Source organism: Miscanthus floridulus, chromosome 11 (genome assembly GCF_019320115.1).
Source record: "Miscanthus floridulus cultivar M001 chromosome 11, ASM1932011v1, whole genome shotgun sequence".
Taxonomy (NCBI): Eukaryota; Viridiplantae; Streptophyta; class Magnoliopsida; order Poales; family Poaceae; genus Miscanthus; species Miscanthus floridulus.
Genome location: NC_089590.1, coordinates 76,133,408 through 76,196,868, shown reverse-complemented (window position 1 = coordinate 76,196,868; position 63,461 = coordinate 76,133,408). Strand labels below are relative to the sequence as shown.

The 63,461-nt window shown below is 46.2% G+C and overlaps 4 protein-coding genes across 5 annotated transcripts; 2 read left to right on the top strand and 2 right to left on the bottom strand.

The window, feature by feature from the left end:
* Window positions 1-3,106: 3,106 nt before the first annotated feature.
* LOC136492239 (Holliday junction resolvase MOC1, chloroplastic-like) lies at window positions 3,107-3,562 on the bottom strand. The gene has a single exon (XM_066488325.1). The coding sequence runs from the start codon at window positions 3,560-3,562 to the stop codon at window positions 3,107-3,109; it is 456 nt and encodes a 151-aa protein (XP_066344422.1).
* Window positions 3,563-16,167: 12,605 nt separating this feature from the next.
* Window positions 16,168-17,971, top strand: LOC136493460 (homeobox-leucine zipper protein HOX17-like). The gene is made up of 4 exons (XM_066489547.1): window positions 16,168-16,492; window positions 16,763-16,959; window positions 17,176-17,255; window positions 17,410-17,971. The coding sequence occupies exons 1-4, from the start codon at window positions 16,387-16,389 to the stop codon at window positions 17,723-17,725; spliced, it is 699 nt and encodes a 232-aa protein (XP_066345644.1). The 5' UTR covers window positions 16,168-16,386; the 3' UTR covers window positions 17,726-17,971.
* An 8,514-nt stretch (window positions 17,972-26,485) lies between these two features.
* LOC136493459 (adenylyltransferase and sulfurtransferase MOCS3-like) lies at window positions 26,486-30,612 on the bottom strand. Of its 2 annotated transcripts, XM_066489544.1 has the most exons (11): window positions 30,293-30,612; window positions 30,064-30,156; window positions 29,855-29,910; window positions 29,540-29,604; window positions 29,335-29,409; window positions 29,169-29,247; window positions 28,894-28,932; window positions 28,712-28,811; window positions 28,236-28,354; window positions 27,990-28,112; window positions 26,487-27,566 (listed from the first exon to the last, which is right to left on the bottom strand). In XM_066489544.1, the coding sequence occupies exons 1-11, from the start codon at window positions 30,531-30,533 to the stop codon at window positions 27,180-27,182; spliced, it is 1,377 nt and encodes a 458-aa protein (XP_066345641.1). In that variant the 5' UTR covers window positions 30,534-30,612; the 3' UTR covers window positions 26,487-27,179. The 2 variants fall into 2 exon arrangements, with proteins under 2 accessions (XP_066345642.1, XP_066345641.1); XM_066489545.1 differs by lacking the exon at window positions 30,064-30,156 and having other exon boundaries at window positions 26,486-27,566.
* Window positions 30,613-42,672: 12,060 nt separating this feature from the next.
* Window positions 42,673-44,320, top strand: LOC136494966 (uncharacterized). The gene has a single exon (XM_066491135.1). The coding sequence runs from the start codon at window positions 42,800-42,802 to the stop codon at window positions 44,162-44,164; it is 1,365 nt and encodes a 454-aa protein (XP_066347232.1). The 5' UTR covers window positions 42,673-42,799; the 3' UTR covers window positions 44,165-44,320.
* The last annotated feature ends 19,141 nt before the right edge of the window (window positions 44,321-63,461 follow it).

The window sequence follows — 63,461 nt, the reverse complement described above, 5'->3', positions numbered from 1 at the left end:
ATTTAAACACCAGCTAAATATAAATATAAATATATATGTCTAGACTTCCGATAGAAGGACATTGGGGCGGCCATTCTCTTTCAAGCTACTACTAGTAGTGAGGACTCCACAGCTCCTCGACGCCACTGGTCCCCAACCAGTTTGTAGTCCCTGCTCGTAATACTCGAAGGAGCCCAGTCCACAGTCGGCATTGAGCAAAGGTGTAGTAGCTCCATTCCTCCTCCAACCTTCATTGACCATTGATGTATGTGCTCCTAGAGATGTGAATGGGAATGCCAATGGCTTGTGTGTTGACTGTTGAGTGATCCATTTACTTGATGCGTGTACTGTTCTAGTCTCTAGATCAGGCCGAGATGAAGAGGAACGCTAAGAAGGCCACGGAGAAAGAAGGTGCATAGAGAAAATTCATTTAATAAATTATAAAATAGAACAAAAAAAATTTGGGCCGCCTAGGACTCGAACACAGGTCTTTGAGGCTAAGTTGAGGGGTCTTAACCATTGTGCCAGTAGGAGGAGTTTGAAAGAAATCTAAAAGTTATCCTACTTAACACCTAACTGCTACACCACATTACTGTTGGTTTGGAGAATGGCCCGACAGTGATGTACCCCATCACTGTCGGTTTACAATCAAAACCGGCAGTGATGAGCTATTTCCGAAGTAAATTAATAATTTATTAAATAGAACAAAAAAAATTTGCCGCCTAGGACTCGAAGGCAGGTCTCGGGGGCTAAGTTGAGGGGTCTTAACCGTTGCGCCAGTAGGAGTTCGAAACAAAATAAAAAGTTATCCTACTTAACACCTAACTTAACACCTAACTGCTACACCACATCACTACCGGTTTAGGGAATGAACCGGCAGTGATGTACCCCATTACTATCGGTTTACAAGCAAAACCGGCAGTGATGTACCCCATTCACTGTCGGTTTTTAAACTAAACCCGACAGTGATGTGTAGATGCTCCTCACATGCCAACAGTGCTCCCACTGACTACAACAGTTGGAACACTGCTCCCACATACCCCAACAACTTTAGTTCAGAAATAAAAATATACCACGACTGCTAGCCCTTATAAAATAGCCCTCGGCCAGGAGCTAGCCTCTCCATGCATGTTGGTTTCAGGCAAGCCTTATCAGCCATGATACAATGTTTTCCTCTCACAACAAACCACATATATCGTTATGCGTCGTAGTCCACCAAAATGGTGCACACAAGAGGTACTAGAAGAATGCTACTGAAGATAGAGCAACGCCGAAGATTGGAGATGCCACGAGGTTCATAGAGCCATCCGCTGTGGTCCGCATCTAGAAAAAGGCCATGTACAGATAAGGCAGATTCATCGATGCCACCTTGTCATCTCCAACCGGTATAGCTCGTAGACCACCTCGGTGCTGCTGTTTGCCTCTAGTTGGTGCTAGAAGAATGCTACTGAGGTGGTTACATTATAATGTGTTGATACACATTGATTATAACATTACCTATATGCAAATAGGTCTTTGTTATCGTATATGGAATTTTAGTGTAAGGTCTTTGTTATCGTATATATAATTTATTTCTAATATTTTTATTATTTTTTGATGTATTTCATTACTATCTAAATAAATAGGGGAAATTGGCTGGCGGACACCCACAGTGGTGGTCGTTTGCTAGCGGACACCCAAAGTGGAGCTGTATGCTAGAAGACACTCTAGTTTGTTGTAACTATGCCAGAGGACACCGCGGGCCGGTTTCCACCGGTTAAGGAGAGAGAAAAATTCAGTTTGGACATCCGGTGCCCTTGAGCCACATTTGGGTCTAGAGGATGACGCGTAGGCCAGGGCTGGTGGGTTCGGCCTACTGCACTATTCCATGAACCAGCTATTGCACTATGCTATGGACTACGCGCTCCCACTCTTGGTTCATGCGAACTGCGTCCACAGATGGAAGAGGTGGAGGCACTTCCGTGTGGGTCCCGTGAGATGAAGTGTCACTAGCTCATTGGCCTGGGTGACATGGATGGGTGCTCGGCTTTGGATGCCGTCGCGTGGGCGCCACCCTAGCCCACCATTCCCTTTTCGTGCAGTCGCAAACGAGTGAGCAAAGTAGGGCAGCGGCGGTGGGTAGAGGCTAGCGCGGCTCCGGCAGCTTCTTCGACGGGCGGCGAGGAGTTTAGCTCCTAATGTGTTCGACTCTGGCGTGGGGAGCTCCATGGCCCGACGTGGTGGGGGCCGAGGCTAAGCATGCCGGGATAGAGAGAGCAGGAGAGTAGAGTACGGTGGGCAGGGAGAGCAAGGATGAGGAGGAGGCTTGGTTGGGCAATGGAGCAAGGCAGGCGCAGGGTGGCGGTACTAGTGGCGTTCGGCTCCGACAGCTGGGCCAGAGGAGGCACGGTTCCGACGGCTATGGCTCACAGCGAGGGCCGAGGCAACATCGTGGGTCAGTGCGACGCAGCTTTGGTGGTGGCGGCTTTGGTGCTACGGTGGCCCCAACAGATGCGAAGGGGAGGGGTGAACAGATGGAGCCAGAGCCAGAGCGTGATGTCGAGCGGCGGCCAGCCGAACGGCGACCTCGGCGGTCAGCTTGAGGGCCTCTGCTCGGGATAGACGTCCGAGCGCAAGAGCTTCGCCACCGCCTCTGCCCCTGCCATGGCGTAGCTGCTCGTCGGCCTTGTCAAGCCCCTACCCCAGCTCGGCTGCTCTAGGAGGAAGAAGGAAGAAGATGATGAGTGGGGCCCGCTCTTAGAGGGAGAGAGTGGAGCGGACGGTGCAGGGCACGGTCGCCGCCGTCTTTGCCGACGCGTTGGCGCAAAAGCTGCTGAACCTAGTCCTCGGCCTATCACGGGCGCTGCTGTCTAGTTCAGCGGCGTGGAGGTGTTCGACATCCCATTCCAGTTCAGCGGCGTGGAGGTGAGGCTGGAGGAGCTAGACATCGACACGCTCCGGCAAGTCCTCCGCGTGCGGTCTGGCGAGGCGCTGGCCGTCAGCGTGGTCGGGCAGCTACACCACCTCCTAGCGATCGATGACATCGGTGGCAGGAGCAGGCATGTCCCGGGCAGCAGCTGCCTGACCCCTGTGCAGATCATCACGCGGTCTAGCCCAAGCAGCTTCGGTGAGCTGCTAGAGTGGGAGATCAACACGCGGGCGCCGTGGTGGAGGCCGCGGCGTCGGCGTCGGGAGCGGAGGCCCGTGCCGTGCAGGGCGCCATCGAGGGCATCATGGATGGCCTGGTGGCGCTGGTGGAGGAGAAGGCCAACGCCCGCGCCGTGTGTGTCGGGATCCGGGCCCTGTTCGCGTTGTGCCTGGCCAAGGAGAACCGCCCGTGTGCCGTGGCGGTGGGCGCCGCGTCGGCGCTGGCGCGCCGAGTGGTGGAAGGCGGCGCCGGGTAGCCTGAGTGCGCACTGGCGGCCGTGGAGCGCCTGTGCCGCGCCGAGGGCGGGCACGACGCCGTGGTCGCGGGGGTCAGGGGTGGGGCCACGGCCGTGGCGGCGCTGGTGCGCGCCATTGCTGGGTCGAAGGCAGTGTTGGGCTGGCGTTCTTCACGTGCTTTGGCTGGGGAGATATTTGTCAACAGCCATGGCCGGGCCATAGCGCAGGTGGCGGTGGCGCTTCGTCTAGCGCAGGGGCCAATCAACCAGACCAGGCTTGGGTCGTTTATTAGCTAGTCCAACCAGACCCAAATATGGCTCAGGGGCACCGGATGTCCAAACTGAATTTTTCTCTCTACTCAACCATTAGAAACCGGCCCGCGGTGTCCTCTGGCATAATTACAATAAACTAGAGTGTCTTCTAGCATACAACTCCACTTTGGGTGTCCACCAGCAAATGACCACCACTGTGGGTGTCCGCCAGCCAATTTCCCCAAATAAATATATCGTTGTTGTTAAAACTTTCCCACTATACTATCTAAATAAATACATCCTTTACATATATGCATCTTCACTGTCGGTTCTACTTACAAACCGGCAGTGATATTAACTTTCACTGTCGGTTCTACTTAAAAACTGACAGTGATGTCCATGCCCCCCTTTATAAAACAAACCGCCGACCACATACATCGATCCCACCCACCCATGAACTCTCACAGTCTTATTTCTCACGTTTCACTCTCACTTCTCAAGAAATCGACTCTCTCTACGTGATTTGGTCATGGCTCCTGCATTTTTCAATGGTATTGATATGTTGTCTTCTCCAATATTCTATCTATATTCATTTGATCTATATTTATATTCATATTTCTTTGTATTCTACATTTATATATATTCTTATTCCTTGCATTCGATCTATATTTAATTATGTTGCCACATTTTACTTGGAAGATTTTTTTGTGCATATATTTTATGTTCATATTTTTTAGCATTTTATCGATCAGGTGGTATGAACAACGGACCTCCCCTACCATAAGAACCAGGTTTCCACCCTAGCGATGAGCCATTCGCTCATAATGTGGCCATTCCACGGTTCCCTGTTCTAGCTATTGTATGAAATATTTTCCAACTTCTTTTGTTTTTTGATGCTAACAAATAAATGTAATTAGTTTAATATCATTGTTGCATACATATATGTCACAGACTATATCCCCAATAGATTGGCTGCGAACAACACTTAGCTGGTTCTTTATCTCGAACATCGTCGAGAACATGACATCTAATGCAAGTGGTCAGCTATGGATGTGTGAACTCAGTTTTTTCATCCCTTTGAGGGGTGCAAATCATCGGAACCATATCCACGAGACGGGAAGACAGAGCCCAGACATGATAAGCGCCCAATTCAGTGCCGTGCGCATCTGTTTAGAGGCACTTCGACGTGATTGCTATGATGTGCCTGATTTCTCGCACTTAAAGGCACTTGCTTTGAATGCTAGTGATATCTTCGTCCCGCAAGCAAGCGAATGGTTTGCGAGCTACAACCATGCACATGTGGTAAAATGGTCACTTATACCAGAGTCATGATTATTTATTATTTATTATTGTAATAATATTCTCTAATTTTTTTCTTTTTCTCTATATGCAGATTGCGCTCCAGGACCTTACCTATGCTACATGTGGCTTGTGGGCCATTCTAGACCAAGCTACAGAGCAACTCAGGTACGATTGGGACTTCTGCAATGGTAACCTCGGCCAGCTCACTGTAGAAAGATGCCAGTACTGCATAAGGATTACTAACAGGGGCAGTGGTTGTTCAGTAGGTTATATCTATGGCCAACCATTCTTTCGGTATTGTGAGGCACGAGAGAGTGCACTTATACAGGCATTGGACTTCATCGATACAAGCGGATACATAATCCGTGACATCAATTACCATATATGGCTACAGAGACATGTTAGTGTGCGTGGCCCGATCGAACCCGGCAGTGATTCCGATAGTAATTAATGTTTATTAGGTTGTTTTCAAGGTCGTAGTTTAATTGAGTTCTAATTTTAATTTGTACGGATTTATACGTTTAATTATTGTCATACATGTAATTCGTGTAATATTTATTGGGCAACTAGAAATATACATTCCAGTGTCGTATTCATCTCAAACTTTTTCTTAGGCTTCCACGTGCCACGTGTGAAGGAAACACCTAGTTTGAGATTTTCCGGAGATGGTTTGCTACTTTCTAAGGTTTAATTGAATTTCCGTGCGACGACACTGTTTAATTATAGGTTGAACTGAGTCTGTCCACAAAAAGATCTAGAATAGTGCTAAACTTTTTACACAGGCTCTAATGGGCCCTAGGGATAAGAATTTTGTGGAGGTGGATGACAAAATCTATTGGGGCCAAGATGAAATTCACCCTCTTTTGTCTCATTCGGCACAGAGAAAAATATAATAAATAAAAAAACTAATCAGAAAAACCTCAGATCCTGTGTGAGATCTTAATTTGGGTGTACATGCTTGCCAAAAAATTTTTTAAGCCATTTCGACATAGGCAGAGTATACATGCTTCATAGAGGTGCATGTGCTCTTTCATCGAACCTTGACTATACACATATGTTATCAAGGTTTCTGTGGTTCATAGGCATTCTGGTGTCGTATTGGTCTCAAATTTTTTCTTAGGCTTGCACATGCCACGTGTGAAGTAAACACCAAGTTTGAGATTTTTCAGAGTTGGTTTGCTACCTTTTGAGGTTTAATTGAATTTCCGCGCGATGAGACTGTTTAATTATAGATTGAACTGAGTCTACCCACGAAAAGATTCAGAATGGTGCCAAACTTTTACGCATGCTTTAATGTGCCCTAGGAATAAGAATTTTGTGGAGGTGGATGACAAAATCTATTGGATCCAAGATGAAATTCACCCTCTTTTATCTCATTCGGCATAGAGAAAAATATAATAAATAAAAAACTTATTAGAAAAACCTCAGATCCTTTGTGAGGTCTTAATTTGGGTGTACATGCTTATCAAAAAAATTTCAAGCCATTTTGACATAGGCGGAGTATACATGCTTCACAGAGGTACACGTGCCCTTTCATCGAACCATGACTATATATATAGGTTATCAAGGTTTATTTGGTTTATAGTATTCCGATATCATATTGGTCTCAAACTTTTTCTTAGGCTTGCACGTGCCACGTGTGAAGGAAACACCAAGTTTGGGATTTTCCGGAGATGGTTTGCTACTTTCTGAGGTTTAATTGAATTTTCGCGCGACGAGACCGTTTAATTATAGGTTGAAATGTGTCTACCCATGAAAATATCCGGAATGATGCCAAACTTTTACACAGGCTCTATGTGCCCTAGGGATAAGAATTTTGTGAATGTGGATGACAAAATCTATTGAGTCCAAGATTGGAATTCACCCTCTTTTGTCTCATTCAACACACAGAAAAATATAATAAATAAAAAAACTGATCAGAAAAACCTAAGATCCTTGTGGGGTCCTAATTTGGGTGTACAAGCTTGCCAAAAAAATTTCAAGCCTTTTCGACATAGGAATATATATGCTTCTATTTATTCAGTATATAAAAGAAATCTTTTAATATATATAAGCATCACTATCGGTTTTAAAAAACCAGCATTGATGAGAATAAACCGATAGTGATACTAGTTATCACTATCGATTTATTTTAAAAACCGATAGTGATATTTAAAAAATTAAAAAAAATTATGTCAGCCCTCGGGTTCAAGCTTGGGTCTTGAGCTGCAGAGTTCAGAGACTTAACCACTGCGCTAGTATAGGATGTGTGCTTAGGGTTATTTACTTTTTTGTTTTGACCTTGAGGCCGCTTAATAAATTATAAAATAGAATAAAAAATTTGGACCGTCTAGGACTCGAACACGGGTCTCGGGGGCTAAGTTGAGAGGTGTTAACCGCTGCGCTAGTAGGAGGAGTTCAAAACAAAATGAAAAGTTGTCCTACTTAACACCTAACTGCTATACCACATCACTGTCGGTTTGGGGAATGACCCGGCAGTGATGTACCCCATCAGTGTCGGTTTACAATCAAAACTGACAGTGATGAGCTATTTTCCTAAGTAAATTAATAATTTATAAAAAAACAAAAAAATTGGGTCGCCTAGGACTCGAACATGGGTCTCGGAGGCTTGGTTGAAGGGCCTTAACCGTTGAGACAGTCGGAGGAGTTCGAAACAAAACAAAAAGTTATAATACTTAAGACCTAACTGCTAAACCACATCACCGTCGATTTGGAGAATGACCCGGCAGTGATGTACACTCTTCACTATCGGTTTGGGGAGTTACCCGGCAGTGATGTACCCCCATCACTATCGGTTCCGACTTACAACCGGCAGCGATGAGATACTGGTATAAAAGAGGTGCGGGTTGAAATTATGCAAATTCATTTCAACCCCGCGCCAACCCCTCCCCCCGCACCGTCGGAGCACCACCCCACGCCGTCCACCGCCCCATGCTGGAGCACCGACCCACGCCATCCACTGCCCCAAGCCGGAGCACCACGCCGTCCATGCCGTCGTTCATCGTCCACGACACCGGCCGTGCCCCTCCTCCTTCCCAGTGAGTGCGTTCAGGAGCACTCCCACCACTGAGGCCTTTAGGAGCACGCGGACAGCTGCTTTCCCTCCCCCATGGTGAGTGCGTGGCTCACTGCCCGCTGTATGTTTGATGAAATGCCCCATGGTGTTAGCGCCTCATAATAGCACTTCTCCCTCCTGGTTCCTACCTTCCACCACCTATGGCTAGTAACATTGTTGATTTTTTTGTACCACCCACATCACACGTATAATCATGGTCATCTAAACTCCATCTTCCGTGAGTATTAGTGGTCTCCTTAAACCACGTAGGCTCGAATGCCAGGTAAAGGAAAAAAGCTAGGGCCTCGGTGGCTCTATGGATTGCTAGATAGAGCATGGGATGAGTAAATTGACCAAGTCACAAGATGGCATAACATGGAGTGGTTGGGACAAGAAGAAAGTGACAAATATACACTATGTTAGGAAAAATTAGTTCTAATACATCCACTTATATGTGTATTATAGTTTTTTAAGACAGTTGATAGTGTATGCCCACATTGATGATGCTATTAGGGTATGTTTCTTTGTTCAGTCAAGAATCCCAGGCATCTGATTTTTAAATGTCTAGAACAAAAAATAAAGAACTGCCTTGTGACTTCGGAGAGCATTTACTGGTTTTTTATGAGCTTTCTAGCATCCTTACTAAGATAGTCTTTTCTAGCAGATTTTAGATGATTACTGATGATGATGTATTGTGTGATCTTGATACAAACATTGTAGCTATGTATTTGATGTTCAAGTACAAATTTGTGTGCTCTTGCCTCTCTGTCAGTCAGGAGAAATGATACATTTCAATGGCACAGACATGCACCAGCATCCCAAAAATGCATCTAGTTGATTTTTTAATTTCCTAGAAGATGTGGTTTTCTATTATTTATTCATGAACCCTTTTATAGCAAAAGCCCCATTGACATATCTACAAATATTATTCATTAGAGCAGTGGTATCCACAGCCTCATGTTTCATGTAGATTTCGACATAATAGTGTGTGGATTACCAATGCATCAATGAGAGGTTTTTTAGATACTAATGGCAATGTAAAACATGACATAGATAAGTGACACCTGAATAAGTGGATTTTATTAAGATATGACTATATAAGTCAATTTTAGCTTCCTCCAAAATTCATAAACCAATCGGTATAATATGACTATTGGGAGCAATGAAGAATTTGGTTATTCATCTTGCACATGAGCAATACTGACAATGTATTGCCGAACAATGTTCTTACTCTTAAGCTTCCCTAGTTCAGTGAGTTACTATTACCACTTACCACATGCCTAATTTACTTAAATGTATAGGTAACCATGGCATGGTATGTAGTGCATGTTGGTCACATAACTAGGATTTATCGAACCTGGGAAGATTGTTATGCTCAAGTCAATCACTACCCTGGTAATTTACACAAAAAGTACAACACAGAAGCTGAAGCTTTGAGGGCCTACTATAGTCATCCGGCCTACCTGGCAAACCATGGGCAATCGGCCTACTATGGTCCAGTGAATGCAAACCATGGCCATCCGCTGGCACTAGAGATTGAAGAGAAGCCACCCGCTAGAGATGTGAAGATTAGGAGAATTGCTCCTTGGTCTTAGAAAGATGTCATGCTTTTTTATTTATGGATATGGTCATTGCTTTTCTTATTTGGAAGTTGATGTAGGCTTAGTTTCATAGAACAGTAGGTGGACTTTGTTGTATATGGTCAATCAAACAATGAATTTGTTCTAGGTGAACATATGTTATTATTTGACTTTGTTGTATGTGGACTTATTATTAGACTTTGTATTAAACATATTATATATATATATATATATATATATATATATATGTGTGTGTGTGTGTGTGTGTGTGTGTGTGTCTATATATATATATGAACATATGCTATTAGTAGTTGTCCGCGTCCAAAACTAACCACGATCGTGTCACAGTCATGACTCATTGTCGCCTGTTACCCCATTATCGAAGAATAGATCGGCAACAAGAAGCGGTTGATATCACTGGGACGGGAGAGCCGCATGATCCGACAAACGGTGATGGTGTCAATCAGGACGGTGAGAACGGGCAGCCATGGAACCCGTTCGGCCTGCTCGATCTGGGTCAAAATGACCAAGATGGATAGGTAACTTTGGTATCATGTGACTATGTAGCCACACACGCTAATCAATTGAGAGGGTCATAGCTTACTTGGTGTCTCTAGCAGGAGCCTCCGCCGGTCGAGGAGCCAGACTGTTCGAGTAGCAGGAAGGCCAGATCCAAATGAGGCGTGTCAAAGATTCTTGTTGGTCGGAATGCACACTGGCACATTACTGAGTTCGATGAATTTGGGGATCCACTCTCACTGCCTATAGCTTTGACCAAATACAAGACTATCCTCGGGTTACTTGTTAGGGACTTCATCCCAATTAGGTACAGAAAGTGGATTGGGAAAGATGATGACCCATGGAGGGTTCCCGAAAGTGAGAAGGATTACATATGGGATGTCAAGATCCTAGAGTATTTCACTTTCCCAAGGGAGTATGACAGGGAGTTAGTCAAGAAAAAAGCAAAAGAAATCATGGGGACATGCTTCAAGAATTTCAAGGGGACATTGTACAAGAATTTTATCCTCTAAAATAAAGAGCCAAATTTCGATGGTGGACAGTTTAGCAAGCAGAAGGACTTCTGGTAGGATTTCAAGAAATACAGGTTATCCGAGGAGTACTTAGAACTGAGCAGGAAGAATAAGGAGAACTTGCAGAAAGCGACGAATCCTCATCATCTTGGCTCTCGTGGCTATGCTAAAAAGATACCAGAATTTGAAGCAGAACTTCAAAAGATGGATAGCCTTGCTGAGGAAGGCGTTCAGGTTGAGACCGCCGATTGGGAGCCTAGATAGGTAATATACTATATGAGGAGTAATGTACGGCACGCCGAGGAAAGGAGCTTTAGCTCCACAAATGAACCCATGAGCGAACTCATCTAGAGGATCTCCTAGGTAACTGAGGAGGTGAGGCAAGGGACTCGCACTTCTAATAGGGAGAAAGACATGCTCACCCAAGCACTCGGAACCAAGGAGCACCCTAGTCACACTACAGGAACCGATGTTGTTCCTTGGAAACTAGCATTCCCCCAAGAATCTAACACTTATCGAAGCCGCTCAAGGGGTAGAGCGGAACAGGAGGTAGAGTATTTGAGGCGACTAAAAGAGATGGAAGATAGAATGGAAGCACGGATTGAGATGACTATTGAAGCGCGAGTCGAGCAAATTTTGCTGTCCAAGGGCTTAGGATTACTATAAAACCCTACTCCTACTGCCTTTAGCCCACAGTTTAGGGGTCACAGCAGCTGCGGATCGACCCCACTCGATAAAGAAGAGACGAATGTGCTTCATCCGGTGGACGACATCACTAAACCCGTCAATGTCAAGTTGTACATCCGTCAGGAATGGACAAAGGACAAGGTGGCGCTTGGCTAGGTCTGGCTTGTGGGAGACGGGATAATTAATGGCCGCCCAATTCCACAGGGGTACGCTCGCGTCACCATTGATAGAATACTTGATAAGAAGTATAACAAGATACCAATTGAGTACCCCGTAGCGAAAGACAGGCCGAAACTTGGTCAAAACAAGGGCTCTCAAGTGGCCTAGCGCAAGCGCTTCATTAAACTTGACCATCAATTGTCCTCTGATGATGAGGACGACTATGAGTCTTTACCCACCCACGATGATCACTCACCATCTCCCAACAGAGATCACTCCCCTCCTCATCCAGAGCCATCACCCCTGAGAAGACAGAGGTCTCCTTCTATTCCTTCTCGTCTGACTCCATCTTCATCAGCCCCGAGAAAAGAGACTCCTCTTCCTCCTCCATCTTCATCAGCGCCGAGAAAATAGAATTCTCGTCGTCATCCTCCTCCTCCTCCTCCACCTCAGCCCAAAACAAGATCAAGGACATCCTCACAGTCGCAGAAAAGGTCCTTGGATTCGGTCGCTAATGCTCCCAAAGTGGACCAACAAAAAAGAAAAAGGCCATTTAGTGGCAGCGTTACCACCTTGATGAAAGAAAAATTTACAGCACACATCTCGAAGGAATATTGTGTTAGTTTCTTCAATCTCTGTGTCTCACTGCCTTCATATTTGTTGAAGTCCGAATTCGAAAGACAAACACAGAATAAATACGCTACAACAAGAGACGAAGAAATACACAATAAAGATTTAAGGAATATATAGAAGTACGTCGAAGACAACCCAGGATTAACCATGGAAGAGGCCGCGAACATCTATTATGATGTACAAGGGACGGGAACACCGGCAATGAAGTATGAAATGGGCAATCTTTTGGTTCCCGATCATGAGTATAAAAATCTAACAACATATATGTGCCAGTTACATGAATATTACATGGCTCAAGCAACAGAGATGGACGACTTTGGTTTTGAGGTTATTATCCGTTCGCCACATGTTTTCCATTATCCTAAAGAAGAGAAGTTCGATGTCGAGTGGGAGTGCTTGTTCCAGTTATACCAGAAACGCTCTCTCGATATTCAAATGTTGACGCTGTGGACTATGTAAGTACCCTACGCACATGATATTACAATTAACTACTCTCTCAAGACACAAATTGTTAACTTTTGAGCACTTCTCATGATTTTATGTAGGTGTATAGCAAAATTTTACATTCTAAAAAGCAAATGAGATTACATAGGCTTCTTGGACCCCTTGCGAGTCAATAAGATGACATGTCTAGGCCTCCATGGATGTGACGTGGAAGACCTAAAATAGAGATTGATTGCTATTTTCGACGAATTTACGATGAAGAACAAACCCCACATACTTCTAGCCTACAACTGCGAGTATGTGTTCTCGACTTTTAATTTTATGCTTCTTTTTTCGTTAAGATTATTCGATAATTAGGATTCTGTGATTGCAGCAACCATTTCGTCTTCATTTGTGTCAATCTTGCTAAAAATCTGATCGAGGTGTGGGACTCGAAAAAAAAACCATTTCATCATCTGGATGCACTGGTGGCAGTGTTGAATTAGTAAACGATCCTAATAGCATATTATTTTCTAATCACACATACCGCTTTCTAATATTTCTCCCTTTAATATTGCTCAGTTTCCAAAGAAGACATATCGGTGGGACGCAGGTCCCATTCAAGGTTGTTGAAATGGAAGGGAAGTACCTATCACAGCCAGTGGGAAACAATGAATGCGGGTTTTATGTAATGTGGGTAATGCTTCGCTACATCGGTGGGAAATCAGAAGAAGCCGATAAGTTGGTGTGTATAATCCTCATTTCATTTATGTCTGTTAATAATTCAACAAAATGATTTACTGTTCCTCTTTGAATATCATCTTTTTTGAACGACAGAGCAAGAAATATAACCACGAAAGGTTGTTAGATATGGGGATCGTCACACTGCAATCGGAGTTGGCAAAATTCATCTTAGCCGAGGTATTGGAAAAAGATGGAGTATTTTCCATTGCACAATCCATAAAGTGCAAGGACCAGTATGGCCCAGAGCGGCTCACCAGATTATTGTAAGAAGTCCGAGAAGCATTGCACAATCTGTGAAGTCCGAGAACATTTCTTTTTTATTTTGAGGAATTGAGATCTAGATAAGAACATTTGAATTGTAACCGTAACATTTGTAATGTTTAATATTGATGGACATGTCATCTACGTAGCGTATATAAAACGAAATCCGATTCCATGAAAAATATAAATTAAAATAAATTATAAAACAATAAAATACGAATGGGCTCTCACTGCCGGTTAGTAACAAACCGACAGTGTTGTCGTAACCATCACTGCCGGTTAGCAATAAACCAGCATTGTTATCGTAACATCACTACCGGTTAGCAACAAACCGACAGTGATGGTTACGACAACACTGCCGGCTTGAGCCATGAACCGACAGTGTAGGCTTACTCAACACTGCTGGCTTGAGCCAAGAACCGACACTCTTGATGCAACCTTCACTGTCGGTTGGGACTACAAACCGGTAGTGTTATTTAACTGGACACTACCTGGTGGACCTAGGAACCGACACTGTTGCCTGTAGATCAGTGTCGGTTTTTAAGAACCGACAGTGATGTCAACCCCCCATCACTGTCGGTATGCTACTGTCGGTTCAAAATCCAGCAGTGAAAGGGGTTTTTGAACCGACAGTGATATCCATATCTGGGGTAGTGTATAAATGTGGATCGAGTAGACGGAAGACAAGCGCGTTGCCATGTCAAAAGGATGGATGGATGGGCGGCAGGCACGCAATGATGGGATGATGATGGGTGAGGAGATGAGATAGGCGCCAGTGGGGGCCGCGGTGGGGCTAGCCGGCTAGGTGTGTGTCAGCGCAAAGCGGGACAAGATGATTTGGGCCTGGTGGGGGAAAGGCCATGCGCCTGCGCCCCCTCCCGGCCTCTCGCGTCACATGAATGGGCACTTGAACAAACTCGCTCTCGCCTCATCTCGTCGACCTCCCGTCGCCGTCCTGTGGTCTGTGGAAGTGTGGAGGCTGCTGGGGTGTGGCCGGCGCCACTGCTGCCATGCCATGCCCTATCGGCCTACTATACCGTACCAATGCGAGCACGCCCTTGCAATCATGCCATCCATCCTCGAACCGGCCGGGCTGGGACAGAGCTTGTTCGGCTGAGCAAGAAGTTGCCTTGTTCGTCTTGTTTTTTCAGCCGGGACAATGTTTTTCTCAAACAACAAATCAATATGAACAATGTTTTTCAGCATAAACAGTGTTTTTCAGCTCAGTCGAACAAGCGCTTAGCGTTTTGGTTGGTACCAACTCGAAAAGCCAATCATTTCTTCATGCACTGCTCCTACGTGCTGCGATCATTGCATGCATGCTACTAGTATAACCAGTACTAGGAGTTCTGGTGGTCTTATTAGCAGGCCCAAAGTTAGCAACTAAGTAGCCAACTGCTAGCTACTAGCTGCTACCTTCAATTCATGTAATGAAATGTGCATATACGCCCCGTTTATTTGGGCTGGTTTGACTTATAAGTCATGACTAAAAGTACTATTGATTGATTTGGTATAAAAGAAAAATATTATTCATTTAAGTCATGGCTTATAAATCAAAGTCCCGGCATAGCTAGCCTAGGGCCTCCAGATTTGTCCACTGCAGTTAAAACATGGGAAAGTAGCACTTCGATTAAAAGTACACCAAAAAAAAATTGACAGCGACTCCAAATTCGCTGCACAATTCCAAAGGGGGACCTAGCTAGCTGTCCAACTAATGCAGAATAAAGGTAATTATTAGGCGGACACACGTTCTTAAATACATTTCTTCCTATAGTAGATACAGTATTACACTACTACTTTCCATGTCTTAAATCTAATGTAGTGTTTGGTTCTTTAGTCGCTTCTAAAATTCATGTCACATCAAATGTTTAGATATTAATAAGGAGCATTAAATATAGATTAATTACAAAACCAATTTCACAGATGGAGGCTAATTTGCGAGACGATTTTTTAAGCCTAATTAATCTATCATTAGCATATGTTTACTGTAGAACCACGTTGTCAAATCATGGACTAATTAGGCTTAAAAGATTCGTCTCATAAATTAATCGTAAGTTGTGCAATTAGTTTCGTAATTAGTCTATATTTAATACTCCATACATGCGTCTAAACATTGGATGTGACAGGAATTTTAGGAGCAACTGTAGAAACCAAACGTGGCCTAAGCATTTCAATTCAAACCAGACGCAAGTGGTCCGATATCTGAAACTTTAGAGAATGTACCTAGTATTTTATAGTACAGTGCAGACGACGACGCGATGATCTATTTCGCACCACGCTGGGCAGCATATATATAGTATGCTCATCAGGAGCCATGAATAGATCAAGATAAAGGCACGCATATGTGCATTATATACTCCGATCCATGGATTATTCCAGTGTTCAGATTACAAAAACACCACCAGCTAGCTCGTCAACAAAGGGGAAATATCATGGTCGCCTTTTCGTGGCAAAAGAAAATCCTAATGCTGGGTGGGGAATAGCTGAAGTTAGCTAGGCCAGCAATTTTGAGCGGAGCGCGGAGGAGGAGGTGGAGGTGGGGAAGTTATGATTGCACCAACTGAGCCCGCCCCACAAGCTAATGATTGCTGTCCCAGAAACTATGTGAAGTGAGATCCAACATTCCTCCCGCCCTGCTCCCCCGCCCATGTCTTTAAAACCCTCGCTCTCCCCCACTTCTTTATCACTTCAGCCAGCAGCTCCATCTATCTACTGCTGGCCTGCTGCTACTCGTACTATTATATATCTATCCCCAGTTCTTCCATAGTTCCAGCTCTACACATACACATACACGCCTATACAGCTCTCACACATAGCTAGATTGATCGGTAGAGAGCGAGGTAGAAGAAGAGGCTAGCTACTCCTTGCAGAGATATCAGCAGATTGAGGAAGAGATTGAGGCGGTACACGGTCGATAGATGATGGAGAGGGTCGAGGACTTAGGGCTCAGCCTCAGCCTCAGCTCGTCCCTCGCGTCTCCTCGCACTCACCATGTCGCCACCATGCTGCTACGCGCTCCACCAGGTAAATACAATGCAAGTTGGTGTATTAGTGTATATATATAACTTGTATCTCTATAGTAAGTAGCTATACCTATACTTCGATCTACCAGCGATATTTAGCTCCTGCAGGCACACTACTGCTAGCTAGCAGCTAACTGTGATCATATCAAGCTAGCTACAGTAGTTATTAGTGTACATGTGAGTTGATGTCTGTCTGACTATATGTAGGATTTGTCGTCAGCATCTAATACCGTGTATGGCTTACACTCTGTCTGGATCATGCATGCATCAGAGAAGAGGTTCCTGGAGATGCCACTGCTGCTCCCCGCGAAGCGAAGCGAGGCCACGGGCGAGGAGAGCCTGCGAGGCGGCAGCGACGAGGAGGACGGCGGCTGCGGCATCGACGGCTCCAGGAAGAAGCTCCGGCTGTCCAAGGACCAGTCGGCCGTGCTCGAGGATAGCTTCCGGGAGCACCCAACTCTCAACCCTGTAAGTAGTAGTAACATGCATGCTATTGAGACAGCAGTTCTGTCCTGTGTTCTATGACTTCTATCCTCCCCGTGATCAGGAGTTCAGGACTCCTCTCATGGGAGAACAGCTAGCTAGCAGTAGTTGTCAATCATTCGCCGGTTCTCGGTGTTAACCTTACTATTACCCTGCATGCGTGTAAGCTGTACTAACTTGCTGCTGATTAATGGCGTGCAGCGGCAGAAGGCAGCCTTGGCGCAGCAGCTGGGCCTGCGGCCCCGCCAGGTGGAGGTGTGGTTCCAGAACAGGCGCGCCAGGTACGAAACGCACATGTGATATGTCGCCGTTGCACAGCTTTAATTTCACACACAGCTAGCCGCTCTATAGCTAGCATGCTGTGTATTCTGATGAACCTCTGATCAGCATGCACACTTTTCCCTCTTTTCTGCCCCTCCTGGCCTCCTCGTGCAGGACGAAGCTGAAGCAGACGGAGGTGGACTGTGAGTACCTGAAGCGCTGCTGCGAGACGCTGACGGAGGAGAACCGGCGGCTGCACAAGGAGGTGCAGGAGCTCCGCGCGCTCAAGCGCGTCTCGCCGCACCTCTACATGCACATGTCCCCGCCCACCACCCTCACCGTGTGCCCCTCCTGCCAGCGCGTCTCCTCCTCCTCGTCCAACAACGGCAACTCCGCCGCCGCCGCCGCCGACCGCAAGGCGGGCTCCGCCGTCGCCGATGGCGCCGTCGTCTGCCACCGCCCGATCGCCGTCCGGCCGCAGCAGTCATGACCACCAAGCCGGCCGATCGGTCGGTCGATCGAGCCACTAGTACGTAGGAGTAGCTGCTACACTAGCTAGCTAGCTAGCTGTTCACCGTCCGTACGTGTAAGCCAACAAAACAGTCGTCTCTCTGCGCATTTATTCGATCGTGCAAACGACGACTGTTTCCTCGTTAATCTTGTCTCTGTACCGGCCGCGTGACGGCTCAGAGCGAGTATTATTATTAACTAGTCACCCACAGTAGTGTTATTGATCGAGAGGAGCGTGTGTATGTTCTTTCCCGCGGCCGGCCGGGAGCGAGCTGGGCGTACGTGTAGGGAAGGAGAAGGAATATTAGCATAGCAGCAGCTGATGCCTGATGGTTCTGCACCGGTGGGAGAAAGCGGGTGGCTGGATATGGTGGGATACGGGTGTAGGGAGGGTGGGGCGCAAGGGGATGGCACGGTGGTTTGCCCTGTCGTTTGTCGACTTGCATCCGCCCCCGGCGCGCGGCGGTGATGATGACGGCCGGCGATGATGCACCAGCTGCAGAGAGGTCGCGGTCCATCGGTTTGGTGAGAGCTTGCTGGACTGGACGGCCGTGTTCCTGAAGCCTGATCCTAGCTAGCGTTGTTAATTAACAGGGATGATAGCCATGTTCCATCTCTCTGATCACTCTTTGTGATAGGTCTCGTGCTGTGCGGCGGCTTAATTGTATTAATTAATTCGATTCGACGTGCACTCACAGCTTAATCTAGCTGCTTAATAATCTGTGGCCTGAGCAACTAAAGCACGCTGGAGTTTGCTACTGGCTTTGAACTGTTCGTTTGAGCTTGTTTTGCTTATAAACCATACCTTTTCAGCCAACGAACATCATTTTTCTCTCACACCAAATTAATCAATAGTACTTTCAACCATGATTTATCAGTCAAATGAGCCCAAATAAACAGGGCGTTCACAGGTGTTTGATTTGACTGAGGAATATCCGTGGCTGGAACGGATGGGTAAACAATTATTGGACATGGATGGCTGTTGGAGAATGCGTGTGAACAGCAACGCGGCACATTCTGGAGATTAGAAGCAATCTTCCCGTCCCTGTCAGCGACGGATTTGATTTGGTCCTGTCGATTGCGAGTCCTGGGAACCTAGGAACCGTATATATGCTATTCGTGTTGGATAATTATTAGGCAATTTCATGATTAATTTTAGAATTTTTCTCCAGAACTTAAACCATGACGAAATCACGTACTAGCACATTTAATTAATAAACATGATAGATGAATTACCAACTTCTCAAACAGTATAGGTATACTCAAATAGTAGATCGGATCACGATGTGCGTACTTCTCATTTGTAGAGGAAGTCACCATGGATAGTAGTGGAGAAGTGATATCGTTGGCGACAACTGGTCGACGATAAAGATGATGGTACATGTCATCACCTAGCTTGGGTGGAAGATGAGCCATGGTAAAGAAATCGAGCAGTTGCACGAGGCACTTCCTGGTTCAAAAAAAAAACTTATTCGCCCTCTCTCGCGGGAATTATAAGGGCGAGAGGTTCTGGAGACCTACACGCCAGTGCACGTAGATGCTCGGGATAGTGAGACTACAATGGTAACGTAGCAACGAAAAGAGGCAAAATCCTAACTCAAATAAATATATTTTCGACGGCAGATGATATATAGGTTGTATATATAGAAAAAAACAACCCCGCACAATCTCGTGCTGTGATCAATATATAACCCAATTAGGTTTCCAACTCGTATAGGTCTAAAGGCCAAGTTAAAAAAATATAAAACTGCAAAAGAAGAGACCACATGCCAAATTCCAGTGGACTATTTTGCAGCAAAGTACCACGTGCTTAAGGCCAATGGGTATGCACATGCTTATGGTGTTTCCTTCTCTTCACCGATGCATGACTTAGTGTCTTAGTGAAATGGATGGGACTTTCATATGTAAGCAAGTCTTCCTCCACTTGCATACATGAATAAGGGTATGTTTGAATCCATGTGACTAACTACTGCTAGTTGACTATTTTTTAGTCCATAAGAATCCAAACCGATAGGTTAATGGGTGAACCAATCTTTAGCTAAGGCGCCAACTAGTTGCTAGTCGACTAGTTGGCAAAATGTAGCTAATCGTCAGGACTAATAGGGGCAACTAATCTTGAAAAGTCAGAAACACCCCTCTCTAGTCTTTGCGTGCAAGTAGACAAGGGGCATAAATATCTTTGCCATTAGCCTTCAGATTCAAACAGCACAATATACTAATTTTTAGCCAGCTAACTATTACCCAACTATAACAACTAGTTCTAGTCCTAGTCCGAACTAACAACAAGTCTTAGTCCCCATCCAAACAGGGTCAAAGTTTTTGAGATCTAATTAGAATGGGTAACTAAAATATTTATATGGGCCAAAAGCATATTTATACCCTTCATCCTAGGGCAATGTTTTAAATCTTCAGCTAAGGCATTTAGCGGATGGCCTCTCAAATAGCGAATCTAAATGAGGCTAACTGCTAAATTATACATGAACACAAACCTTGATAACAGGTGTTTGTGATTACTACGTTAACTTTGCGTCGCTCCCACATGATCAAGATGCGGCATAAAATCGTAGGTTGGAAGGGTGTACACGAAAACCCGGCAGGGAATAACTAATCCAAATCATAATAAGCGCACGCATGTCACACTGACGCCGATCTCTCAGCTCATCTCCTAGGATAGCAGTCTACGTCGCCTCTCCAATTCGCTCCATTTTCAATTCGCCACTTTATTCGGTGTCCAGTACTCACTACTGAAGATGGGATCTTTGCCGAGTGCAAATTGTTTTGCTGAGTGTCAAAAATCGGACACTCGATAAAGATCTTCTTTGCCGAGTGTCGGACACTCGGCAAAAAAAGGCTCTCGGCAAAGGACTTCTTTGTCGAGTGCCAGGCTCTCGGCAAAAGCGCGGCACTCGGCATAGGCTACCCCGCATAACGGTGTTCGGCCACGTCCTTCTTTACCGAGTGCCTGCTGTTAGGCACTCGGCAAAGAAGTTTTTTTTAAATCTTTGTCGAGTGTCCCAGATCTGGCACTTGGCAAAGATTATTTTTTTTAAATACTTTGCCGAGTGCCCCTAACACGGCGCTCGGCAAAGATTTTTTTTTCAAAATGTCTTTACCGAGTGCCCCTGTGAAGGCACTTGGCAAAGAGGAAATTTAAAAAAAAATCCAAAACGCTCTTTGCCGAGTGCCTTATTCTTGGCACTCGGTAAAGAGCCAATTTGTCGAGTGTCATGCCCCGGCACTCGACAAAGTTTTTTTTTTTTGTTTTTGGCCTCCAAATTTTTTGTGCAGCCCTTTTAAAGTACATGGAACTCCTAGTTAGAATTTGGGGATTTTTTGTGGCTTTTTGATATATTTAGTTACTTTATTTCATTTAAAAATAAAGTAACTAAATATATCAAAAAGCCACAAAAATCCTCAAATTATAACTAGGAGTTCCTGGTACTTTAAAAGGACTGCACAAAAAATTTGGAGGCCAAAAACAAAAAAAAACTTTGCCGAGTGCCGGGGCATGGCACTCGGCAACCCTTTGCCGAGTGCCAAGAATAAGGCACTCGACAAAGAGGGTTTTGGCACTCGGCAAAGACATTTCGAAAAAAAAATTCTTTGTCGAGCGCTGTGTCTGGAGCACTCGGCAAAGTATTTTTTTAAAAAAAATTTTTTGCCGAGTGCCAGATCTAGGACACTCGGCAAAGAAATTTTTTTTAAAAAACCTTCTTTGCCGAGTGCTAGGCCAGGTGACACTCGGCAAAGAGGAGGTTAAAAAATTAAAAAACCCTTTGCCGAGTGCCCCTGGCACTCGGCAAAGGGGGGATTTAACCCCTGGGCCGGCCACGCACCCCACACACAGGACACACGCACGCGCCACCGCCCGCTCGCCCGCGTCGCCCGTGCACCCGCACCGCCCAGTCGCCCGCGCTGCCCGACCGCCCGCGTGGCCAGCGCCCTGCCCCCGGTCGCCGGCCCTACCCCCGGCTGCGCCCTGTGGACCGCCTGCCCCGACGCCGCCCGTGCCCGACTCCGGTGACCCCGACTCTGAACCCGACGCCGCTAGCCCTTACCCCCGGCGTCCGTCAGATATGCTTTCTCTCTTGTTGTTATCGTGGTAGTGATAGTTGTACTAGTAGTGCTAGTGGTAGTAGTAGTATTAGAAGTAGTGGTAGTAGTAGTACAACTAGTGGTAGTAGTAGTAGTAGAATTAGTGGTAGTAGTAGTAGAAGTAGTGGTGGTAGTAGTAGAACTAGCGGTAGTAGTTGTAGCAATAGTGGTAGTAGTAGTAGTAGAACTAGTGGTAGTAGTAGTAGCAATAGTGGAAGTAGTAGTAGAAGTAGTGGTACTACTTGGATATATTCTTCTGCGTGGATTGATATCCAAACTACATGGCTTCTCTTGAAACATATGTGCTTGTCGGCCATCGTGCCATTGTTTTTTGTAGGGTTTGGAAACCTCACCGTGCAGGGGAGGTTCTGCCGATTTTTTTTTTAAAATGACAGTATTTTGTTCCATTTTTATAGACAAGAGCCTATCGAAGCCGAGTCGGAGTTTCCGTCGCCATGCCGGTCTGCCTGCACCGCGTCGCCTCGCCACTACACCGACCCGCCACGGCCCCACTAGCTTGACTCCGCCGCCACCCTAGGTATAATCCCTCTTTTCGTATCATGGTCGTAGATCGCGTAACCCAGTTAGGCGTCTTCCGTTCGAAAGAGATACGGTTGGAGGTATGCAGATCTTTACATATCTATAACCGTATCTGTTTCGGATTGTCCACGTTTTTTGGACAGCCCGCGGATGCGTAGATGGGTTAGTTTCCATGGTCTACTCTGGTCCGAGACAGAGTTTCGGCATCACCTCCCTGTTGTTCTCCGGATACGCACTCTTCTTTGGCAAGACATGTATTTGGAGAACAGTGGGGAGGTGCTTCCGAAATTCTGTCTCGGATAGGAGTAGAGCATGGAAATTAACCTCATCTACGCATCCGCGGGTGGGATTAGGACCTATCCTTACCTATTAGATAGTAGGAACACCATGTAGATGTAATTATGTTTTGTTCATTTTTGCAAATATTTCTAATACATGTATTACTATGTTTTTTGTAATTATGTTTTGTTCATTTTTGCACCTATTTCTAATTACGTCTTGTTTTTCTTTTTTATTACAGGTGATTGAACAAAGATGGCGGGCGACCGTCATAGGTCAGTGAACTCGATTTACCAAAGACCACGTCGGCTACAGGAGGAGGCGGAGGGGGCGGCAGAGGGATCAGACAGGAGGAGGAGGAGGACCGCCAGACGTAGGAGGGGGCCGTCTCCTCCCACGCCGCGTGAGGAGGAGTCAGAGGAGGAGGTGGCGCCCGTGGATGAGTCAGACGATGAGCTGGTTCGGCAGATGGACGACGAGGAGGGGCCGCACGAGGACGACGAGTTGGAGGCGGCAGGCACAGGTTCTGCTTCCTCCGACTCCTCTTCGAGTGTCTCCTTGCGAGGTCCCGCAAGCCTCCCATAGGTTCTGCTTTCTCATCAACGCCCAGTGATTCGCCCCGAAGGGCAAAAGTAAGTACCTTTATATGTTATCACCACTACTTCATATGATATGATGAAAAAAACTAATAATTTTTCTTAATCACTTGTGCAGGAACTGGGTGGTTGTGTCAGGTGGTTGCGCACGGCTAGTCAACGGCATCCTAGGTCTTCTGTGCAGGCAACACTTCCCCAGCATTGTCACGTACGCATTGAAGACGGAGCCGGCCTACTCGTTTGACCACTACGCCGTCGCCACCGATGCGGAGTACCCCAACAAGGCGGTGCGGGTGAAGGCAGAGTTTTGGGTAAGTCTCCCTCGCACAACATTGCTCAATACGTCGCATTCATTGGACTTTTCTTGAAATAATGAATGGATACATCGCTTTTGTATGCAGACTTATTACAGATGTGAGAAGGGATTTGAGGCTAGGGCGGAGCAGGTGACTACCAAAGCCTGTAAAAAACTCGTCACTGATATGCATTACGAAGTGCGTATCCAGGCCATCGTAACCTACTACGGGTCAAAGCTTGGAGAGAGGAAAACCAAGAAAGACGCAAGAGAGATGCAGCTGACCCAGGAGCAGTACCTTGAGGTAAATGGAGAACATCAATATTGATTCGTTTTGAGATTAAGTTGGTTTAATTTGATCTTCTTATATGTCCAATACTTGATGACGTGTAGATGGTTTCCTAGTGGTGCCAAGCGTATCCCGAGTGCTGGGCGATGATGGTGGAGAGATGGTTCGCGGATGAGTACCTCAAGATGCACAAGGATGCCCGGGACCGTCGTTGGCAGATGCAAGGTCCAGCACACCATCAAGGCAGCCATAGCCTCACCGGATACAAACAAGCATGGGTACGCGAATTCATTTATCTATTGTGACGCTCAGTTCTACCTGATTTCTAATCATTGTGCTATCTTTCTCGCAGTTGGCGTCGCATAGTGGCCAGGCTTGCTTGGACTTCCAGGCATGGTGTATGGCCCACAAGGGCAAGGCGACGTCCGACGTCTCCTTCAACCTAGAGGACCCGCCCGAGGCATACACGAATCCGAGCGTCCATTCCCGCATCAGTGAGTACACTGAGGTGGCGAGGTCGCTCCATGGGTCAGACCACGATCCGAGCACCCAGGACTTTGATGGAGAGGTCGTCATGAGGGCGGGGTAAGGCAAGAAGCATGGGCGGTTCTGACTTGGCGACGGCGTCATCGACACGGCCTCTACTCCCTCTCTCTCCCAGATCCAAGCACGGAGCACGAGCGAGAGCCCGGCCATTCGCACACGGCCGACTGCTGCATAGCACCGGGTCGACGCACTCGAGGTTATTCCTGCTTTACTCGTCATACATTGATCTTTACACACCTTAATTAGCTTTGCATTACTAAAACATTGGAGTGAAATATTGCAGGCCCGGCTGTAACAAGAAATGAGGCAACGTCAGGAGCCGGAGGCCGGGCACCAGAGGATGGTGGCCCAGCTGGAGGCCGAGCGGCAACCCTAGGCGCAGAGGCTGACGGACATTACGGAGTTCCTACAAAGGCTTGGGCAATGTGTGGGCTTCTCTCTGCCAGCTGGGCTGTTGGTTCCACCTCCGCCTCCGCGTCCTGCAGCTCCAGCTACTCCTGTGAGTATGAAAGTTTTTTACTTTTGCTTGTGCTTTGATTGTATGGCCTCTACCTTCCTAGATTAGCTATACAAATAATCTTGTCTCACATGCAATCTTTTCTCCTTTGTGCAGTCTCCATCTGACGGTGGTTCGAATAATCCACCTCATGCACCTCTGAATGATAGACCTTCACTATAGTCGCAGTGGCTGAGATGAGTGCACGTTGTATTTTTTTATTTGTTGTTCACTTGGTGATGGACTTGTGATGCACTTGTGGACTTTGATGGACTTGTTGATTTATTTAGATGGACTTGAGCACTTATTATTATATATGTGATATATATTGTGATGGATGTGATATGTGCGGATGGTTGTGTGGATGGATGAGATATATATGTGATGGATGAGATATATATGTGATATATATTTGTATGAATTTATTTGTCATGATGGAATGTAAAAAAAATTAAAAATTACCGTTTTGGGTCACTTTGCCGAGTGTTGCACTCGGCAAAGGACCCTGTTGCCGAGTGCCGTAGTCACAGCACTCAGCAAAGCTGGAAAAATGGGCGCTCAGAAAACCATTTTTTCCAGCTTTGCCGAATGTCATGACCATGGCACTCGGTAAATAATTTAAAAAAAATTCAAACTTTGCCGAGTGCCGGCAAGAGGGCACTGCACAATTCAAACTTTGCCGAGCGCCGGCCAGGGGGCACTCGGCAAAGAATTTTTTTTAAAAAAAAATAAAAAAATCTTTGCCGAGTGCCTGCAGGGTTGGCACTCGGCAAAGCCACCGTCAACGGGGCCGGCGCCGTGACGGTCGCTTTTCTTTGCCGAGTGCCCCGGGGGATCTTTGTCGAGTGCCTGATAAAAAACACTCGGCAAAGAGGTCTTTGCTGATCAATTTTTTGTCGTGTGTTCTTTGCCGAGTACCGCACTCGGTAAAAGCTTTGTCGAGTACAATTTGGCTTTTGCCGAGTGCCTCAGACACTCGACAAAGAACCTAAATCTAGTAGTAGTGACTACCACAGCACGGAAATATGGGTAAGAACGACCATTCTAACATAGTATAGGAGTTTGTCCCCAACGTGCATGAATATTCTGCACTGAAACAAAACAATGCGCGCGGGCGCGGCAGGTTTCTTGGTCGGGATATCGTCAGCTTCCACTCCATGGCGCCGTGCGTCGCCAACTTAACCCACACAGCAGGTAGGCAGATAGCCTGAGCTTTCCAGGCTTTGTAGACATGCAAACCTGGACAAACATACGTGGATTCAGGCACCCAGGGACGATGAATCGAATCGCGAATGCCAGGGCTTTGGCCGCCACGCCCACCGTGTAACTTCTGGAGCAAAAGCTGGGGTTAGTTTCTCTCTGCTGAAGCCTGAACTGCATCCAAGTTGCATCATCCATCTTGCATATATATGCTAATCTAAGCTTGGAGGATAGTATAAATATTGTTATTAGCCCGTGCCGTGTGTTACTACTACCATACACACGTACTCATTGGCACCCCGCCGCGGCCCGGCTTTTGCGAGATTGGCTAGCACAATGATTCGCAGGAGACAGGGGTCCTCACATGGTTGGTCGTGCTACAGTCCCTGCACTGCTCTCTGCTGGCTGGAGCCCAAATCAAATTAAATCAACTAGCAATCAGAAGTCAAAACTAGATGAGTACAGAACCTACAGACAGATGAGCTCTTTGGACCGGCCGGGCCCAGTTATAGGTATGGAAATGTATAATTGCATATTGAACACTTCAGGAGCACATAAAAGGGTCGCTGTGTGCCTCTGTAACTCCAGTTTCGTCTTTTCTTTCTGAAAGCATGAGTAACCTCGAGCAGGAAAGGCTGGGGATCTCTTTCCCGGGCTGGGAAAAATAACTGCGCAAACGCAGCAAAGCAAGCAACAGATGAACCGTGGAAAGAAAGCCAGGGTCATTATTGTTTGGATAACCTCAACTCAATCCCTCCCAATGTATATGGAGTGGAGTGGAGTGAATATTGAACTAATTTTTCACCTAAATCCTTCCCAATATGGCAATATATACGGATTGAAGAGGATTGCTATGTTTCTAAACAAGCCCCTTTTTTCGCGAAAGGTCATACCCGTATTTCGTTAAGACGAAATGATTAGTTTTACATGCCGTTGTTAGTCCTGCTACCGCGAGACGATTGCGAGCGGCAGACGCACACGGTAGCGAGACTAACAAGTAACAACCAAACCGAAAGCTACACAGATATTATACAGCTTGTCAGTTTTCATCCCTGATATCCACACACATCTGCCCAGTCAGTCTATGGTAGTAATTAATCACCAGTACACAGGGAAACCGGGATCAACTTCTCGCGCCCAGCACTCAAGGCCGCCGGCTATAGCACTGGCGTAAGGGAACCCGTTCTCCCGGAGGATGCCGACGGCCGCCACGGAGTCATCGCCGCTCTGGCAGACGAAGTACAGGGGGCGGTGATTGCCGTGCGACACGTCCGTCACCTCGATCAGGGCGTCCCTGAGCCGGGAAAGCCTCTCCTGGAGCTCGTGTAGCGGGATGTTCACGGAGTTGGCGATGGAGGCGATCTGGAAGTGGTGCACCGGCCGCACGTCCAGCAGCAGGTGAGCCCTGCCGCTGTCGAGCACCCGCTTGTATTCTCTGCAGGTGATCCGGGCGTTCTTTGGGAGCGGGTTCTGGATTGCCGTCGGCTGCATTGTAGTAGTTTACATGCATGTCAGGTCACAAATTTGTCAACTGTATCTGAGAGTGGCTCCATCCACAATAATGCTGGATATACGTCATTTTAGCTAGTGGCATTAATTAGCCGGATCATGAGAAATATTATATATGGTTTGCATACAACTACATTGATTTTAGTAGAGGGTGCTTTAGATGCACGCGGTTCCAAATTAATGCCGAATAAAAAGGATTTCGGGTATAGTTTTCCTTACGGCGGCCCAGGACACGGCGATGTGTGTGTAACAGATACTGGTGACGATACATAGATTGTGGAATTTCTAAGGTATAAATTTTATGTTTTCTTTTTTCTTCTTTCAAAAATTTTTATGTTTTCTTGGTATTGTTGCTTACCCTTAAATGAAACTGGCCATTACAAACAAAATGTAGTTTACCTTGCTAGACTTTGTAGACTGTGCGAAGCTATCATAATCAAACATAACAAAAGTGTCTTGAGTCAAATTAGAATTATCTCCACAAGCTGTGCAAGTTGACGACCTTTGATGAATCTTATTAACCTGCAGAACAATGTAGAACAGTGCATGAGCTTTAGGACTCAAAAAGCAATTGTCGTAGTTCATGCTAAATTAGGATGGAGACATGATTTATTAACTGTATATGCACAGAATGTAGTGACATACAGTCTTAAAACTGGAGGATAATGCATCAAAGAATAGCATTCTTCCACAAAGGGGTTCACCAACACGAGTTGCAACCTTTATAGTTTCAAGAGCTTGTAGGCAGCCAATCACTCCTGGAACTGAACAATACAAGGGCAATTATTAGATCATGCATAGGGAAATTATCGAATAATAACTGTGATCATATAAATGTACTCAATGCATATCATTGAAAGGGATGCATGCATGTATTCCACACATCAGCGTCTTAAAGCAACTCTCAGCAATATATGTGTGCTATATCTAGAACAAAAATAATCATAACAGATCCACTAACTGGGTACAGTGCAGTTCAATATGCATGGATACTTGCCAAACTATTGAAACACCTAAATTGTAGTCTTTAAATAATTTCCTAATGAATTTCTCACTCAATTTGGTTTGGATTAGTAAGATCTTGGAATTAATTGGGCACTGCAGAGAATTTTATAACTTACCAACCCCAAGAGTACAATTAGCAGAACCACTCTGGCATGCTGTTGGGTTTGGAAAATGACACCGGTAACATGGACTTCCATTATGTTTATAAACTGTCAACTGTTAAAAGTTTAGAGTGTCACAAAGTGAACATTAACTTCTTAAGGTTAAATGTAAACCATTTTGATACAACAAGAATTACCTGTCCTTCTAGACCAGTTGTTGAACCGGATATGAGAGGCTGAAGAGTAGGTGGCAATAAATCAGCACACAACAGGTGAAAAACTACTTTGAGAAAAGATTAGCATCGATAAAGATTCGGTTGTTTAGTATACCTAAAATTAACAAACGGGACATATGAACTTCGCCAAATTGTAAATTGTCAAGTTTTGGTTGGTGGGAAGGTGGATTTTAATTTATTTAAGATAAGGAGCATATGTCTTGTTGCCAACAAAAGTACAATATACTATTAGTTACCTTGTTGAGAAGGACACAACAATCACTTAGCATGTACCGACTAGCAAGGCTGTTTGTTGCATCAACGACTATGTCATATCTGCGATCATTTAGTATCGAAAACAGGCTTACAGTAATAACCACGATGGGGAAAAACTAAATTCTTCTTTCACATTCTCAAGGATACTGCCTCACAACATCCAAAGCATTTTTTGGTTTCAGTTTGAGATGATGTTCCAACACGTTGATAGAGGAGTTAATCCTGAATTAGAGGGAAAAAAAACCGAGTCATTGATCACATATACAAGATAGGTCTGAGATATACTACAACGAATGAAAGATAGCTTGCATGATAAACTCTCAGGAAGTCAGCAGAATACTAGTATACTTACGCCCGGCAAGCAGCTGCTGCAGATTTCACCTTAGGTTGCCCAACATAAGCTTCTGCGTGTATGACCTGAAAAGGAAGGCAAACAGACAAAGAATCTAAGCAGAAGAAGAAAAAAAGTGTGGCACTTATTATTTTTGCTTATATAAGAAAACAATGGTGGGAATTGTCAAACAATTTATTGTCTTGTTGACTTAGTCTGAATTTAGTAGTCCACGCGATACGTGCCCACCATAGGTGGCAATGTACCGGTGGAGGTAACGTACATGACAACTACAGCATATAGACGAAGTATATATAGTGCATTTCACACAGTTACCTGACGATGGAGGTTGCCAAGTTCAACGTCGTCTCCATCAACAATGCCTAGAGAACCTAATAAATAGATAAAGATCAAATTAGCAGTAGCAACAAAAAAAAAATCAGAAAAACTGAGCTACTGCTAGTATCAGAGAACATTTACTAGTAGTAAAACGGAATTATAACTTAAAAAAATTGAAATTTACAATGCGTGGATTTATTAGTTACCAACGCCACAGGCAGCCAGGTACAATGCTACGGCCGAGCCCAAGCCTCCGGCTCCGACCACCAGAACTGATGACCGAGAGAGTCTCCGTTGCCCTGCCCATCCATGCATTTCGTTTACTTTGTTGAGAAAAAAAAGAACACACTCCATTTCACGCACATAGCGAACTTCACGCGTTGATCATGATCGATCAGGGAAAGAGCAAGCAAGAGGCAAATTACAGGTACCAACCTTGCACGCCGACGTCGGGGAGGAGGAGCTGGTGGCTGTACCGTCTAACCATGTCGGGGCTCAGGCCGCCGCCCCCTCGGGCGGCGGCGTGCAAGCTGGGAGGAAGCGTGGTCGGCGCGGCGCCGACGCGGAGCTGGGACTCCAAGAAGCGGATGCGGCTGTCCAGCTCGTCCCGCTGGGCGCGCAGGCCCGCGATCTCGCGCATGATCGCCTCCGTCCTCCCGCCGCCGATGACGCCCATTGCCGTTGCCGCAGCCGCACACGCAGCGCTCCGCCGCCGTCGTTACTATCTTGCTACTCTAGCTGAACTCCGCCTATCCACGTACGTACGTAGCACGAAAGTAGGAACGCAGGAGAGCAGTTGCGGTAGTTTTTATAGAGTCCATCCCCCCACGCAAGCGAGTAGCTACGCCTCCTCGTCAAAGTCCTCGAGTGTCACTGTCGAGTCGAAGCGTCGCGCCCGCGTTTGCGAGCAACGATTTACAAATGACTTCGTCTCTAAGGCTTTGGACGTACTAGTGGCGACTACGTACGTGGAAACACTGATGAATCTTCAGTTCTCACCTGCCAACAACCGAGGAGGAGGAAAATTGACTTGTCGTGTTCACTACAAGTACTAGTAAATAAGGAAACCGGACAAGTACTACTCGCGTATAGTATCTCCTGCCAAGGTGTCTACCGGTGCAGTGACATCAGCCCAATGGCCACTTCAACGGTCAGAACAGCGAACGGAACGAGGACCGGTTCGTAACGTAAAAGTAAAAGGAACTCCGCTGGCATCCGCGTGGCCTATCAATTTCACTATACTCCATCAACAACACGTGCTTTTTTATAAGACATAAGCATTAGTTGTCGTTTAATACTACCTCTTAGGTTCTTACTAAAAACATTACTTACATTAAATTGTATGTTATTTTGTTTCTTTTCTAGTTAATAACACAATAGTCAAAATATATAGAAATTCTTATCCGTTCACGATTGCGTCACAATTGTTTTTATCGTACCATTGCAACACGCGCTCCACCTAATTACTAGGTTTGTCTTGAACATTTTAGCTTGACAGTGTCATTAAAATCTAAACATCACACGGTACCGTATCTTATAGACAACGGGAAGAAACATATTTTGAGTAGATCTGCACCAGATATTATCCACAAAACAAGGAAACTATAGTGCGTAAGTACCACTACTGGAGGCGGGCTCTTTGCCGAGTGCCTGTTGCACTCGGCAAAGGCAGCTTTGCACTCGGCAAAGCCTTTGTCGAGTGCAACACTTGGCAAAGAGCCTCCGTCGAATCCCCTTCCGGTAAAGGCTGCTTTGCCGAGTGTCAAATTGCGGACACTCGGCAAAGATTTGACGCCGTCAGCCGACGGCCGACACTGTCTAATTTTTTTTTAAAAAAAACTCTTTGCCGAGTGCCACAGCTCCGGCACTCGGCAAAGAAATCTGTTTTTTTAAACCTCTTTGCCGAGTGCCACAGCACCGGTACTCGGCAAAGGGTGTTTTTTATTTTTTATTTTTAAATTTTCTTTGCCAAGTGCAATGACCATTGCACTCGGAAAGCGTGTTTTTATTTTTTTTTAATTTTTCTTTGCCGAGTGCAATGGTCATTGCACTCGGCAAAGCCACCTCTAAATTTTTTTTTTTGCTTTTCCATTTAAACAACAATGCATATATATATATAATAGAAACCACAATTCAATAGCAATAAATTACAAACCACATTTATATATTACAAACGACCAAATTTGTCCGAAATCCACAATTTATTACAAAACCACAAGTTCACAAGTTCGATACATAGAAACTACTCCGCAAGCGACTCACGGCGACTGCGCCCCACCGTGCGATCTCGATGACGGTCCAGGTTTGGATGGCCCGACTTGCGATGCCGACGACCCTCCGACCTGGTTCGACGCCGCCCCCGATGTCCGCTGCACAAAAAAGAAGATATTGCACGTGAGTGACAAGATAAAAATGTAAGGAGTTTAAAGAAAAGTTGAAAATTTCGGCAGCACCTCCCCTGCACGGGAACGTTTCCAAAACCTGCAAGAAAAACGTCGACACGAAGGCCGACAACCACATTTCCGGCATGAAGGCCGACACATCAACTAACCCGGCACGAAGGCCCACACATCAACAAATCCGGCACGAAGGCCATCTCTAAGTTTGACACTAAGAATGAGCACAGAAAGTAAAACATACTCACCGGAGTAGACTGTGGTGGTGGCTGTGGTGAAAGCAGGTGTAGTGGGATCTGCCAACCTTATTGCTCCCCAAGTTGTTGCACGAACCTGAGCAAACCTTCTTGCTAGGCCTCAACAGCTTATAGCCTCTGACGCTCGGCCTCCCGCTTGGCCCGCTCAGCCGCTCGCTCAGCTTCCTGGGCCTCCTGCTGGGTCCCTTAGCTGCCTTAAATGCATGGTCCAAGAATTTCTCGGTCTTATCCATCCATTCACGGGTGATTTGAGCCTGACTTGGGCGTCCCATGTACATCCACTCATGGTTATCCATCCTCTAGCATATACACATAACGGAGTAATATAACCATCAGTTGCATCTGCATGGCGTGCCTACTGTCTAATAGGTGAGGATATGTCCTAATCCCATCCGCGGATGCATAGATGAGGTTAGTTTCCATGCTCTACTCCGATCCGAGACAGAATTTCGGCAGCACCTCCCCGCTGTTCTCCCGATACACGTCCTGGAAGGGAGAGTGTGTATCTAGAGAACAACAGTGAGGTGGTGCCGAAACTCCATCTTGGATCCGAGCAGAACATGAAAACTAACACATCTACGTATCCGTGGGCTATCTAAAAAACGTGGACAATCCAAAACAGATACGGTCATAGATATGCAGAGATCCGCATACCTCCAACTGTATCTATTTCGGATGGGAGACGCCTAACTGGGCTACACCGATCTATGTACTACAGCGGTAAGGAAAAGAGCTCAATTATACCTAGGGTGGCGGTGGAGACAGGCTAGCGGCGCAGTGGCGAGTCGGTGCAGTGGCGAGTCGGCGCTGTGCAGGCAGGACCACAATGCCGACGAAGACGATCAGGGTCGCTAAGGTGCTCCGGGTCCACTCCGACAGGTCCTGCTCTGCAAAAGAAGAAAAACATCACTAAAAGTTGAAAATTTCAGCAGAACCTCCCCTGCACGGGGAGGTTTCCAAAACCTGCAAGAAAAACCGTCGGCACGATGGCCGACGTCCACATTTGGGGCATGATGTCCAACACAACCACAAACCCAGCACGAAGGCCGTCAACGACATAAACGGCGCGATGGCCGACAACCCTGCGGCTTTACCTTCTCCTCCGGCGAGGGCGGGGATGACGGCGTGGACGACGTGGACGAACGGCGTGGACGACGTGGATGAACGTGGACGAACGTGGACAAACGTTCGTCCCCTCCACCTCGGCTTCCTCCCCCTCTCCCCTTCTCCTCCTCCTTCTTCCTCCTCCTTCTTCTCCTTCTTCCTCCTTTTTCTTCCTTCTTCTTCTCCTTCTTCCTCCTCCTTTTTCTTCCTTCTTCTTCCTTCTTCATTTTTCTTCCTCCTTCTTCTTCCTCCTTCCTCTTCCTGCTACCTTCTTCCTCCTTCCTCTAGGGCCGTGACGGGCTCACCGGGGCCGCTACCTTAGGCCGGCGCCGGGCAGGCAGGGCATGGCCGGGCGCGCCGCTGTGGGGCACCTAGCAGCTAGGACGGCCTGGAACCGGTGGCCGGAGGCCAACCGGGGTGGGGCGGGGCGGCGCCGGAGCGGGGCGCGGCCGGGGCGGGGCGAGGGCGGGCAGGGGGTGTCGGCGCCGGGCGCGGCCGGGGCACCCCGGATCCGGTGGCCGACGGTCGGCCGGGGTGGGGAGGGGCAGCGCCGCGGCCGGGCCAACGGTGCGCCGGCGCGGGGTTCGCAGGGCAGGTCGGGGACGGGGCGGCGCGGGGCGGTCGGGGCCGGGGTGGAGCGGGGCGCGCGCGGGGGTGTGCGTGCGTGAGTGTGTTGTGTGAAGTGAGTGAGTGTGTGGGCCGGCCCACACATTTAGTTAGGGTTTCCCCCTTTGCCGAGTGTTGGGCCGGGCCGGCACTCGGCAAAGGCTTTTGTTTTTTTTTAAAAAAAATCTTTGCCGAGTGCCACTTCCTGGCACTCGGCAATTTTTTTTGTTTTTTTTGCCCCATTATTTTTTGCAGCCTTAATATATTATTTAAAACTCCATGTTCAAATTTGACATAATTTTGACTTTTTTGGCTATATTTCGTTAGTTTTTTTTGTTTCGTTGAATTTTATGGAATATTTCAAATTTGAACGGCAGGTGCATGGAATAATCGAATTTGGTCGTTCAAAAAATAATATTCATGATATTTGGTGTATGTTGAGGCCGTATCCAGGAACTCACATGAAATTTCGAGCATCTTGTTGACGTAACATGACGAGGTACTTGCGGGAAAAGTGTATTTAAATTATATAAAATCCGAACGAAGTCCAAAAATAACGAAACTTGTCGAGGCGTCGTGCTATCGCATGTAGAGTCTATGGTAAAAAATTGAGAAGGTTTTCGAGCAAGTTGCGACATCGGATGCCTAAAACCCAGACATCTCCACATGTGATTAGGAGATGTCTGGGTTTTAGGCATTCGACGTCGCAACTTGCTCGAAACCTTCTCAATTTTTTACCATAGACTCTACATGCAATAACATGATGCCCCGACAAGTTTTGTCATTTTCAAACTTCATTCGGATTTTATATAATTTAAATACACTTTTCCCGCAGGTACCTCGTCATGTTACGTCAACAAGATGCTCGAAATTTCATGTGAGTTCCTGGATACGGCCTCAACATACACCAAATATCATGAATATCATTTTTTGAACGACCAAATTCGATTATTCCATGCACCTACAGTTCAAATTTGAAATATTCCATAAAGTTCAACGAAACAAAAAAACAAATAAAATATAGCAAAAAAAGTCAAAATTATCCCAAATTTGAACATGGAGTTTTAAATAATGTGGAAAGGCCTCACAAAAAAATGGGTCAAAAAAACAAAAAAAAAATATTTTGCCGAGTGCCAGGAAGTGGCACTCGGCAAAGAAGGGATCTTTACCGAGTGCAGGGCCTTGGCACTCGGCGAAGGCTCTCTTTGCTGAGTGCCAGGGCCGGCACTCGGCAAAGAATTTTTTTAAAAAAATTTGACGGCGTGGGCGGGGTCGGCCGTCAAGTGCCATTTTTTTTTTGCCGAGTGTTGCACTCGGCAAAGAGGGATTTTGCCAAGTGCCGCCCTTTGCCGTGTTCCGGGCACTCTATGGCACTCGGCAAAGCCACTCTTGGCAGATATGAAAAGAGAGGAACACACGGTGTTTCCGGGAGGCCACGACCAATCATCAAGGTAGATGCTGATCAGTGGGCTCAAGCGGACTCCAAGGATTTGAGGAGTTTAGCGTTGGGGGTAGCTGTAACACCATCGGTGTTACACCCTAAATAAATTACCAAATCATGTTATGAGCAGCATGTTTATGTGATAATTGATGTGATGGAAGGTGTAGATAATATTTTTGTAACTTTAGATGATCAATAAAAATGTTAAATGGTCAGCTATTCCATTAGTCATATTTATCAAGTAGGGTTTAAAACTAATTTTTATTGAACAAAAATACTATAGAACATATATGTGGCGCTTAAATAAAGTTTGGAATATGAACTTTGTAGATGACAATGAAATACTTGCAGTAGAAAAATAACATTATTAGCCAATATTTCTAATAGCCTAGAAATGTAAATTTGAATCAAATTCAGCTCATAGACTTAGAAGAATTTTAAGTATATAGACAGCTAGACAATGCCATGTTTGTCAATTTATTTTGCGAAATCGGGTTAAGAATAGGTGTTATGTTTTAGCTCGGTTTGGTAGCCTCATATACCATCTTGAGCATGGTGAAGATGGTTTAGGTCTAGAAGCAACCGTTTAGTTATTATATATGCTTTAAAATACGTACACGACATGTTCTTGGGTTGACCATGCTCGGGCGCGCGCTGTCACCGTGCTGGTCGCTCGCGTGTGCGCGCGCTGCTGCGCGTGGCCGGCCGCGGCTTCCTCTGGCCTGGTCGCCACTGGCCTCTACCGCACGGAGCTGCTGTTGCTGTTTGCGTGGCCATGCGGCGCTGCTGGCTGTCGCGCCGCATTGCCGACCCGCTCCGCGCCACGACGCAATCGCTGCCGGTGCCGTCGCCTCACCGTTACGTCCGCGCTTGTCTTTGCACCTTTGCGCCGCTGCTGGCCCTATTCGGGGCTGCCACTGTCGCGTGCACGTGGCCACGCTCGCCGTCGCCTTACCATTTATGCCGCTGCGCCGCGCGGGCCATGGCCGATCGAGGACGCGCACGCTTGTCCTTTGCGTCTATGTGCATGCCTTCCCAGTCGTACTGAGCACGTCCTGCCAAGGTGAGGCCGTGCTGTGCCAGCTACCAACCCATCTCTCTCTCTATGCTGCCATCGTTGGAGTCGTGTCCCACGCAATTGACCAGCGAGTGGTCATCTCCTTTCAATTCTACGCGCCTGTGTCTCCGCCATCAAGTCCTCTCGCTGCCCGACCCCACCCCGCCTTGAATGGAGCCCAGTCGAGCTCCAATTTGGCGTTTCCCGCCACCATGCCGATTAGGCCGCGTCCGGCCATGGACGAGGGTAGCCCTCCTACCGTCCCTCTCGAGCCAATTCACCTACACCACTAGTTTCACCTTGCCTCCCTCTCCACCTTGCGCACGCTAGTGGAACCGCTACCGCCTCCCTGTCGCCGCTGACACGACCGCGCCACCGCACGGCTCAGCCACACGTGGCCACACCTCCTCCGCTATCCTCCACCCCAACCGTCACCTCGACTAGGTCCACGGTAGTCTACTGACGCTCCCTCGCTAGCCTGTTAGGTTCTTAGGTACTCTGGATCGTCGAGGCAGCTACGCCGCTGCCGCGGATGGCCGCGCGTCGCTGCAGCTCGCTCCAGCGCGTCCCACCGCCCCGCGTTGCTGCTTGGTGTAGGCGGTTGGACCGTAGTTGAAGGTTGGCCCGACCGACGAGCCAGCGCGAGCCTCTAGGAGTCAGCATGGTTGCGCCGTGTCATCGCCCGCTGCGTCGCCGTGCGCTGAGTCATTGTGAGAAGGTCTAAGAGAGGAGAAAATAGTGTTAGTACTTAGTTGTAAATTAGAAGAAGTTTGATGTCTCTTTTGCAAACTCTTCGACGCGCGTGGGACACCCCAGCCGCTGGCCGCCTCGCGTGGGCCACGCCAGCGGGCTGCTACGCGTGCGTGCTATGTCGTGCGGGGCGTGCGTGTGGGCCGCACTGGAGATTTAGTTTTCTTTTTCATAAGGAATTAGCAATGGTTTTCTAATTTATTTTTGAGCTGATCTTTGGTAAATCATATAAAATCATGTAGGTGTCTAAAAATTATAAAACAAATTTTGTTAGGTTCCTAAAATCGTGATCTATCGGTTGGTGTATTTAGTTCATGTTTATACGTGTTGGCATTAGAAGCTATTAAATCATTTGAGGATGCTTAATAATATTAAGTTAATTATTGTAGGAATTTTTGTGATAAATTGGTGATAGCTTTAGTCCTAGAAATTTTATAGTAGCTTCATTGTGTTATTATGTGCTCACTGTAATTTTTGTAGCCTTAGAATATTCTAAGCATTAGGGCAGTTAAATGCTCTTTATTTTAATATACATTAAAACATTAGTAGAAATAAAGATATACCCTTCAATTGCAAAACTGAGTGTTTGTTAGTTGAATCCAACACATTGCTTGATGAAGATGATAGTCAGCTTAGTATCTTAGTCATTAGAGCTAGTTTAGTAGCTTGGTATGCGCATTCTTAGTTTAAGAGTTGCTATTGCCTGAATACTTTTTAAGAGTTGCTATTACCTGAATACTAAGTGTTGCATCATCATCGCATGCATGTAGAGAACGAGTTGGCGGAGATCGCGACCACCGGCGATTACGAGTTCAAGAAAACCGTCAAGGAGTATGAGGAGGATGTTCTCGTGCAGGAGGAGGCCCCGGAGCCGCCACTGACTAACTCAGTTGACACCACGCCTGCCCAAGGTAAGCCCTAGTGCATAACCTCTATTTTATAATTCACCGTATATATATATATGTGTTGTGTATTTACGTTACAAAAATTTTATGAAAACCACATGCATAGATACACCTGTCCTAAGAGTCTTATTAGTGCAGGTTCAAGTAGATGTTATGCTTAGGTCATAGATAGCGTGAGTAACCTGCCGTTGCTCACAATAGGGGATTATTATTACTCTCATAATAAAACGATGAAAGAAAAAATAGAGACAGGGCAGGGATATGGTATGGGTGTTGGTGGGTGTAACAGGTTGTGTCCTACGGCCAACGGGGCTTAGGTTGGTTACATTGTTTTTCCTGTTCGTGTGGATTAAGGATCGTTCGTTGCTATGGATAGTAGTTAAGTCACAGACTTATTATTCTGATCACATACTTACTTATGGCAGCGGAAAGGCTCGTTATGCTCTTGTCGTGGGTTTTGGCTCTTTCCGGACCGACTGATTGGAGGCGGGAAAAGATTGATGTCTAAGCACCATATTGAGACCGGGTCTCAAGTGTAGGGGCTTGGAGTCCAAGTTTAGACGGGGACCTGGACCCCGTGATAGGAGTGGAATGGGTTGGTCTTGTTTATGCCTGGGGTACAAACGAGACGTGTGTTTCGGGATACCCAGCTAAGATATATTGGTTCGTGAATCGCTGTTTCTGTGAGACGATACAACTTGGCTATGGTCTAGCACCGTAGTAAGAACTGAAAGATGAAAGATGGTGAAATGGTTCTGATTGCTTAACCCTTGCTTGAAAGTAGAACAAGTGCTAACATAGAATTGTTAGTTAATGAAGTAATCATGACTGCTAATTAAACTTGATCTTAAGGACGTACTTCTAGTAATGCTTTTCGCAAACAAAAAGAAAACAGAAAATCCATATTGCCTATCATATCCTTGAGAGACGGGAAACTATTCCCAGTGATCGGGTAAGTCTTGCGAGTACATTGTGTACTCAGGGTTTATTTTACCCCTGTTGCAGGTGCAGCTTGAGGAGTAACTCTTGTGTGGAGGATTCTTCTGGTGGGCACAGACGGATCCCTGTATCGTTTCTGCTAGATATTTATTTTCATTTCGTTGTTTAATTATAGCACTCTAACTCTGGTATTGTAATAAATAATTTTTCAAGAACTCTTGTTGTATGAAATGGACTAAGTATTGTAAGCTCATACTCATTATTGGATTCTGGATGTAAAACGTGGATTGTTTGAGTTCTCCCTTGGGGTGTGCTCGATGGAACTGTCCGATGTAGCCCACTTTCGAGGTGTTTAGTGTCTAGTGGAAAACGAGCGTATCCAAAAGCGTATTATTTCAAACGGTTCTGCCACAGTAGCTTCGTACCCACCGAGTTCTTCAATGTACTATTTCATTTCTGAACCCAGCGTCAGGCCGATCCCTTGTAAATGACTTCTATTTCTCCTTAATGCAATGATATGCAACGCTCTTACGTATTCGAGAAAAAAGCAGGTTTATTAACATGTTTGTTTGGACTCACTAGTACTAATTTTATCCGCTAACTTTTAGTACTAATGAATCCAAACAGGCATGAGTACACTTTAGTTAGAAACCAGTGCTTGATAAATGACACACTCTGGAACACTGATGAAAGGAAACGCATGCAGCACTACAGATATCATTTTGACCTCTCCCCGCTTTGGCCCAAAGCCTACCCAGGATATGAATGCTATTTATTTTTATTTGTTGACGTTGGATTGAGATCTCAATCACACACAAGGTTTAGCACTCAACCTTCAACGCACAGCAAGCAACTCTAAGGATTGATTAAACCGATCTAGAGCCTGTCCTTCACCGCAAAAGCCTGGGAACACCTTCCAGGACCCAGGATGACCCGTCGGGGAGGAGCACCTCCCGTCAGCAAAACTATCTAGAACGCCGATGAATCTTGCAGAGAGATGCAACAAACAAGGGGGTTGGAAAAGGATAAAATTGGGGTAGTAGATGTAAAATGACGATCGAGTGTTGGATCCTTCAATCGGTAATGATCCTCTCGTATATATAGAAGGGGTGGTCTTATCCCAGGAAACAAGTCCCAAACGTAATCTCCAATTTTCCTAAGTCCAAAATAGGTCCAAAATCGATTTGAAAGTCGAACCGACTCGAAAACAGCAGAAAAGTCGGCTTAGCCGAAGCACTATGGCTGGGCTGAAAACAGGGTGAGTTGGCTCGCTGGTTCGGAAATTCTGAGCCGAGAAAAATTTCAACCAAAGTGCTCTGGTTCATTTAAGGTTTCTGAGTCGGAAATTCCAAACCCTGGTCGGAATTTTCCGAGCTCCTGTTTCCGATACCCCTTTGAATATTATGAACTTAACATCGTAGCCCAATCTCGTATTGGGACACTTTTGAGTGTCAACAGTATTCCTGTTAGCGCAGGAGTTGAGCTTCCCTACGACTGTGGCATCGTCGAGTATGAAATCACGATCTATCCATTTGGTCGCTAGTCGCACCCTTTCAAGGCAAGCCTCGGCGGCTCGGGCTCCGCTTCTTCGGCATCTTTGAGAGACCCCCTGCCATTTCTGATAATGACACCGGTCGCTGCCCTTCCGGACTAAGAAAAAAAGCTCCATCAACATGACAGTCAACATTGATTCTAGAGTATCTCCGCTGACGAAGAGCAATGTGTGTATGTATGGTGAGTAAGTACAGTGACGGTTCAATCTTATATAGTATGCAGGGAAATAAAAGATAAACAGGACAAATACCTAATGAGAAAGTGCAGACATTGTGGCCCATTTGAAGAAATTCTAGCCCACTGACCATTCAGAGCAGAAAAACCAAGAAGAATTCTGGCCCAGTCCAGATCCTTATATCATCTCGGAGGCGTGCTCGTGGCTAGACGCCTGCTACCGCCGCTTGATTACTCAGTAACTTGAACATTCTTCAACCTCCCAGAGAATTTAATTAAGCAGAACAAGGAAACGCATAGAATCTCCTCCTTCCCGGGGGTGGTAAAGGATCGGATAGCTGCAAAATTAAGCAAAGGATAACCCATGCATCATGCATGCTCAGAAAGCCTCGAGCTACCTTTTTCCGTTTCCTGAAAATCTGCACACCTCTTCAGAAAGCCGGCGTTCACATCTCAGATGAGACGAAGACGAATCACATCGCAGCAACAAATCGGATCGGATCGTATCACATCTAACTACGTACGGCCATGGGGACTTGTGTAGTCTTCAAAAAATAACACGACCGTACAAGGCATCCAACTATTGCATATTCTGTGCCAGCAGCAGCGAAGAAAAAAAATAGCAAAGAGGTCGTATCAGCACCCTAGGTCCCTAGCTTTTGTGATTCTGGAGCTCGCCGGATCATCAGGATCAATGAATGCGTCCTGAAGTGTGGAGTAGCTGCTTCTTTCCTGTTTCGGCACATCAGGATGATCTGCATGCTCCTCCGTTACTAGAAACATCTACTGAACGAGATTGTAGGAATAATCCTCCAAACAGAAACGATCAACGATCGAGAGGCAGGTGAGCCGTGCATGGCCCATTGTCTGACCTTGGCGACGCCGCCCGTGTGCCGTATGTGCTCCGGCAACCATGCATGCACCGGCAGCCGGCTCCACCATCTCTGCGTGGCTAGGCTAGACAGTAGACACTAAAAGAGCGTAATAATTAAATAGCCTAACTGTCTAAGGCCCTGTTTGATACTCTAGCATAGCTAAAGGTTAGAGTTAGTTTCTAGCTCAGGACTAGCCCTGAACTAACTCTAGCCTAAGAGATGTTTGGATACAAGGGTTAAAATGATAATAAATGTGCTTTCCAAATCATTGGTGCGGGTAAAAGTAGAGAGAAAACAGTGGACCCCACCTCAAATAGCCTCAACTAGCCCAAATAATCACCTCTTTAGGGGGATAGTTTTTTAGGGTGAGCTAGTTGCAAATAACCCACTCTAACACTCATGTTTGGCTACTTTAGGCCTAGTTGAGCTCCAACTAACCCAAACTAGCTCTAACCCATGGATCCAAACTGGGCCTAAGAACATAGTACAGTGCATGCAGTTCTAGAGGTTACTATGCCAAACAAGTCCCAAGTGCTCTCAAGAGGTCCTTTTCCTCAAATTAATTTCGGCCATTTGATCCAGCGCACTCCTGCAATTTCCGTTAGTAGCAGTTAATCACCCGGGAGCGCGAGGCCTGCTGTCAGATTTAAAATGACAGTGGCCAGCTCCCCCTCCCCTTGCTCTCCGTTCTGCTTGATCGGCCGCGATCAAATTCTTTCCCTCCCTTTCGTCGCATGCTTCACGACCAAGTCTCGTAGCTTCCTCTCCCCGTCCGAAAGCCAAGGATCTATCGCTCCAAGCCAAGCTTCCAACTCCAACGCCACCGCATCGCAGCAGCCTATCGAGCCCCCGAACGTGCAAGCACGAACCTCGCCGCGTCCGCAATGGCGGAGGCGGCCGACACGGCTCCAGGGCAGCAGCCTGCTAGAGTAGCTACGACGACGACGGCCAGCGACGTCTCCGCGTCCGCGTGGCTGCAGCAGGTGCTCGCGCTGCTGTTCCCGTCCAACCTGGCCGCGAAGGCGGCGCTGTTCGCGCTCGTGGTGGCGCTGCTGCCGCTGCTGCCGTCGGGGCAGGCGGAGGCGCCCAGGATCTGGGAGCTGCCGTACCTCCTCCTGCTCGGCATCATCATCTCCTACGGCGTCTTCGGCCAGAAGAACGCCGACGACGAGTTGGCCGCGGCGGCGGACGCCAAGCTGCCCGTCGTCGTCGACGACGAGGTGGCGGCGGTGGAGGCCTACGTCTCGCAGATGATGCAGGGCTCGCTGGTCTTCGAGGAACAGGACGGCGGCGGCAACGATGATGGCGCCAGCAAGGGTGGCGGCGGCGTCCAGCAGGCGTGGAGCTCTCAGTACCTTCCAGACGACCCGCTCGTGGTCGTCGCGGACACTTCGGGGTCAGGGACCAACAGCGGCAACACCGTCATCACCGACACGGGCGAGAAACCACTCCTCCTGCCGGTGAGAAAACTGAAGCCAGCGGCGGCCGAGGAGTCGGCGCCGGTGGCGACACCAGCACCAGCAGGGGATATGATGAGCGACGGCAGCAGCATTGAGGAGGAGGAGGAGGAAGAAGAAGAGTTACTCCTAGCTCCCAAGGCGGGAACGGGATACGACGTCGTGCGCGAGCACGCCATCCCTTCGCCGTCCTCCGTCCTCGACGCCGACCTGACGCTCTCGCCGTCCTCGCCGCCTCTGCTCCCGCCTCCCCCTCCTCCACCACCGCCGCCGTTTCTCGGCCGCGGGCGACGCAGCAGCCTCCTGAAGGCCAAGGCGAGGAGCTTCAATGAATTCGGAGCACTTAGCAGCGACCGGAGCCCGAACGCAAGTTTGGGCTCGCACTCGCACAGCGGCGCGGGCAGCAAGCAGTTCCGGTCCAGATCCGCGGTGCAAGCGACGAGGAGCGCCTTCGGCCGCCGCTACGATCCTGTAGTGCCCATCGACGACGAAACAGACGACGAGACGTTGGGTGATGAGATGGATGCGGCGTCGGACAGCTCGTTCAGCAGTGATCTCGACGACGATGACACCATCAAGGAGGAAAATAGCTGCGAAGATAACGGGGTGGATGAGGACGACGGCGACGGCTACTCGTGCGACGAGGAGCTCTTTGAGCTGGCGATGAGGCCGGGACCGGAGGGGGAGACGGAGACGGAGGTGGAGGCCGAGGTGGACAGGAAGGCCGACGAGTTCATAGCCAAGTTCAGGGAGCAGATTAGGATGCAGAGGGTCGAGCCGGCCCGGAGATGACCCACCGGCCACCGAATTTCCGTCCGATGAAGTGTTTACAGGCACAGGCAGCAGGCTCACAGTCAGCCTCCCTCGTGTATGATAGCGTGCTGTTCCTTTTACGTTTGTTCTTTCTTTCATTTTGGGTGTTGTAATGTAATTACAGCCTGAACAGTGGTGTAAATTAACAACGTAGTGCCGGGCTTATGTTTTACTCTTACTTCTATCTCATTTGAACTATCTTTGTTCGTTACTGATCTGTTGTCGAGTTTTGACCTTCTCCGTTGTCTGAATTTGGAGACGAAGGGCTCCAGGCGAAGTAGAACGTTCGTGTTGCAGAGCTGCTTGCCCGGAATGGCTGCAACTTGCGTCTGCTGTGATGGGGCCAGGGGACACGCGTCATGTGCGCGGGCGGTGTCGCGCGTCCGGTTCTATGCGACGCCGTTGCAGAGATTTTTTTCCCCGTATATCATGAAACGACCAACGTAAGAAAAAATAACATTGACGGCTTAATTATTCTCTTCTAATCCGGAAACCGATATTCTAATGTCCTCCAATTTTTGGAACCGTCTAAATTTATTCAGTTTTGGAAGCAATTTTAATTGACGTGGACGTCACTCCGCTATCTTACATGACGCTGGTCAGCTATGAGGAACTATAATCAATTAGATTTAAAAAAGTATAATTTTTTTGTAGTAACAATGAAAATCTTTTTATATAAAATATGGAATTAAATATCTTAAATTTGATCTGCTCATTGAAAAATTATAGAAAAACTGTTTGACCTCAGGAAAATATGAAACCAATTTTGATTTTTTTTCATAAAATCATGTTCTATATTATGGTATCTAGCTTGGAATTATTTGAATATTTCTTGTACGGTCTTCGTTAGATGTTTATTTGTCAATAGATGCTCTCATTATTCTTTACTCGGATGGCCCCACCATCTATATACCACCATATCACAAAGAAACATTCATTATTTCAATTTTTTGTTTTCAAGAATGCAAACGAATTCTTTTCAGTGAGATTTGAATTATTAGCACAAAACTTACAGTCATGGCAGTTAACAAAACAATACGGATTGTCAACGTCGACATGCATGTGATGATTTTGTCGGTATCAAGATCTATGCCCACGTGGGATAAGTGTGTATGCATGCGTTCGTCTTGTGTATGTTCATGCGTGTATCGGTGTATGTAAACATTCATGCATAAGTGAAGCACTTTGTCGGTGTTTCGTAAATCAGACGAGCAAATTTATATGATTGTCGCGGTGCTCTAGGAAAATGATGCTAGCATCCAAAAGACACGATAATTTATACTGGTTTAGGCCGGAGCTCTACGTTCAGTCTCAGAGATGATTGAGTGCGTGTTGCTCGCTTGAATGCTTTGAGGTTATTACAATAGGGGGTGCAAGAATGGTGGAAGAGGTAGAAGAGCTAGAGCTAGGAGATAAATTGTCTGAAGGAAAGCTTCTGGAGTCCGGAGGTTGTGAATAATGTGAAGATGTGAGGATTTGATGCCCTGGCTATCCTTATATAGAGTTTGGGGCTAGGGCATATACAAAGAAGATGGTTCTCCCGACCGAGAGATCGTGAGCCTGAGGGAGGGGCCAAGCTAACTTAGCTTGCAAGCTATGCCGTCTTGTGGAGCACGTCTAGGCATGATTGTCATCATGGTCTTGTGCCCACATCGCGGTAAGGTGTGGCGGGGTGCTACTATACCGGTCGTGGCGACACTGTAGGCATGGTGCTGATTCGCCAGTCGTCCTGTGCAACGTGGTCTTCGTCGTGGCCTTCGTCATTGCCTCCTGTTCTCCTGGGGGCGTCGTACAGGAGTTGGTAGCCAGCCCCAGGTCGTCGATCGTCTGGTTAGCTTGTGGAGTTGGTGGCCATGATCCCAAGCTCTAGGCTCGTGGCTCCCGCTGGCTTGGATGGCCTATAAGTTAAGGCCTCCATTGTGGATCCCATCCCGTAGTCGGTAGGATCATAAATACATCTTGTTGGACCGCATTTGGACGGTGGGTCGCCGTACTGGCAGTCACCGTTGTGCGGTGTTGTCTTGCCTGTGCTGCGTGGTGCAGGGATGGCGTCTGATCGGACCGAGGTGACTATAGTCCCCTCGGTCCTTGCGGGGTCAGTGCGGCATGTCCACTCTTGTCAGAGCAGGCGCGCTTGGCAGGGCTCGACCTATCTCCATTCCTCCCAGGGGTCAGGACAGTGGAGAGGTCATGGACCCTTGTGCGGCGTGTGACTAAGGCGGAAGGGAGGGGTCGTGGCTGACCCTGTCCTCAGCGTCTAGCCTGGTCTGTTTGGCTTAGCTAGGCCACGATCATTTGGGCCTTCGCTAGCTGGTGTATCGTGGGTTGCTCGGCCTACTAACTAATCTGAAAGGATCAAGAGGCCCAAGAGGGGGGGTGAATTGGGCTGATTCTAAATTTATTTACAATAATTAAGTCATATGGTTAGCCCAATTAACCCCTTGTGCCTAGAAAGTGTATCTATTGATCTACCGCACAAAAGTTTAGCAACCTATGTTCTAATCCTACTCTAGCATGGCAATTCTATGAATATAAATGACAAGAATTGAATTACTCAAAGTAAATGCTCAAAGTAAATAGAGAAGGAGGAACGCGGCGATGTTTTGCCGAGGTATCGAAGAGTCGCCACTCCCCACTAGTCCTCGTTGGAGCACCCGCGCAAGGGTGTAGCTCCCCCTTGATCCGTGCAAGGATCAAGTGCTCTCTATGGGTTGATTCTTCAACACTCCGTCGTGGTGAATCACCCACAACCGCTCACAACTTGAGTTGGGTCATCCACAAGCTCCGTCGGATGATCACCAAACTTCCAATCACCACCAAGCCATCTAGGTGATGGCGATCACCAAGAGTAACAAGCACGAACTCTCACTTGACCACAACAAGCCTAATGAGAAGGGTGGATGCACACTTTGCTACTATTGATCTCACTAATGAGGGCTCTCTTTGGGATTCTCAAATCTCAATCACCTCACTAGGACATTGCTCTTCTTGACACTCTTAAAGATGTTTCTCAGCTGTTGGAATGAGCAAAAGTACCCCCACACACGAATGGAGGAAGTATTTATAACCATGGCTGAAAAACGAACTATTATGTGCCTCTATGGGGTGACCGGATGCTCCGGTCAGTTCTCCCTGAACTCTAGTGTTTAAAATATGACCGGACGCTGGACAGCATCCGGTCAACACTGACCGGACGTGTCCGGTTGTGATTTTCCCTCTCTGAAACCTTACTGGAGTTGACCGGACGCTAGGACTTAGCGTTCGGTCAACACTGACCGAACGTGTCTGATCGTGATTTTCCCTCTCTGGGACCTTACTGTAGTCGACCAAACGCTAGGACTCAGCGTTCGGTCACTTCACCTCTCAGCGTCCGGTCACTTCCAAACAACTTCACCTTGATCAAATGAACTGACAGGACTCTGCGCCAGCGTCTGGTCAGCATTTGACCCTCCATTCACTTCTAACTCTCGATCATACATGAATGAAGTTTGCTCTAATGGATCTAAGGGCTTTTTAGGAGCTACCTAGTGCTAGGTTTAGCAAGTGTGCACTACACCTAACTCACTAGACTCACCTAGGTCAAGCTACCCATCCATACCCCCCTTAATAGTATGGCCAAAGGAAAAACAAAGTCATAAACTACTCTAAGTGTTTCTTCCACCCCAATCGACACTTAGAACTAGTCCATCCTTAACCTTGTCGTTCATCCTTTGAAAATCGAAATGGTTTCTATCGTAGGGGCATGACCATAATGATAGCCCAATCGATCTCCATTACTATGACCTAACTTAATTGCCTCTACAAAACACACGTTAGTCATAGTAATCATGTATTGTCATTAATCATCTAAACCCAACTAGGGACCTAGATGCTTTCAATCTCCTCCCTTTTTGGTGATTGATGACAATACCACCTCGAGTTTGTAAAAGAGTTGAGGTTTTTAACATGCTTGGTTCATATAAGTTTTTAACAATAAGAGCAAAGGAGTTAGGCAAGCTTATATGACCCAAGCCAACATGATGTACTCAAAAGATATGAAATAAGCATGAGTACAAGTAATAAAGCACATTTGCATCAGAGTAAAACGTGGAAGCAAAGCAAATGAGCATAACACAAGTGATATGACATATAAGAGATTCAAAGTAGAGAGCACACATGTCACATATCATGATCGCGTAGATATCACTATCACATAAATATAGTTTAATGTATAAAAGTAAACACACTAATGCATAATAGTGTATCACACATAAAAAACAAATATAATAGAATACTAAGCTCCTCCTAAGTCGCTCCCCCTAAGTCTAACATACTTGATCCCTCTCTCCCTTTGGCGTCAAACACTAAAACCTAAGGGACGGTCAGTGGGGCTGCAGCGGATGAGTCGGGCGCTGAGGTACGAGGAGCGAGCTAGAACTGTGTGCCATCATCATCTGACCCTGAGCTCTAAGCTATCTGACCCTATGTAGCTAGAAGCAATGCTGAAGCGATCTGGGTCAGATCAGGGACTAGAGCGGCCGTAGACTGTGCAGGTATCACTGAAGCAGGTGGCTCTGATGATGCAACAGAAGAAGGGAGCATCTCTGTAGTCCCGATAATAGGTGCAACTGTAGAAGGATCTAGGACATGTAAATATGGCAGAGTAGGCTGCCCTATCAACTCACTGAAAGTTGCTCCAAGGCTCTTGGAGACTGAGATATCTAGCACTAGCAGTGAGGAAGTCTGAGCTGGTGTGAAGCTCGTCTGAAGAGGTGTGAACTGTGGGACTAGCACTAGCGAGGCAAACCACTGGGACACCTACTCTATAGGTGAAGCAAACTGTGCCAATGGTTGTCCCTGACTCTAAAGCCCACTAGGCTGTAAAGCTAGAGTCATAGAGGTGGTGGTAGGCTGACCAGGCTGTGGCGGTGGAGCCCCAATAGCTGTCACAACATGATACATAAACCCAAGTAGCTGTTGTTGCATGAGAAGCTATTGTTGATGCATGGTCTGCTGCTACTGCTGTATAGCCTGCTGCTACTGCTATATAGCCTGCTGCTACTGCTGGATTGCCTGCTACTGTTGCTGGAACTGATCCTGCCTAGTCTAAAACTAAGCAAAAGTGGTAGCTATCTCCTAAGCCTGGCGAGCCTGATCCTGCCTCATCCGCTCAAGTATGGCAAGTAGAGCGGGGTCTGTCTGCGGTGCAGGTGGAGCTAAACTAGAACTACTAGCCTCATGGTCATGTCAACGTGGAGGCATCTAAGGAATAGGCTGATAGTCATCATTTGAGCTATCACTAGAGTCGCTCACGACAATCCCCTCCTGCTGAGCATCAAGTTGCTCTTTCTCTATAGCTGCTATGCTCCTAATGGTCTTATCCTGCTAAGCTACAGTCTCTAGCACCTCTGGACATCAGCTCGGCTAGCTGGGTGTCCTCACTGCACTATGACGGATCATCTGAGTCATGTTGTATGCAGGAAAATCTGTAGTAGCACCACTATACTATGTCAACATCTCTAGTGGCCTCATAGTAACTGCCCTGTGGATCAGGAATGTAACCCAGTGAGCATACGATAGTTGCCTGTGACCCCTGAACCCCTCTGCAATGGTATCCTCCATCTCTGATAGAAGGAGATCCCAAATGTCAAACATAGTCTGCTGCATCGGAGAGTTCAGTAGCCATAGCTGTATGTGAGTCAGGGCCTCGTGACACCCTATCCTCGAAAGCAGTGTCCTCCTCATAATAGCATCTAGCACTCTAGCTGTAGGAGTGAGATCATTGGGTGTCCTGCTCGACCCCTCGCCGAATGGCTCTGTAAAGCAATGGCGGACTAGATCTATAGGGGGGCACCATACCGCCATGAGGGCGTTTGGGGGGCACTGTCTGTCCATAGCAAACCTCATGTAGCCGGACGGGCTGCTCCTAAAGCCTGAGTATCTCTTTGACCCTAGTGCTCGTCAGCCTGTAATCTCTACCTCTGAATGCAAAGTGTATAAATTTGTGCTGCGGGTCAATCCAGAGTGTAGCATAGAACTAACAGACCCAAGATGGAACATATAAGCATGTTCGTCCAAATAAATCTGTCAGCCCTAGCAGGTAAGATAGGTAAGGGCAAATATGCTCTCTAGCTGCTGCTACAATGGTCTCAATATTACACACCCTCTGAGATCTGAATATTGCCCCACTATTAAGATATGCATTATAAGAGTCTTCCTGTAGTGGTGTGTAGAAACCCTCTGAAGCACGCTCATCTTGCCTCGATGGAAACTACTGCTCAAAGTCCACAAATCTAAGCTGCTGCACCTGCTTGGCCATGGCGGCCCTCAAATCCAAGTGAGTCACTAGAGGTGGACCCTGTGGTCTAGGCGGTGGGTGAGAACCCCTCCACTGTGTCTCTGACCTCGGAGTGACTGGTGCATAGGTATGACCAGAGCGGCGAAGCTATGGCTAAGGTGCCTACTCTATCTCCTCGACCTGCTCTCCCTCCTGAGTCTGCTCTACTGGCTGTGGCTACTGCTGAGGCTCCCCTTGAGACTGACTCTCATCAATAGCGACATGCCATACTCCAACGATGAGGGTCCCAGCTGGACCACCATGATGGTGCTCAACCTGCTCAAGTGCAGCCCTAGTAGATGGAGAAAGCTGATCTGCAATAACAACACCACTCCGAGTTCATCCTCTCTCTACACGCTCTATGGCCTCTACAACTATGGCTGCTCTCACTGTATCTGTATTAGGGTACTTGCGCTTCCTTGATGCTAGCTTCTTTGTTGCCTTGCCTTTTGCATCTATAGGCTGGCGAGGCGGGGGCCTCGGATTCTCATCACCAGGACCACCTCCGCCATTCTTGACACAAGTCATCTGATGGATCCCAAAAGGATAACTGTCCTAACAAGAATCAACTGTCAACTGTCACTCCCGAGGCTTGGCCTCAATCCGTACCCGTGAGCTTGGCTCCAAGTTAACAGACAACTACCAATGGGACCACAACGGCACCGACTCGCTGCACGATAGAATAGATAGGATATACAAATAAATACAATATATCTAGAGATACGAAACCCTAAGAAAACAAGTAATGGATATGAAATTGGAAACGAGGGCTTGCTACCTAATGAACCGGCGAATCAACGAGAAAAGGAATGAATTGGGGAACCACTGGGTCAGCACTTCAAGGCTAGGGTTAGGGTTGCGGCGAGATTTGACGGCCGAGCAATACAATGAGGGCACAAGCATGGGTGGCGGCACTAGAGCTATGGCACGGGAGGCGGTGCTGGTGCAGTGGTGCGACTTGCTGCGGGTGGATGGAGGAACTCTGGCACGGCGGCGTGGGAGCAAGGCACGCGGGGAGAGCAGCGGCGCGACTACGGGTAGGAAGCGTGAAGCAGAGGCACGGGCAGCGGTGGCATGGCTACGGGCAGACAGCGCGGAGTAGAGGCACGGGCAGCGGCGGCGTGGCTGCAGGCAGGAGCGGCTATGTGGTGGCTAGGGCGCAGCATGGCGGCTTAGGACGATGAAGATAGCACAGATGCAGCCTTAGGTCATGGCGGTTGGATTATATGGGTGGCCCCCGATGAGATAGAAAATGAAACGAAGAAGAAGTCCTGAAACTGCATGTTTCCTACTGACCGGACGTTGCCACCTAGCATCCGATCGATTCTAGAGAGGTCCAAAACCCCTGCAATCATGACCAGATGCGTTCAGTGAACCCCAACCAGACACAGCCAGAGTTCGGTGCAAGCAGTCTCCTTCGTCTTCGATCGATCGAACGCTGGATTGCCATCTGACCGGACGCTGGGAAAGCTCTATTTCAGCTTCCGGTCACTCCTTCTTAGCAGTAGTTCACCTCCTGTGAACTAACCAAACGCTGGACTTCAGAGTCCGGTGTAGCGTCCGGTCACTCTTTTTCCAGCAAATCTTTAAAGTCCTTCATGTTGCCTGTTCCCAATCAAGTCCCAACTTTAATAAGATCTAAATAAACACAAATTGGAACTAATGTGAGTGACCTCTTTCAAACCCTCAATTTTTTTAAAATATTTTACCTTAGGCTATAATTTTTTTTAAGAAAATAGGCAATAAGACGGCAATTGAGGATAAACGACAAAGCAACATTCATGCATATGCAATGCAATACTTGAAAGTAAATCTAGTTACTTGTCAAGTTTGATCCAAGGTTAAGCTTCTTCACACGCTTTTTGGCGGTTATCTTAACCATGTTAGACAAGCCCTATATGCATTTCAATAAAAAGTAAACATGTTGTATATTACAATGTAATGCAAGGGACAACACAAGCTTATTTTTTAGTGAAGTTACTAAAATCAAGAACATTGAGCTCATTTCGCAATCGACAAAAAGTCGCCTCATCTAGCGGTTTAGTGAAGATATCCACCAATTGATCCTTGGTCCTTACACCTTCTAATAAAATATCATTCTTTGCAACATGATCTCTAAGAAAGTGATGGCGGATATCAATATGCTTGGTGCGAGAGTGTTGAACCAGATTATTTGCAAGTTTTACCGCACTTTCATTGTCTCACAAAAGAGGTACTTTTTCTAGAACTACACCATGGTCCAGCAAAGTTTATTTCATGTAAAGAATTTGTGCACAACAAGCACCCGCGGTAATGTATTCCGCTTCGGTGGTGGACAAGACCACACTATTTTGTTTTTTGGAGAAACAAGACACAAGTGATCTACCAAGCAAATAGCACCCTCCGGATGTGCTTTTTCTATCCACTTTGCAACTGGCATAATCTGAATCAGAATAGCCAACTAATTCAAATATAGCTCCTTTGGGATACTAAAGGCCAATGCTTGGTGTGTGCTTAAGATACCTAAGGATTCTTTTAATGGCAATCAAATAAGTTTCCTTAGGATTAGCTTGAAATCTGGCACACATACACACACTAAACATGATGTCGGACCTAGATGTTGTTAAATATAACAAGCTACAAATCATAGAGCGGTAGAGAGTTTGATCAACTGTGTTATCTCCCTCATCTAGGTCGAGATGTCCATTAGTTGGTATTGATGTCTTGATTGGCTTACATTCATCCATCTTGAATCTCTTGAGAAGATCATTTGTATATTTCTCTTGAGAGATGAAAATCACTTCTCTCATTTGCTTGACTTGAAAACCAAGAAAGAGTGTAAGCTCTCCAATCATTGACATCTCAAACTCCTTTGACATCAATTCCCCAAACTCTTTGCAAGAATCTTCATTTGATGATTCAAAGATGATATCATCAACATACACTTGACAAATAAAGATGTGCCCATCAAGCTTCTTGGTGAATAGTGTGGTGTCGACCTTCCCAATGATGAAGCCCTTCTCAATGAGGAAGTCCTAAAGACACTCATATCAAGCTCTTGGGGCTTGCTTATGCCCATATAGCGCCTTGGACAACCTATAAATATGATTAGGATATCTAGGGTCTTCAAACTCAGGAGGTTGATCAACATAGACTAGTTCACTAATAAAGCCATTTAAAAATACACTTTTCACATCAATTTGATATAGTTTCATGTCATGATGTGATGCATATGCAAGGAGGATATGAATGGCTTCTAGTCTTGCAACCGGTGCAAAGGTCTCTCTAAAATCCAAACCTTCAACTTGAGAGAACCCCTTTGCAACTAGTCTTACCTTGTTCCTCACAACTATGCCTTGATCATCTTGCTTGTTGCAGAACACACACTTTGTTCCAATGACTCTTGCACCTTTTGGCCGCTCTTCAAGAGTCCAAATTTCATTGCGGGTGAAGTTGTTCAACTCTTCATACATGGCATTTATCCAATCCGAATCTCAAAGAGCTTTTTCTACCTTAGTAGGCTCAAAACAAGAGATAAGAGTGATGTATAATAAATGAAGCGAGTTTTTATGAGCGAGTCGTTACACCCTTTGATGGACTCCCTATGATGAGATCTTGTGGATGATCTTGTAGTAGAGGTGTGTTTCTTCTATTGACCACTTGAGGAGGAGGATGTGGAGCATCAACATCTTATGCTTGTACCATCATTTGATCATAGGAGACATGAGTGTCTTCATTTTCTACTCTCCCATCTTTATCACCATCTTATGGCACATTTAAGGAAGAAGGTGGATCAATTACTTGTATATCATCTTCATCATCTTTAGGCTTGATGTCTCCAACCGAAATGTTCTTCATAGCCTTCCTCACTGGTTCATCACCTACATTATCAAGATTCTCATGTGCTCCTTGGGAGATGTTAGATTCATCAAATTCCACATCATATGTTTCTTCAACTAAGCCAGTGGCATGATTAAATACTCTATATGTTTTGGACTTTAATGAGTAACCAACAAGAAAACCAATATCACAACGTCTTTAAAACTTCCCTAGGTGTTGCCGCTTCTTGTAGATGTAGCATTTACAACCAAACACCCTAAAGAAGGAGACATCTCGCTTCTTCCCATTGAGCAACTCATAAGGTGTCTTGCCAAGGAACTTTTGAAGGAATAGGCAGTTGGATGCATAGCATGCGATGTTGATAGCTTCCGCCCATAGAGCTTCGGGGGTGTTGTACTCATCTAGCATTGTTCTTGTAAGAGTGATCAATGTCCGGTTCTTTCTCTCAACTATACCATTTTGTTGAGGAGTATATGTTGCATAGACCTCATGCTTGATCCCAACTTCATCACAATAGGCTTTAATGTTTGTGTTGTTAAATTCTTTCCCATTGTTACTTCTAATCTTCTTGAGCTTCACTTCAAATTCATTTTGTGCTCTCTTGACAAACTTCTTGAAGCAAGATGCAACTTCAGATTTGTTATGAAGGAAGAATACCCATGTGTATCTTAAATAGTCATCAATAATCATAAGACAATAAAGATTTTCTCCCAAACTCTTGTATGTTGTTGGTTTAAATAAGTCCATATGAAGGAGTTCTAGCACTCTTGTGGTTGACATAAAAGCTTTTGTTGGATGAGTATTTGCAACTTGCTTGCCGGCTTGACATGCACAACAAAGCTTGTCCTTCTCAAACTTCACATCCTTCAACTCTCTCATCAAATTATTCTTTATTAGCTTCTTGAGTGAGCTCATTCCAACATGAGCAAGTCTTCTATGCCATAGCCACCCAAGTGTTATTTCGATGAATAGGCATGTTTTCAAGTTAGCATCTTCGGAGGTAAAATCCACTAAGTATAGGTTGTTGTATCTAAATCCTTTTAATATCACTTAATCATCATCCTTCTTAGATACAACAACTTCCTTCTTGGTGAATAAGCATTGAAAGCCAAGATCACATAATTATCCAACGGATAGCAAGTTGAAGCTCAATGAAGCAACATAGAGCACATTTGAGAGAATGTTCATTTGATATTGCCACTTTGCCCAATCCTTTAACCTTGCCCTTAGAATTATCTTCAAATGTGATTCTTTCTTGTCCATCTACTTCATCTAGTGAGGTAAATATACGAGGATCACCGGTCATATGTTGTGTGCAACCATTATCAATAACCTAATGACTTCCACCAGTCTTGTAGTTCACCTACACACAAGAGATTAAGCTTTAGGAACCCAAACTTGTTGAGGGCCCTTCACCTTCTCAACAAGTGACTTTGCAACCCTAATTTTCTTAGGCCTATTCTTATTTGGAGGTCCTAAGAATATGACTTTCATCTTTCCACTAGAATCCTTTCTAAGCATGTAATGAGCATTGAAGGCAAAAGGTCTAGCATGCTTGGGCAAGGGTTATGGTGGTGGAGTTTGGCACTCATGGGCAAAGTGGCCTTCTTGTCCACACTCAAAACACTTCTTTGGCTTTGGCTTTTGTTGTTGTTGAGCTTGAGCCTTCTTCTCTTTGTTTGCTATGTACCCAATGCCACTTCTATCCATCTTCATGACGGTGTTCATTAGTAGATCACTTTGAAGATGCTTGCCTCTTGTGAACTTACTCGATCCAATCTTGAGATGCTCTTTCTCTAACTTGAGCTTCTTGTTCTCTTCCTTGAGAGCATCATTATTTTTCTCTTGCTTGAGCTTCTTGTTCTCTTCTTTGAGCTTTTCATTCTTAAGAATCAAGTCACCATCATGATCACTAGTTTCAAGTACCATGGTGTTGGTGGTCTTGAGCTCTTCAAGATCTTTCTTGAGCTTTTCATTGTCATTCTTGAGCTTGACAAACTCATCATAATCATCAGCCTCAACCACTTGCTTGCCCTTACTACTAGAACTTTGCTCAATGCTCTCAATGATCAAATCATCACATGATGTAGCTATATCAATCTTAACAATATTGTTAGTAGCATCATGTGGCTCATTGGATAGAAATTCTTGAGCAATGATAAGATTATCATGATTAATCTTAAGAGTAGTATATTCTTCTTTTAGCTTGTTGTGGCTAGTGATGAGCTCTTTGTGCATCCCCTCAAGTTTATCATGCTTATCTTTAAGCTCTTTCTTAGTAGATTTGAGTTCCTTGAGTTTGGATGATATAGCATCATTTGCTTCTCTAAGCTCAATACTAGCCTTTTCAGCTATATCACATTTTGCTAAAAGTGAATAATTCTTAGCCTCTAGTTTTTCATTCTTAGCTCTACTCTTTCTAATGATCTTAGTGTATTGATTTAGCAATTTAACAAAATCATCATAAGAAGATGATTCATATTCATCATCATCACTATCGCTATCATTATTGCTAGCATGTTTATCACCACTACTATCATCATTTGATACCTTGCGATCACCCTTGGCCATAAGGCATAGGTGTGTAGGGGGTGATGGCGGTGGTGGTGGTGAAGATGATGAAGAGTCAATAACAATGGCGACCACCTTCTCATTGTCACTATCATCATTAGATGAGCCACTAGATGAATCAATGTCCATGAGCCAATCACCGACGATGTATGCCTTTTCACTTTTCTTCTTCTTGTGGAAGTCCTTCTTCTTGCCATCTCTCTTCTTGTATGGCTTGTTTTTCTTCTTCTTATCTTCTTCTTCATTGCTTGAGTCATCTTTCTTGCCCTTGTACTTGTTCTTGTACTTGTCTTTATTAGGCTTTGTGCATTAATGTGCTAGATGACCAAGTTCTCCACAATTGTAGCAATCCATCTCAGAGATTGGCTTCCTTCTAGAGCTTGTGAAGAACTTCTTCTTCTTTCCATCGAACTTGATGCCACTCTTGTTGAGCTTCTTTAGCATCTTGGCGGTTCTTTTCACCATGACAGCAAGGCTTGCATCATCAACTTCATCATCACTTGAGCTCTTATACTCAAGCCTTGCTTTGCCCTTCTCTTGGCTAGCTTTGAATGCTAAGTCTTTTTCTTTCTTCTTAGTAGAGGATGAGCCATCTTGTGGTGTGATGTGTATGTACATCTCATGAGCATTGATCTTTCCCAAGATTTGTGTTGGTGTAGCGGTGGAAATATCACCTTGATGAAGCACGGTCACAATATGCCCATATTTGTCAATAGGGAGGACACTCAAGATCTTTCTTACAACATCGGATGGTTGCATTTGAGTGAGTCCAAACCCATTGGCTTCCTCTACAAGAACATTCAAGCGTGAATACATTTCATTAGCACATTCTTTGGGAAGCATCTCAAAATAGTTAAGCTTTTTCATGACAGGATGATAGCGTTCCTCACGCTCACTCTTTGTTCTCTCATGGAGCGCACAAACATTCGACCATAGTGCATGTGTGTATTTGTGGTTCCTCACCCGGTTGAACACATCTTTGCAAAGACCTCTAAAGATGGTGTTTTGAGCCTTTACATTCCATTTTTCGTAATTCACCTCATCGCCTTGTAGGTATGTAGCATCCTGAGGTTTTGGGAAGCCTTGTGAGGCGGCTCTAAGTATTCCAACATCTAGAGCTTCTAAACACGCCTTTATACGGATTTTCTAATATAGAAAATCATACACCCTCAAAGATAGGAGGAGGTCCATTCCCGTAAGACATTTTCTCTAGGTGGTTAAGCTTAAATATGTGAGCATGAGGCTCTGATACCAATTGAAAGGATCAAGATGCCCAAGAGGGAGTGAATTAGGTTAATTCTAAATTTCTTTGCAATAATTAAGTCCTATGGTTAGCCCAATTAACCCCTTGTGCCTAGAAAGTGTATCTATTGATCTACTGCACAAAAGTTTAGCAACCTATGTTCCAATCCTACTCTAGCATGGCAATTCTATGAATGTAAATGACAAGAATTAAATTGCTCAAAGTAAATGCTCAAAGTAAATAGAGAAGGAGGAACGCAGCGATGTTTTGCCAAGGTATCGGAGAGTCGCCACTCCCCACTAGTCCTCGTTGGAGCACCCGTGCAAGGGTGTAGCTCCCCCTTGATCCGTGCAAGGATCAAGTGGTCTCTATGGGTTGATTCTTCGACACTCCATCGCGGTAAATCACCCACAACTGCTCACAACTTGAGTTGGGTCATCCACAAGCTCCGTCGGATGATCACCAAACTACCAATCACCACCAAGCTGTCTAGGTGATGGCGATCACTAAGAGTAACAAGAATGAACTCTCACTTGACCACGACAAGCCTAACGAGAATAGTGTATGCACACTTTGCTACTCTTGATCTCACTAATGAGGGCTCTTTTTATGATTCTTAAATCTCAATCACTTCACTAGGACCTTGCTCTTCTTGGCACTCTCAAAGGTGTTTCTCAGCTGTTGGAATGAGCAAAAGTACCCCCACACACGAATGGAGGAAGTATTTATAACCATGGCTAAAAAACAAACTGTTATATGCCTCTGCGGGGTGATTGGACGCTCCGGTCATGTTGACCAGATGCTCCGGTCATGTTGACTAGATGCTCCGGTCAGTTCTCCCTAAACTCTAGTGTTTAAAATGTGACCGGACGCTGGACAGCATCTGGTCAACATTGACCGGACGCGTCTGGTTGTGATTTTCCCTCTCTAGAACCTTACTGAAGTCGACCGGACACTGGGACTCGGCGTCCGGTCAACACTGACCGGACGCGTCCTATCATGATTTTCCCTCTCTGGAACCTTACTGTAGTCGATCGGACGCTGAGACTCAACGTTCGGTCACTTCACCTCTTAGTGTCCGGTCACTTCCAGACGACTTCACCTTGATCAAATGAACTGACCGGACTCTGCGCCAGCGTCTAGTCAAACCGAAGTCAGCGTCCGGTCAGCATTTGACCCTCCATTCACTTCCAACTCTCAATCATACGTGAATGAAGAGGTGTGCACTCAGTAACAAATGACAATAACTATTGATTTTTGAAGTATGATATCTGTAGAGTTTTATTTGGAGGCGTGGTTAAGTTTTCACAACTACTATTTACAAATCTAATTGAGTACAACTATCTCTAGTTTTCGGTTCTACTTTGACAAAGTTCTTCAGCTTCCTGCACTATATAATTTCAGAATACCACCTTAAGTGGTCAGTTTTTAACCATTCACCTTTTTTCAAGTATCAGCCAATGGAGTAGGAGTTAGGATGATCTTAATCAAAATTTTCACTGCAAAAATATACAAGATCGATCAAGACCTGTTCAAGCAACTTTTTAGCAGAAACTTCTGACATGGGATATAAATCCTTAGAGTTGCATAGAACACACCTTTTCATTGTTAATTCTAAAATAACAAAAATGTATAGGATTATTTATGAGCGTGAGGCGTAGACACCGGTAAAGAGTTAAAATTTCTGGTCAGAGGCAGAAGAATATGCTCCTAAGTTTCTACCATAATCTTTTTTTTTATGAAGAATAAAATATAATTACTTCGGGAGTATAAAAGATTTGCACCATACGTAATTAATGCATCATTGTTTGTTCACCATGGCCATAAGAAGGTATCCTAACTATAATTCAGGAAGTTTGATCACACTTGCATGTTTGTGATTTGCTAATTACTGTCTTCCCTCTTTTACATTTCAAAAGAATTCATATGAGAAGGATTACTTCAAATCTGGAAAAAAATCACTAAAAAGATAGATATATGACAAAATATAGTACAGTGTCACTTTCCATGTCTTACATTATCATTAGTGATAGATAAGATGCTTACACAACAGGGCAGCTATGGCACCCTCTTGCAGTCAACATTTTATTTTTGTCTTTCCCTCTAGTGTCTATCTGATAGAAAGGGCTGCATAAATAGTGATGTCTCCATTCAGTGAATAAAATATAAGAAGCACACACAGGACATGAAATAGTATCATTTATCAGCAGCCTGTTCATTTCGTCGTAAACGACCGTGGATTATTTACTGCTGGTTGATTTAGCTGGTTTGGTGTGAGAGAAAAATACTATTCCAGCTTATAATCCACGATCGTATACGATCGTATAAGCCTAGCCAAATAGGCTGCAGGGAGATTGAAACACAAGAGTCATAAGCTTTAAACGCCCTGTTCGTTTGGGCTAGTTTGGCTTATAAGCCATGGCACTGAAAGTAATGTTGACTAGTTTGGTGTGAGAGAAAAATAATGTTCGTTGGCTGATAAGCCATGGCTTATAAGCCAAATATGACCAAGCAAATAGGCTGAAAGTGATTTGTGGATGATCATGAGTTTAGAAAACCATAAGCACAGCTTTACAAACTTGGTTTGCTAAGTCAAATTTGAATTGTTTTCACATCTAGCCATGTATATAAGACATATGAAAAGGGTGGATGGAATAAAAATGTTTGCAAGGCTCTGTATTATACCCCATTGCATTTCTTCAGTAGCATATCAAGCAGGGTAGAATATAAGAGATCGTTATACACAAATAGTACTAATCTCAAATTCCACATGAAACACCATGCTGCAATGATGCTCAGAAAGTTGTAGGTACAATGACGACACACCGTACAAATCCAAATTGGAAGATGTGAAGTCTTCCTACGGACGAGAGGCTAGCGAGAAGCTGCCTTTTCCTGCACGGCCAAGAGATAGAGGCACATCAATAGTGCAAGGGAGATGTTCGATGTTATGCTTACACGGAGGTCGGAGGAAATCTCCCATGCGCACTTGCCCTACTTAGGAGGGCTCCCACATGGATGCTGGCTTCGCCGGTGGCCATCTCATGCCACGATCGGGCGGCTGTGCTCGCATCGCCTCGCCGCCTCACTGGTGCGCTGCGTCTGCACCATAGGCCAAGGAGACGCAAGGCCTGCTTGAGGAGCTGGCTGCTGCTCCCTTTTGGGTAGCCGAGTAGGGAGCGGAGCAGGGCGCCGATGTGCCGCGCAGTTGAGTCGTGGACCGAGCTTCATTGCGAGGGTCGAGCGCTCCACCGACGGGGACGTCGCGCTGAGGTTGCCGTGGGAGGGGGCCACCATGGCTGCAACATTAAAGCTTCATGCCCGTGCTAGGGTGGCCTTAGCCACCGTGCTTGCGCTCGCCACGCGCGCAACGTCGGTCGCGTCGGGGTCGCAGGTGCTGCTGGGGCTTCCGCCCACGCCGGGATGTCTGAGACCGAAGAGGCCAAGGTCGCTGTGCCCATACCTCACCTACACCAAGGTCACCGAGAACGATGCGCCTACACCCCACCCATGCTAGGGCTACTGCCCATCGGGCCGCGTCGGGATAAGGAAGGTGCGGGGCGTCGGGATGAGGGAGGTGCGGGGGTGGCGGAGGATGGCCAGGTCGAGCGTGGTTGTGCCATGCATCTTTGTATCCTCTGCACGACGGGCAACCCTCGGGAAGGTTCGTGGCTTTATGGGTCGACGCCTGAACCGACCCGCAATCGAATAGACCAGATCGCATGAACGCTCGATCTAACGGCTAGCGAGTAAATGGATGACGTGGCCCGATCCGTTGCCTGTCTTTTGGAGGCAAGATTCCTATAGTAAGATTGGAGAGGTTAAATGGACTTCTCTTCAAATACAAAGCAAATGCTCGGCCCATACTTTAGCGACATGGATCCAGCATCCGGCCCAAAGTGTACCGCTGGGCCTTTAGGCTAGCCCCAATATAGAAAGAGCAGTTGTAGCCCATCGAGAGTTAGTTGTTCGGTTCTCCCACCACGCATGCTGCCCAGACAGCTAGGGGAAGGCGCCACCCGGTTACCCGCATGGTTGGATACCACGCCCGGCACGCCGGGAACCTCATGGCTTGCGCCCACAACGGTACAGTGTCGGTGTGCCAGCCATCCGTTGACCGGCAACATGGCTCAAGCAAGTGCACGCCACATGCAGCTTGTTTGTGTCGGTCCTGACGCACCTTCTTGCCAATACGTCGTACACATCGACGCTATATGTAATACTCACACCATTCGTTAGGTGCGGACTATACAAGTTTTTCAGTTTTTCTATAAAAAAGGGGAAAAATTATGTTCTTACCCCTGTCCAGTAAGCTAATTGTGATTTTACCCTTACTTTTTCAACTTTGTGTTTTTACCCATGTTATTTTGAACGGAATGGTCCGTTTGCCCTTGCTTCTGACATCCGTCAGCTGGATATGGATTAAATAGATTAAAAATTTGAAATATGAAAAACAAAGGCCAAATGACCATAGTGCCCCTTATCCTTATCTCCTCATCCCAAATGCATGGGGCATCGTCGCTTGCATCGGGCTTGGGCGTGGCTTTTCTAGCGGCGGCTGTAGAAGCACCCAAGGGGAGGGGAGGCCATGACTCTAGGTTTGAGCGCAGGGAGGGGCTGCTTCCAATGCATGGGGCTACCTCCCAGATGTGGCTCCAAGGTGCGGGCACGGCCTTCCTCTAGGCGCAGGGAGGCCACGACGCCCACCCTTGGGTCGGCGACTCACCGGCGGCGTCCGCCCACAGGTCCCAATAGCGCTCAGCCATGGATCGTCTTCTTCCTCTAGGCGCCTAGCTTTGTGGCTGCAGGGGTGTGCACGGAGAGCCCCACGCCTTGCGGATATCCTGCTCAGCACACGACGCTCAGGACACCTCCTAGACACTGGATCTCTCGAATCGATCAACGTGGAAGAGCAAAGGTAGTTTCAGCAAACCCTAACCCTTATGTATTGTTCTTTTGTTGCTAGAGTGACTGCATTGTTGATGGTTTGAGTCAGATTAGCTAACTGCATACTACTTGTTGTGGTTTGTAGGCCAAATCATAGGGGTATACGGCTTGTTGTTAGACTTTGATCTTTTTTTAGCTTGCCAGACAGTGTGCCAAAGTCATGGCAGTAGGGTAAAACTTTGCCAACTAAAGTTGTTAATGACATACATAGCTTTGGGTTGCTTCAGTTGATTGATTTCATAGCTGAGCATTGCATGTGGGATTCTAAGCAATACATAACCTTATGGTGTGATCTAGAAAATGACTCATTTGAGATCAAAACTGATGAACTTCTTTTAGAGTGGTTTGTACTCAATGTAGACAAGGGGGTAGCTTGCATC

Bases quoted from the DNA above. Each gene is read 5' to 3' on its own strand.
- LOC136494966 (XM_066491135.1), top strand. From the start codon at position 42,800: ATGGCGGAGGCGGCCGACACGGCTCCAGGGCAGCAGCCTGCTAGAGTA.
- LOC136492239 (XM_066488325.1), bottom strand. From the start codon at position 3,562: ATGGCCCGGCCATGGCTGTTGACAAATATCTCCCCAGCCAAAGCACGT.
- LOC136493459 (XM_066489544.1), bottom strand. From the start codon at position 30,533: ATGGGCGTCATCGGCGGCGGGAGGACGGAGGCGATCATGCGCGAGATC. The intron at 29,911-30,063 runs GTAACTAATAAA...TCTATTTATTAG, and splicing joins CCTGGCTGCCTGTGGCGTTG to GTTCTCTAGGCATTGTTGAT. The intron at 27,567-27,989 runs GTAAACTACATT...ACTACAATGCAG, and splicing joins AGTCTACAAAGTCTAGCAAG to CCGACGGCAATCCAGAACCC.
- LOC136493460 (XM_066489547.1), top strand. From the start codon at position 16,387: ATGATGGAGAGGGTCGAGGACTTAGGGCTCAGCCTCAGCCTCAGCTCG. The intron at 16,960-17,175 runs GTAAGTAGTAGT...AATGGCGTGCAG, and splicing joins AGCACCCAACTCTCAACCCT to CGGCAGAAGGCAGCCTTGGC. The intron at 17,256-17,409 runs GTACGAAACGCA...CTCCTCGTGCAG, and splicing joins TTCCAGAACAGGCGCGCCAG to GACGAAGCTGAAGCAGACGG.